We start from the raw sequence: 71,421 nt of genomic DNA, 5'->3' as shown, positions 1-71,421 counted from the left end.
TGAAAAAGCGGGGAGTCGAAGGCGAGGGAAATACCGCCTTTGAAACACTGAGCGGGAATGGAAACCTGTCTTGTTTCGTCGTCCACCCCCACCTCCGCGGCCGGCGCGAATTGACGCGACGAGCCCGCTCGCTATCTAAACGCCCTTGAAACTTTGTGCTCGGAAATGGTTCCTGGCTTTACGTGACTCCGTCTGCATGGGCGTTGCTACGAAATGTAGCCCCCAAGTTCGTAATGTTCGTGCCGAAATGTATTTTCGAACGAACCGGAAAAGGATATTGTAGACAAAACCCAGAATGCTTTCGAGCGCCGGTGGTTGTTTTGGTCGGCGGTGCATGACAGCACGAAAACATTTCGGGGGGGGGGGGGGGGGGGGGGGGGGCTGAAGCCCCATAAGCCCCCCCCCCCCCCCCCCCCCCCCTGGCTACGCGCCTGGTGGTGGTGGTAGGGGTTTATTCAAAGAATCAAAAAGGAAGGAAAAGAGTATTGAAAGAAAAGGGATAGGGAGGGGATAGCGAGGAGAAGTACAGAGGGGAGCAACAGCGAGAATTTAAAGAACAGAGGGAGCTTTGTATATTTACAAAATACAAAAAAGTGAGCGGGTTCAGCGAGTACTGGCAAAATGCGCAGGCGCAAAATTAATTTCAAAACTGCAGTTTAAAAATGCACGCTGTGAAGTTCGATGAACTTCCCGGTGCGCCATTCGGTCCCCCGCCCGCACAGAATGTATCCGGTCTGCTTTGAGATGTCAGTGTGCACCTGTGTGCGTACGGTCACGGGTATATCCCCACGGAGGATCGATTAGGGCAGCTGTGTTGCTGCTGGCTACAGTTTGTGCACATATGCGCCGCTATGCACCCCCCCCCCCCTTCTTTTTTCTTTTTTTTTCTCTTTTAAACGACGGCTAGGGTGCATTTTTGCGCCCACCCGATGCAAAGGCGACAGCCACATCATCATCATCATCATCATCATCATCATCATCATTGTATGTACCCACTCCCCGTCTCCCTTTCAAACCACAGATGTCTTTCCGACGCATAACTCTGTACAGCATAGTACAGCGCCCACAATGTTCGAATGCATGCGGCTGTCACTCATTTTTGTGGCCAGTAGGCGCTTTTTGTGTCCTCTCCTATCCCCATGTGCACGTCCTTCTTCACACGTGGCGTCAAAGGGGTGTCTGGGCTTCAGGTGTTCAGTAGAGAAGCCAGGTAATTAAGCTGGGGTAGTCATTATAAAGAGCGGCGGTTCTTTGTAAATAACCGATTAATAGAATACCTTAATTCGTTCCCGCGGCATACCTTTGTTTCTCTGTTTACGTTTCCGTTCCCTAACCGTCGATTGGCGAGAATTAAGTAGTCTGTTTTCTTATTGGTTGCCACGTTCCCGACTAGGCGGATACAGGGCTTGGAAGTATGCGCTCTGGATTAATTTAAACCAGGGCTGATTTCGATATATAGATAACCTTACCTTTCTTCGAATATTGCGTGAATGTTTACGAGTCCGAACTACCATGACACCAGGATATCTGCTCCCATCATCAACAAGAGACCAGTTGAAAAACCGACAAGTCAGCTTCCCTGTGCGGCAGAAATTCCTGCACAATGGCGGCATAGACTTACATTGGGATAATAGTTGGGTGCAGTGCTGGCACATCGCCTGGCGGGTAGGGTAATTCCCGCACCCCTCGACCCATTCGTCCCAGCATTCCGCGCGTGCGTATTGTCGCCCCACTATTACCCTATCCGGTTAGGCTCCTCTATTCTAAATTTCTTTCCTCACCCTAGGGTGACAGTGCTCCCCCCTTTATTCCCGCGTTAAGGATGACCGAAAACCTGTTCCCTTACAATGGCCTGTGCGACGGGAGCTGCATCTAAAGCAGTACGTGGACTGTAGTAGATGCATGCACTGCACCTAACTATTATCCGTGAGTCAGGTTCTGTCGCCATTGCACATGAATTCCTGCCTCACAGGGAAGCTGACCTGCAGGTTTTGCAACTGCAGTCTAGTGTTTCCTCGAATCGTGGCCTGATGGGGAAACCCAACTATGCCAATTGGGGAATTGGCTGCTCCGCTGCCTGACACTTTGTTGGCAGCATTGGATAAATATGTCCCATCTCTGCCATATTCCTCAATATATATGCTTGCGGGCTGCGGGTTCTAATTGAGAATCAATTCATGGGATTAATATAACCAAGCGAGAATCAGATGTGCGTATGCCGCGTGGCCAATGAGGTCATGCACTGCAGTCATGCGCCTGCAGCAATAGCCAGCTTTTTTTTTTCTTTTTATTTTTCGTCTGGTTCCCAGGATGCCCTGTTGAAATAGAGATTCTGAAAAATATGTGTTGTCGTTCACCGTCTATCCGGAACATGCGCCGCGTAAAAGCTTCAGAGCAGCGACGACATGCGCGCCTTCTTGCGTGCGCTATCAAAACTCAACTTTGCATTATTTCACTCCTTGTCGGCGAGAGAGCAGCACAATACAAGTCTGTATTAAGCGGTGTGTTTAAATCACGGTTTAAATTATAAGCCGTTGTCTTCTGCTTTTGAGCGTTAATTTAATTCTACATAAACGTTGAGTGTTTTTTATCAAAGTGCAGTATTTATTCATTCATTAACCTTTATTCAAAGTGCAGCATAATATTTGTGTGCAGTTTTGTTTGCACCCAAAAGGCGGCAGCACCACACTACAAATTTTCGAACGCCTTTCGAACTGCGGGAGCAGACGACTCGGCAGTGTACGCATTTATGCAATAATTACCTTAAACACAACGCTAGCTGCTCTCTAAAATTTGTTCTGAATTGAGTTTAGAAAGTGGATATATCCGACGACGCATTAAATTCACCAAAGTAGAGTGCTATATTGACTGCATTCGTTAATTTGAAGCTGCAATGCCCTAAAACACGTGTTCGCATAACAAAGCACTAACGTTTGGCGCCAAAACTACGCCGAGATCGCGAAGAAGCTGTTTTGTTTTTTCATTTTTTTTTCTTGTCGTTGTTACACAGTGCATGGGATTCGATCTTCGGCAAGGTAAGTAACAACAATGAAGTACGAGCCAGTGGCTTAGCTAGTTTTGTGCATGAGCGACAGGATATATGTTTTATTTTCATTCTTATGGACATAAAGGTATTGTATATAAAATAGCAGTGCCTACAAATTCGTGCGCGTGCCCTGTCCCTCAATGAAAGGCTGCCGTTCATGGTCGTGCAAGGAAAAAACCTAGGAGTGCCCAAACGGCTTTTTATGAATGGCCCCGCACAGGAGGGGGGCGATGGAGCAAGGGGGAGCGGTAAACGCTGCCGCTTCAAAAGAACGGTTCCTTTTCTTGCCCTCCCGCCATGCGTGTACACCTATGCGCCCATCCGCTCCCATACTTGGTCTTGCTTTGAGCGCGCACCGACAAAAGAGGAAGTACACGCTCAAGATTCACGGTTCGCGAAGCGGCAGGCGGGTTTGTCACGGCTTAGGAGAGGGAGAGAGGTAGGAGCGAAAGAAGGTGAGCGCCCGGGGCTCCTGAGCGAACGCGCGGCTCAGAAGCCGGGAAGAGGCGCAGATTAAAGAAGAGAGAAATGGAACCAATGATAAATGCACCATGAACAACGAAGCAAAAGCGCAGCCAAAGGAAAAGGAAATGGTTTCTGCCACCGCCGTCGTAGCTGCACCGCCTCCACTCCCTCCTCCTGCTTCTTCCAACCCCTGCGCGGAGGCGCGAACATTGAACCCTTCCAGCTATAGGACGGAAAAGGGTCCTTCCCGAAACTGCACACCGATCCGCGAGCAGCAACGAGCGCGTGTCCGGTGAGCTCGCTCCCCACCACCGCGACCGAACAGGGGGAGGTGGCTCTCTTTCTCGTGAACGATGATGCCTCCTCAGCTGGTTCGTTTCTCCTAACCACTGGCACCACGAAAAACAACTTGTTTGAATTCTCCGAAAATAAGGCGCCCTCGGCGAGCGAGCAGGTCCTGCGCGGTTCCCCCGCGAGCGGCTCTTTCGCCCGAGGGCCAATGCCCTGCTCTGCGACGGCCCAGAGCTCCCAGCGGCAGCTCCCATTGGCTGCTCCGGCCCGTAGCGTCGCCGAGGTCGCTGTTTGTTGCCTGCGCCGAACGGGCCCGCTTTGACACGCATCTGCGCAATCGCTCGCGTAAGGAACAGCTGGTTGTCGCCTCGCGACCAAAACAACGCAGTGTCTCCTGCTGAAAACGGTCTTTGTCAGTGCCCAAATCGCCGGGATACGCCGTCTCGCCTAGCGACCACCCATGGATTTACACTCGGACAAGCGGCTGGTAAGCGAGGGTGCTGATGGTCCGAGCGAGCTTTCTGTTTACGCGAGGACCGAGCTCGTACTAGCGGGTCTTTGTTTGGCTTTGCGGCTGACCTTTGTCTGGTGTGGACGACCAGCGCCTTGTGCGATGCTTGTGATCGGCAGAGTGATCTTGGAACTTTTTGCCCACAGCCCCGGGCCACCACGATCAGGGCCACGGTCGCTCTAGCCTCGGGAGGGCGAAACCGTTGCTTCGAGGATGGTCACCCCTCGTTTTCTTTGTTTTGTAATCCCTTCAGCAGTCCTACTGTATTGTATTCGATGCCCTGGCTGCGTACGATGATTAGGGAACCCGTTTGGCGACTGCGGTGATTCTGTCCCTTGCGACCGCTTTCTACGCGGTCTGCTTTGTTGCAGTTCCGGATATCTGCGTATTATGCAAACGTAATTACGCCCGCGTCGTGAGGCTTTTGCTGTCGCTGTCCGATTTTGGGGACACAGCTCGGACCGTTGTGTTTCAGACCGGCCGCAATGCTGCATTTCCGCGTTGGAAACTCCGATCTAATTTTGGTCTTGCCTTGGCGCGAGGAAGCACAAAAAGGCCGCGAGTCGTCTCGCGACGACTCGGTCATCCTTTGTGTGCGCGCATTCTCTCGGGTGATCGTGAACGTAGTTCGCCAGAAATCCGCGACGCAGTTCATTATCTTATTCAGAAATAGCGCGAATGTTTCTGCTTCTGGCAATCTTCTTTCTCGCAATAAATGCCGTAGGTCGCGGTTTCAAGACAGCTCCTTGCCGCCAACGCTGGCGCGTTGTTCCACCACGATCTCGGTCCTCCTTTGTTGCTAAGTGCCCGCTTTGCGTTTCTAACTGCGGATTTCTGCTGATGCCTTGCTTGAAACGTTGTGGCTGCGCAGCGTTTAGATGGCTGTCTTTTCGCAGGTGTTAGCGGGATGTGCTGATTTCGGATTGCACGCTTTGAGGCGGAAACTAATGGGCAGAGCACGTCCATCAGCTGACGCTCATGATCGGCTCGTCTGCTGTTCGTGCGTTCCATTTGAAGGCGCTCTCATTGTGTCACCTGGAGCGTACCTGTACGAGCAGGCGCTCAAAGGTGACAGAATAAACACAGGAAGCCCGCTGTGGCGAGTGCCTGAGCCGAGCGACGTAGCGTGAAGTTTGGATACGCGTTCGTTATCGGCGATGCTGAGCATCTCTTCCCGCTTGGCGGACGATAACTGTTCCGCGTCGCAGTTGCGGTCCGCGAGGCCTGACTGCTCGTGGTGGCCAACCTCTAGGGGTGTCTAGACAAGGCTGCACCAGAGTACGAAGAAAACGAACGTGCACTCATTCGTTTGCATTTTTTTTTTTTTTCCAGAATGTTGTCTAGGCCTAATGATTTCGGACCAACCGTGCAGCGCATTGGCGCGTGCGCGCTTTAGGTGTGTAGTCCGTTTGGCTTTACCTGGAATCGCGCACCTGACTCGTGATATAGTTTCACAACGTGACCGACGTTACGGCACCTGCTCTGTGGCGCTGAATCACGCCTTCGACACAGGCCACAGCAGACAGCCGACGAGACGTTATTTTTTTTTTTTTGTTATCTTTTTGTTCTGTGTTCTTTACCCCCTTCGCAGTCCGCGAGCGTCGCCAACTCGCATGGGGCGCGCCAACTACTACTGTTGCAAACTGTGTCCGTGATGTAACCTCTGGCGAATCGTGTTCCAGCGTTGCAGGGGAAACCGTATGATTGTCCGCTGTAACTTTACTCGTTGCTAGCACCCTCAGTGCCTATCGCACAGAGCTTGCCTAACCGCGACACGTGAGCACATGAATGCGCATATCGCCTGCGCTCCACAGACGTGCAGGCTGGGCGCGCAGAGCAGACGTCTGCGTGGGGAGAAGCTGGCGCCCCTTTGTTGCTTCCCAAGACGCTGCATGCGCTCCTAACGGTCGTTCCAGCACGTGGCCTAGAGCACCGAGGCGGGGAAGGGCTCGTAGCAACAAAAATCTTGTGCAACATCGGGGTTGGTGTAGATGTGCGCGCGTTACTGGGCACGTGTGTGTGTGCGCGCGCGCTTATGGCTTAGTAGCCGTGGCGTGTTTCACAGACGGTGTTCCCGGTCGACCGTGCGCCCGTTTCCTGGGAAGCGACGTTGCCCCGTGTTTACTTTGGGAACGTCGCGCGTGCGCCCTGTGTTGCCATGTCCGGAAACTGCTTGCTGTTGCCGAATGTGCGCTCGATGAGGTCACGTAGCGTTGAATTTCACGTGTATGACTGGCTTGCGATTCTAGGCTCAATGTATAGTTTATCAGCACCTTCCAATTTTAAAAATAAAATTACTCTCGTGTTCCTGACGTTCAGATCTTATTCGCGAGTTCAGTGCCACTGCAGTGATGTGGAGATGGCGGCTATATAAATTCAGATGCAGAACAGTGCAGTATATGGAAGCTAAGGAAACTGAATGTAAACCGATATGAATTAACACTGCTTCTGTGCGACTGACACACTTGATTTCACAGCAGACGTGACTGATGGTGTGCATTTTGTGTCTATGTTCATTAGCTCAGTGTCACATATATTGGATGCCCCTTTACTCAGAATTCTATCCATATTAACCTTTGTAGATCTTTTGGCTGTATCCTTATTGAGAGAAATTTGCAGGTTTGGCTCATGCAAATTGCATATTTTGGCTTTAAAGTAAAATTTTCTTTCCACGTAAACACTTAGCTTTATATGTAATTAAAAAAGCACAACTGCATACATTTGTTTGTTGCCTTGTGTGGCACTGTGCTTCCACTTTGAACTGCAGCAAACATGTGATGATGATCTCATCTCACTTTCCATTGTCTGGAAATTATTTCTTAGCAGCAGCTGTTATAGAGCCAACTACGAAAACACAAAGAGAGTCTCATCTCATTGTTTGAACGCTGATATTGCATGCAGCATTTGGTGTGCATTTGATGCACTGCCTGCCAGCTATCACTGTGCTAGGCACTCATTGCTATTGATAGTTCATGACAGTTGCAAGCTGATAGCGCCGTCAGGGGGAGAGGTTAGTTTCCTGTATGAGAGCCTGCACTTGTTGATTAGGAGGCACGTTTACACTCTGCCTTCTTGGCTGCTTCACGTGCCAGCTGGCCATCGTCATGCGTGCAGACAAAAAGTGCCAAAAGAAGAGCCTTGAAGTGAAGCTGGTCAGACTCTAAACAGAAGCTGTTTACATTGGCTGAAGATGTTCCTCATAGGACTGTAGTCGGGGCTTTCGGCTTTCCGATTATGTTCCCTGTTACTTGTCTGTGACCTGTCTCAGGTTTGTTGCTTGGCAGTTCGTTCAGTGGTGAGGCTTGCAGGAAAGTGCATTCATTGTGGGAGGCTGTGTTCATTTTGAGCTTTTAAATGTGGACACATTCATAATATATGCTAAAAGAAAAATTATATATCTACACAAAATATTTAGTTGCATTTTTAAAAAATATTATTGCTTATAGCCTCAAAGCATTAAAGAGGTTGTTAAAGAGGGTTGTTAAATAAATGAGAAAAGGTTTGTTTGTTTTCTTGTCTGTAATGCTACGTAAACATACGTGTACTTGGATAACCGCATAAAAGTTCAGTAGGAAGAGGGCAGGGAGATCAGATTCGTAATGCTGTCGGAGACATGGTACCAAGACTGCTGCAATATGTTTTAATTGCGGTGTTATGAAAATTTTTTTCTTAACTACGCAAATAGAATGGTTGGGGTATCTCTCTATGATGCTGCCCACAAGCAATGTCGTTCTGACAGATTTTAGCAGCACAATAACTGAAGGCTATGAAGTGTAATGTTTCGAGGCAGGGTTGAAATACATGTCCCGCATTGTTCTCCTATTCATAGCATTGTACGATTTATATACTTTTTTTTTAGTTATTAGCTTGTAGCTCTGAATAAAAGTGTGATCCAGTTTGGGGGGAGATTTCAATACCAACATTTTAGAACAAGGCACTCTTGTCTAAAATTTTAACATGCTGTTACTCTCGTCTGGTTTTGTCAATTTAATTAAAACGGCAAATATACTTGGGGATAGCCTGCATATGCAGCCAAGGTTACAGGAGTGGAGCTTTGTTTAAAGTGCATATCCGGCCTAGTTTCAATTCTGCCTTGACATTCAAGCTGTCCAGCTACCAATGACGCTAGAATGTGTTGTCTTATGTCACTGTTGAACTGCAAGAGCATAAATCAGCGACTAATCAATAGTCCGCACAATGTATGTACATTGTCGAAATAAGCGCATTGTGAAAACATATAGGCACCGGCAGGCAAATGCCGCTCGCCTACTCTTGTTAGGTATCAACCCATGCCAGTAATTTCAGATGCCTGGGTGTTAATTTTTCATATATCTTAAAATGGAATGCTCATATTAATAATATTACTGGAAAAGTATTTTGCAAACTTAGCTATCTCAAACGAACCTTAAAAGATGTCACAAAGGAATGTAAATTAACTGCTTACAAATCACTAGTTTGACTGATCCAGGAGTATGCTTCAACTGTTTGGTCCCCTCATCATGCGCACGACATCGACCGTTTAGAAGCGGTAAAAAGAAAAAAGCAATCCGGTTCATCTTCGGCCGATACAGTCACAACTTTTCATCTTCACATGTGCACACTTTATCATTGCAAACGTTAGAACATAGGCGCGCATGTGAACGCATCATTATGCTGCACAGGAGGATCGTTCACATGTCATCTGGCATCCAGGCACCCTTCTTATTTGAGTCCTCAAGCGCACGTGCAACCTGACGGAACCACCCATTAAACATTGTTTTTTTCAACCCACATATAGACTGCTTCAAATTTTCTTTCTTCCTGCTAACTGTTGAAATTTGGAATCGATTTGATGGCTCGCTTTGCTCATTGCCAATTAAAGAGTTCATTGTTCAGTTGCCTAACAATTTGGCCTGTTGATCTGTATTCAATACTTCTATCTTATCTATTTCTATGCTACCTACTCCTACTATGTCTCTTCTCCAAAACAGCAGTATTTGTAAATAAAATTTGCCAACAGGTGGCACGGTTATCGACATGTGCATTGCTTGTTTATACTTTTGCTGTACTGGCTAGCGTTGTACTATAACTGGATATACTGACTAGCATTGTACTATAACTGGATGTAATAATAATGCTAATAAATTGTAAGGATATACTATCTGCGAGCGAAAAGTTTCAGGAGGGTACTATTTTCTGCTGTGGAGGGAGCTGGTACGTTTTGGCGCTGTATAACTTTTGCCACATAGCCCCAGAAAGTTGTCCCCAAGTATCCACATTTGCTACATTAGACTTTTTCTTAACTAGTATTGAAGCACAGTAGCATCTGATGTGAGCCAAATGTCTTATTTTTGCTAACTACCAAGGTGAGGTCTTGAAGTATGGTAACAAAAGAGTCTTTCTTAGTGCAGCATATTTCAGGCTACATCTTGAAGTCGTTGAAATGTGACATTTTACGACATGGTCACTCACCTATTACTGTGAGCATAAAAAATGACAGGATTCCACTTAGCTTTGCTTAATAGCGAAAGCCTTTCCTCTTTGTTCTCTCTTGCCTCTTGTCATCTTCCTCTGTCTTGCGTGTTTGTGTACTTGTTATAATTTCATTGTTTTCTTTTCTTCGCCTTCGTCATCAGCGACATTGGAATCTCGGGACTCTTCTTCTCAACATGAGAGATTGAAGGCCCAGCTTTACAAAAGGGGAAATTATGTAGATGTCAGAACATGTTGCGACGTCTCGCGGACATGTCTTGCTTATTCAAGATACTCGGTATGAGCTTTTAAAAAGGCTTTCACCTTAAAACAGAAAATGTTGCATATTGAGCTTTTATTCGGCAAAAATACAGATTTGAATCGGAGGTCCCAGTAACTACTTCCGGGCAACATTTTATTGCAGCCAAGGCTACGAGAGCGGAGTTTTCGTCACGGTGTTACTGCACCTTCTAGTTCTGGCATATCTGACCTCAGGTACGGTTTCAGTTTCAGCCTCATCTTTACTTGAAATAATGGCTTTCGAGCTGGCAACAATGCAGAAATGTTTTTCTTTAAACTAGTTAAGGTCTAAGGGAACACAAATTCGGGGTAATGAATATCATGCTTTATGTACAATGCCGAAATGAGCGCATTGTGAAAGGATACAGAAACTGGCCGGTAGATATTGCACAAAGAGCTGACATATGCTTTGGGAGATTCCTGGTAGATGGCGCAGCCATCCTTTTCTATTGCGTCGTGTACTGATTTTAAAATGCACTAACGTTGTACTTGCTTGTATTGTAGTACAGTCTTGACGTAATAATAACATTAGCATTTCCATTGCGGTATAATAGCACAATCCACGAAATTTATCAAGAGACTGTATTCTGCTGCGCAGTAAGCTGGTGTGTTTTGGCTCTGCAGCTTTGACTACATAGCCACAAAAAGTTGTCTGGGAGTATAAGGCCGCAGAGACCTACAAGCAGATGAAACACTGTGGCTAAGCAAGTTTTTGAACAGAAAGCGGCAATTACAAGACCTCTGAACGCAATAGACATCTACACTGATGCTGTAATTAGTGTATGGGGTGGGTCTGTGCACCAAGTGCCCCAACACAATGGGCAGTACATGCCTCCTACCTTGAGGCTTAACTCTACACACTAACTTGCTTGATATATGGGTAGCCATCAATACCATTACGACCAACACACACTATGTTGTATGATTATTATCATACAACATGGAAATGATTATCAAATTCTTACAGACTCGTGCACAGTAATAGCAGAGCTGACAGCACCGACGACAGAGAATGGTGTGGGCGACGATATCGGGAAGAGGTTGAGGTGTGTGCAAAAGATGTTGGGACAAAAATCTGAATTTTATATACATACTGGCACGGATGGGGTGAGTGCCACTGCATATGTGACCACGGGGGAGGGCTTGATCGCAGGTACTCCCTGCTGAAGCTGATAGACAGAAATCCCTACAGGAAAATGTTTTATCTGAATGCTCCTCTGGCAGAGAACTGGTGCATGTCCATACCAAAATTAAAAAACAACATCAGGCATAGTTTATTGGAATCGACACTAGCGTTAGTTTTTTATTCTAAGGAAGAGTTCGCTCGATCCCAAGAGAACAAAGTAATAGGAAATGCAGCTGACACTCCGCATATAATTAAGTCACAAGTGGTTTCTCGGCAGGCATGAAAGACACAAGAAATTGCATTGCATGTCACCTTGACACTGAATACATAAATTCAGCATATTCTACGTGACTACTTGTGCATCCAAGCACACCACCAGGTATGATCTAGCACCGCAACACAATATGCCATTGTGGCAGAGGGCTATTGGCTTGCTTTGAGTTATGTGAGAGAGGTTATTTAATGTTGCGCAACCCTGAAGGACATGAAGAACCAAGTAATTGCTTCTTCACTTACTTCCCCATCCATCTTGACTCCCAAATGATGGTCGAGATTCATTGCAGTGAAGGATTCATTCATTCATTCAGTCTAGCAGTTCTTATATTTTTCATCTCAAAATATTGAAGCATTCTAGAAAGATAATGAAGCCATGAACACGCATACATGATAAAAAACAAAAATTAATGTTACTATTTATTTCTGCACGTGTGTTTAGAAGATACACTAAAATGCTTCATACAATTAAGAAACAACTCAAACATTTCATAAGGTTATAACTATGGGCTATGAATAACAGCTTGCCGATGTTACATATGAACACCCCTAATATTGCCTGAGAAATCATAAATCAAGTAGTAGCACACTGGCTATTTCCATGTCACTGAAGCATTAACCTTTTCTTTAAATTGGGAGAACAGGGTGATATTCATAAAATTTTTCGCTCATAAATTTGGAAATTACTTTATTGCAGCACATAGTGTACCTAATAGAATTTTTTCTTTGACTAATTTAAGGAAAAGTAGTATATCTCGCTTACGAAGGAAAATAAATCTCTGAAAAGATTTAAGAAATACATACACAAACTTACAGTACCAATGAATGTAAATCCAGTCAGGAAACGGAAGAACAAAAATTCTGGAGTGTTCATTTTGTGCATGCGAGAAATGAGTTCATGGAGCTCTTCAGGCTTTCTGCTCAGCAAAAACAAAAATAATAAAGACTGGAAATTCAGCATGGTCAGGCCAAATGCAAACTATACATGTTGGTATCTCAGTTTTGGGTTTGTATGTTTTTATTACCATGCAATTGTAATATATACCACAGTATATGGGAGACTACCTGGCATACATATAAAGCCCAACTTTAACTCAGCCGCTTGAGTATGCTTGCATGACCCAGGAGTGATGTGTCTGACTCTGGATCTAATATGTGCCTACTAAGATAGCAGCTCTTGCCGATTCATGCGGTCTTGTGACATCGCACAAAATGCCGACACAGAAACAACTGTGTTGCACGGGCGTTGCTGCTGCAGGAGCGTAGGCATTTCAGACATCACAGAGTAGCCCAAATTGCAGAGTGAACAAGTTCAAAGATATAAAAAATTGTGGGGGTTAAAGCATGGCTTGAACCTAGTGATAGAGTGAAAGCTGTGAGTGCTACGATTTTTTCTGCGGACAACTGGATTTAATGGGACGCCGTCGCAACATTCGAACGAACCTTCTGTCCTAGTAACTCGCTGTTGTCCGCCTCTACCAGCTACCGAGTTATCTGTCTTCTTCTTCTTTTTTTCTTTTTCCTCCTCTTCTATTTCTTCTTTTTTCTCTCCTTTTTTTCTTCTTCGTCTTCCATGGTGCCATGCGCAGTGTAGCTACAAAAAAAGAGTGGTTGTCTGCAGCACTTCAGGTTAATCTGCAGTCTTCTTCTTCTTCTTCTCTTTCGTCTTCCACGGTGCCACGCCGACGGCTTGAAAACCTAGCACAGTGTAGCTTTCGCTACAAAAAAGAGTACTTGTCTGCAGCACCTTAGGCTAATCTGCGGTGCAGTGCCAATGTCGATCCCGGGCTGTCTTGCAAGAAACTGTGCCCACTACACTGCTAGTGGTACACAACTGTTCGGAATAGTCCTAGTACCTTTGGAGAGGCCTGGAAAGCTGTGAATCCCCTTGTCAATGGTGGAAACAAAAGCCACCTGTTGATAGCTTGGACTGGGCTTGCACAGTCATCTTTCTCCGAACTAAAAAAGATGAATGGGCATCGTCACTTTGCGCATGCAGTACAAAGTTGAGTATCGACAGTTCTTCAGATTAGCTTTGAAATCACAATACTAAATACTACCATGCTTGGTTGCTGAGCAGGTGCAATGTGAGGAAAGGACGCTACTTTGGGCGCCACGCTTGCCTTGTTCTGTGTTGGCAGGTTTTGTGGGATGCTTAGAAATGCTTTCTCATATGGTTGATGAAAAAGAAGATATTCCTAAACTGATGTACGATCTTTTTGTAACAAGCTGAATGGGGCATTTTGTCATCATTCAGACTGAACGATTCCTGTATATGCGGTAAGCAAAGAGCTAAAGAACTGCAGTATAGTCACTGCTTCATCATTTTAATTCAATATAACCCCGGCGCTAGCCTGCTTGGAGAGTAAGAAATGACTATGAATGAAGGAACTAAAATATCGCTACTTTTGTATGCCTCACATGACCTAGCTGAACCGCTACGCCGTGGCGACTGTTGGCTGTTGAAGCAAAAAGTTAATTACGCTGTATTCAAAAGCAAATGCCCAAAGGCATGCAAAGAGCAATAGAAGAACGACGGTCTAATATCTTTTATGTCATTAAAGAGAGCAAAGCAAAAGTCTGCGTGAACTTTATTCAATTTAAGGAAATAGGCCACTCCCACTGAATCCTATACATTACTGTGTTCTGGATGGTAGTTGAATTAGAAAAATTGGCTCATGCTGGGAGAAGGATTGCAGACATCAGAAAAAAAAGAAAAAAAAAAAAGGCATAGAGGCTGCTTTATCCATATTGTTACGTGGTGGCATGACAAGCGATGGAACACGGCAACACAACAGAAACAGAACGACGTGATGATGGCCTAGCTCGAGCACTCCGCCCCGCGCCACTGCCCGCTTTGTCATCTTCGTAGCAATATTATAAAAACAGGCTGATCCTGGCTGCGGCAGCCATATTTCAATGGAGGCAAGATGCAAGGTAAGCATCCTGTGTGCTGTGCAATGTTATTGCATGTTAAAGATCCCCAGGTGATCAAAATTATCCGAAGCTCTCCACTATGTGCGGCACTGATTGCAATATGAGCACCTTACATACCAAATCTGTGTCCTTTGGCGATTCGAATCCCATTTTGTCACTATTGTATAATTGGGCCTTCATAAGCTTTGCTCAGGAGGCTGATAAAAGAGGCCGGAAGCTGCTGAGGCCCCACACAAACTACTTTTGATAACAAACATGCACTTGATTTTATACACAGACACATTGCATGATGCCACAATGAGGAGAAATAAATTGAAACTTCGAATATACCACATGTTTCCTCCTGTTAATTTCAGCTGTAGATATTGCTGACTTGCTTTCAGTTTCTGTAACCCACGCTTCTCTCATACTCTCTTTCAGTGTAACTCCTGAGTCCTGTCATTTTCTATAGCTGTAATGCATTTCATTATTTGCAATTTAATTTCAAGCCTTTTCTTTAGCTTCTGAGATTGATGCTGGGGAATGGCACACCATTTTCATCTGCAGGCTGCTCCATGTAACCTTGGGTGAACAGAGGAAATATATGTACAGACAGAGGCATTGGCTTGCTAAGCCTGTGCGAGTTCATTATAGTTCAACTGCACCTAAGTTTATTTTATTTCTATTTTTCAAAGAATATAATGGCAATCATTAATAGAAGTGAATACTCTTAAAAACCTTTCTTGTGTTCTCTTTTTCTCCATTAGGTGAGCTTTAAAATGTGCCCTATATATAAATGTCAATGATTGGACGGTGTATATTTCAGTAAGCTTTGGTTCACTGTAGCCCTTTACGCATGCTGTATTTGGGGATGCAGTGCTCTTTACAAGTGATGTAATGCCTTCTTTTTATAATGTGCTTACATTCCTGTTGTCCAAGAGGGCATTTTGGCAGGCTATATAGTTTATCCATGATGCTGAGTGAGGGTTAATGTGTCCTCGTCTGTTGTACGCTGTTCATTCCTATCATGTGCTATACCGAAGTGCCCAAACTTTACGTTACTAAATGAGGGAAGGGAGGCAGGGACATTGCAAGACTACACAGGCGCTGAATTGTGTTCATTGTCAGGTTAAATGTCCCCTTTGTCAGTGAGCCTAAGCTGTTAACTCGATGCCTGTGCAGTCCTGCCACATCCACGTCTGTAGCGCTTTTTCCCACACTTGACATTCCTGCAGTATTTAACTTCACGTGCTGCACTCTGGCCCAACAAAACTGGTTTACTGGAATGGCACCTAAATGGCACAAAGTAGCATAGGCATTAGGTTTAGCATTTGTTTCTGAAAACCCAAAAGCCTCATTGGCTTTGCTCGCCACATGTCCATTGTGTCATGTTTGTCTCCAGTTTTCTGAAGTCTTTGGAGATGGTTGGCCTTTGCCCTGTTGATTAGAGGGCGGTTTTATCTCTGCCTTGTCTAACACTAGGCGTTTCTAGGTGGCCCAAGACATGATTCTCATGTCCAGGAGACAAAGTTTTCGTTATTGAGGATGCAGAGCTAAACGCTGTGCCAGTTGGACATGGCCAACAGAGGCCGCCATATTTCTTGCTGAGTCTCGGAAGGAAAGCCATTGTCCCCAAGGCAGAACATTTTTATCCTCTCATTGTAAGTTACACATGTTTATTGGTCCTTTAAGCTGTCCGTGGAAGCTGAAAACGAATACCCATTTTCTTGTTTTGAATTATCTTCCAGTTTTGAACTAAGCTGAAAAAAAACAGATTTTCACTTCCTATAACTTGGATCTTATGTCCCTTCTTGCAGCTGTTCAGCTGTTGTGGAAAGGGTATTTTCGAGCCCACTTCATTCTCCAGGAAAATATATTGTTATGGTAGAATCGAGGCCACTAGTCACTACACACTGTTGTAGCAATATATCAAACACTCTTTGGGGCTGGACCTTTGTATGGTGGGGCTACATTTCAAGCTTGCTGTCTGTATAAGAAAACTTTCGCTGTTTAGCCTGATGCGGTAACAAGGCACACGTCACAAGTGCAGCGCTGCTCAGCTAGATAGACCTCACTCGAACGTGCATATTTGCGATTTTCATGAAATAGACGCTGTGAACTAGTCCTAGAAGTGTAGAAGAACGGCTGATTGGGCGAGTTGGTGAACCATGATGGACAGTAATGTATAGTGCGCAAAAAGACGAGACAAAGAGGAGAAGTGGACAACGACGGCGCCGTCGTTGCCCACTTCTCCTCTTTGTCTCGTCTTTTTGCGTCGTTGCCAATCTGCGCCGTCGTTGTCCACTTCTCCTCTTTGTCTCGTCTTTTTGCGCACTATACATTATAGTCCTAGAAGGACTGACGTGCGAAGAAGCGTCGTTTACTCAGTTGCTGACGTGGTTTACCAGTACATCCAAGCATTGTGGGCAGAGTTTTGCTGCTTAAGTATTTCTTGGGATAATTTCTGCGTGGATGTCTTTAAACGAGATAGAAGGGCCACTGAGTACAAGTGCACATTTTTGCTGGTGCCAGGGCACTGCATGGAGGTTTCCACATGCAGTAAAACGCTCGTAGAACCTTGAGAGCACGGTTTTTATCAGGCAGACAGCCTGATAGCTGTTAAAACATGACTTACCTGGCCATATAATGATGGGACCATACGTGTTAAAAAGTCACCGAGCAAACGTGACTAACAGGCATATTTTAAGCATGAAAAGTTTTGACGCGATGGCGTTTAAGGCCTCGTTCACACTGAAAATCTGGTGTCGTTGACCGGCATTGATGTTGTAATCGAAAAATCATGAGCATGGTGCTGGCAGGCGATAGCTGGCAACTGATATGGCCGAGCACTAACTGGACGTAGGGTTGCCTGACGATACGTTTGGCAGGAGCTGCCAACTCTGGCCTCTTCTTTCACCTGGAAGGGTGATATCACAATCAGCCTGCCAGGACACTAGCATTTACGTTACCCCTAGGGCACGCAGGCACATTCATACGGCTTGGCTAAAGTGGGGTTTTATATGTTGACTGGTAGCTTACGCTATCGCTTCATACCGATCCAGGCGTCTGGGCGGCGCCTTTCATTTGACACTTCTTCGAACGCCGCACCACACAGCCTACAGAAGCAGACGCAGTAAAACCAGAAATCAGCGAAGTTTCAAGCAAAGGCTTTTGCCTTATCACTCTTTAGTGGTCCAAAATGCCACACAAATTTTCTGCCATTCTGAATATTTGCTTATTCTTTAGGTCGACTATAAGTCGACGATACACCGACTATAAGTTGACAATAAGCCAAGTGAGTCAGCCACGAGTCAACTCACTCGGGCTCACTCACACCCACATTTGGATCATGATTTTCACCCGTTCACAAGTGGGCCATGTTTTACCCTTGCAAAAGTACGAAGTATTGTTTACGATTATCGCTGCTTGGGCTAGTGTTCTGTCATCCAGTTCCATGTTGGTTTCCTCCTGTGCCCGTCTTGCGGGAAGAACTTGGGCCGCATCTGCAAAGCCGTCTGTCTACCTTGTTGCACAGATACAGTAGCCCTGGTTTGGCCCACGCTGCGGTTCTCCAGAGCCCTGGCCGTGGGAAGGTGCTCCACCACTAGCGGCAACAGCAGTGCGGGGGGGCCCCTTGGCTCGCAGGGAGGAGGAGGAGGAGGGTGGAGGTGGGAGGAGCGGCTTGTAGCAGCACCTTGCAGCTGACTGGGGGCAGCATGGTGAAGACTTTCCAGGCGTACTTGCCCACCTGCCATCGCACCTACAGCTGCATTCACTGCAGGGCCCACCTGGCCAATCACGACGAGCTCATCTCCAAGGTGACTACTCATTCTGTTCTTTTTTTTTACTTTTTTTTTTCAACAACTTGGTTAACTCATTCAATACTGGAGTACTCTGAAGGGTCGGCCCATTGTACAGTTGTCATCAATCTTGTGTACTGCGCTCGATCGGGCAGTGCGCATCACGCAATATAAGCTGGAATCGGAAAGCAGCCAACTGTTCCCGGACAAAATTCTCGCACTCACCTTCTTTGCAGGCCTGTGCGAATCTACTTCCGTACAAGCGTTGCCTCTAAAAAGTAGAAACTGCAACGAGATGTTGATGCGGTGATTGAGCGCTGCACACAAGGGTGAAACACACTGTGCATGCACAAGTGCAGTAATTGTAGGCCATAGAGATGTAGTGTTCATCTGTTGTCTTAAGCATCTGTGCTTCTGTTTATATCTTTGATCACTTTGCATGCGCTTCATCTTTTCCATGTGATCATTGTCATCTCTTTGTGGCATTGTACTCAGCATGTGGCTGGTGCTTCACGTTGGAATAAATCTTTTGGCTGAATACATTGCTTCGCAGATTGGAAAAAGTTGTCTGTGCCTCTTATATTCTATAGTAGATGTTACTACAGCATCCTTTTCTTCCAGTATTATATCTCTTATCCTTTCCTTACTACAACCTCTTGCTCGCTCGGCATCGCACTGGAATATGTACAGTTTAAGTAAAAATCACAATACACTCTAAAATAGAAGACGTGTGTGTATTTCAAAGGATAATTTGTAGTTGCTCCTATCTGGATAGCATTTCTCGAAAATCTGTTAGTGAATGTAGTGCTACGAAAAAAAAAAAAAAAAAGACATCATGAAGAGTGGATCAGAGGGCAGGTTTGAAATAATTGTTTAAGCAGCCGTGGAAAGTTCAGAGCAAGAAACACAGGTAACTTAATGCCAACAGCAAGCAGCAACATTAAAAGCAGCCCGAGTGTTTGGATGTTGAAGCGGCCTAATGCTCAGATGGAGAATCGGCCTTATTTTCAGTGCTTACTAGAGGCAGTGTGGTATAAATTTTGATTCACCGAATTAAACATTGATGTCTAGTCTAGCTCACTGTGGCCCTCTATCACCTTTATATTGAAGTGTATTTATTCGAAATTAGCATGTTATATTAGGTTTTATGCTTAATGAATTGGCAGGTGTTTAAGCTTACTTGTTGCACAGTAAAGCACCCTTGGTGTAACACCTTGAAAAGAGTGGCTGTGTATCTTTGGCTTATTTTTAACCACATATCCCCTTTTTTTAATAGTTGCTGTTCTTTCTTTGGCTGTCTTCATTCAGAGGTCAGTTAGTGTCCTTGCATCACTGATTTCTCTAACTATGGTCATTCTTTGGTTACACATGGAGAATGTATAGAGTGTTGTAGTTTGCAGCTTCTGACAATAATTGTACCCTGCCTGGGATTCGCATTGTGAAAAGTGAACATCGCTATTTGTCCGCGTTTGCGGAGATTCTGTCATACATCCTCTTTTCGTTGATAACACAAAATAAAGCTTAAAATAGCGGGTTGTCATTTAGTTTGAAAAAAAAAAAAAAAGGTATCCATTTTCTTGCTTTTTCATCTTGTGCTACCCGTTCCCCTCTGTGGGTCGTCTTGTAGAATCCACCCATTGATTTGTTTCTATTCTGTTACATCTAGTCTGCAATAATTCTGTCATTTTTTCATCATGAGTAGTCTAAGAATCTTCTTGTTCATTTATTTGCGTTTTGTCTGCTTTTGCATGCATACACCTACAGTGGTAATTTTCAGACTGTCAAGATTTCTTGCCTCACAGTTATATAAAGCTGTGAATAAGGCTCACTTTAGAGACATAGGGACGAGTTAGGAAGCACACTGTTGCATTACAACGTGCTATACTCATGAGCGGAGGGGTGAGTGGGAAAAGCATTCAACTGCTACATACGGCGGTGTTTTTCAAAAGCCAAAACTGGTCTCTTAATGGGTCACTGGCTTTGAAGTGGACTGGCTCTGCCCACGCCTCTTATATCACCTGGAAGCACAACGCACTCTCTGCTGTGTGTGCTCTCTTCATCAGGGGCAGGAAGTTGAGATCGCAGCATGATAATTGCATGTGCCAGGCCAGCCTGTGAGGATAATGGGGCCTGGCTGTTTCATTGTTTTGAGCTTTATTACCCCCTGTTGCTTTTGTTCATTCTTCTTTCATTGTGATTCTTTGAAACAATTAGGGGAGGAAATGGGAGTGTGTAATTAATCACTGCAAGGCTTCCTGGTTCGCTCTTGCTTTTGTAGGTCAAATTGCATAATGACAGGGAATGGCTGCTTTTTATGGCAAGAAGACTTAGCAAGCCACGTTGATTGTTCTTTCTTTTCATTTTTTTTTTGTATTTTTGCTAGCATATGATAATTTGCAGAGCATTTGGAGCACCTATGGTTCTATTAACAATGCACTGTGATAGCAGTTGAGTGTCGTACAGAGGCTTTTTCTTATATGTAAGTTAGATAGCATTGATTTATTAATGTGAAAGCATTACTTCGCTATGTTAGCAGATTTCTGTCCACAGACCGTGTTAGCAAAATCGTGTCCGCAGCAGTTGTAATTGAGAAGGGGTAGAGGTTAATGAGTGGTGTCAATTGATGAAGGGTGACAAAATATTGTGTCCAAAAATATAATTAGGCCAATAAGTTAATTAGGTAATTAATTGCATGCAAAAAATGTAAAAGTTATCTGCAGTAGTTGTAATTGAGAAGTGGTAGAGGCTAATGCGTGGTGTCAATGATAGAGGGTGATGTAATGTTGTGTCAGAAAAATAATTAGGCCAATAATTTAATTGGGTAATTCATTAGATGCAAAAATGTAAAAATAAAGGCGAAAATGGTCTCATTAGCCAATGGCTTGGTGCCACATTTTAATGCCTCAAATACTAAAATAGTTAATTAAATCAGTCAATTAAGGTGACGTCAAGGATGTGACGCCATGCAACTGGAAGTTGAGCCGAAAAAGTGCATAGGAAGGGATTGACGCGCAATTTGAAAGCACCAGAGACTAAAATGGGTAAGCAAGAAGTGAAGTAATGTGACATAGAGGATATGACTTCACACAATTGGATGTAGAGCTGAAAAAGGGCATAGGAAGGGATTGGTGTGCAATTTGAAAGTACTAAAGACTAAAATGGGTAAACAAGAAGTGAATTATGCAACTAGAAGCAACCAGAAGCAACCAACAGCAGCATCCATGCTTTCACATTACTCCAATGCAGAGTTTGCAGTGCTGTTTAATTTTTTCACACTTGTTTTCAACCAAAAAGCTGGCAAAGAGGCAAAAAAGAAACTTCATTGCTCATTTGGGTTTCCATTTGTACACGGCTGTTGTGGCTACAACTATAAGCCTCTTGTTCTTTTGTACACACTTCCTAAACTTCATTGCTCATTTGGGTTTCCATTTGTACACGGCTGTTGTGGCAACAACTATAAGCCTCTTGTTCTTTTGTACACACTTCCTAAACTTGCGCTTTTGGTGACTGATTTATTTCGCTTAGTAAAAAGCTTTGGGCCACTCTTCTGTTTAATATTTTCTTGCACTTTTTGGCATTTATTATTCCTAGATGTGCTGCAAGGTTGTTAATGAGCTAATGCTATTCCTTTCCTTGGCAGTTAGATCTGGGGCCAGGAGCATGAATTAAGGTCAAGTGCATGAAGTGCTTGGCTTGAGCCACAATTAATGTCAAGTGCCACTTTGGAAAGATCATTGTGAAGGCCTCTCACAGTGGTGAGGGGCAGGGTGCCTTTGACATGCAAAAGGGGAAGGCCAGCTATCTGTTGCAGGAGTCGTGGATCTTCTTACCTCTTTGTCACCACTTAACATGGCAAAAAAAATAAATAAATAAATAAGTAAAAATGGGAGCTTATCATTAGGCCACAACATTTCAGTGAGATCAAATGCAGAGCATTGAGGAGCTATAGTAATGCACTTGGAACGATCATACTTGTATTATCTTAGAAAAAGACAATACAAAGATACAAGGGACGAAGAATGAGCAGGCGTTTGTGATTTGAATTGCTTTGTGAGTTCACAGCTAGTGGCAGGAAGGACACAAAAGAAGTTCTTGATATTTCTCTGGACTGTGTACTGAGTACTGATAGAAGGAAATAATTATCATCAGCTTTGCCTTGGATATCCTTTCTTCTTTCGTTATTATCTTATATCATGGGCTTTTTCTTTATTGACATGTGAAATTAATTGTGTTCTTTTGTTTGGGGACTATTGCGTAGTCAAGGCTCGTGATAAATAGGCACCTGCAGCATGCATCACTGCTTTCTCTGTGTATTAGAAAGTAGTGGCAGTTTGCTGACACAAGCTTTTAAACCATCATCTACACTCTGTGCGGCAAAAATGATGCTTCTAGTTCAGCACACAGAGATTGCCTCTAGACTTCTTAAGGTTTATGATGAGAGAAACAAGAAGTTCTGAATGTTGTGTCATTGTTTCAATGTAGTTGTAGCATATCGTGAAACAATAACAAGATGGTCTTGTTTTCATTGCCTAGCAGCAGGTAGTCTCACCTGTTTCTGTTGCATGCCTGTTCTTTTTATGCTCACCTTCCTGGAATGCCTTTCCACTATGGTTATGATCTGCACAGCGTGACAATAAGTGGTACCATTTTGAGCATGGCATTTATTTATTTTCTAATTGAAGCTCAAAACTTGCTTTCATTTTTTATTATCACAAAGGGTTTTGTTTCTAGAGGCAGATATGTTTGTTCTTTTCTCCAGTGGTGTTTTTTTTTTTTTTTGGCTGTATAATATTTAGTCTTGGTGCAATAGATGTTGGTGGTGGCGCTTCATTTCAGGAGTAATAAGAAAGGATTCTTGGTTATAGTCGTAGTGTCCTAATGGGAAGGGAAACATTTGAGATGTGGAGCAACCTCCATCTATAGAAGTCTCATGTTTATACCGTTTGTCGGAGCATCACAATCAGCTGGAGCGAAAGATTCCTGACTGTCTTGTTGTCCTGATTGTGTTTGTTTATTTCCTCTGCAGTCATTCCAGGGAAGCCAAGGGAGGGCTTACCTCTTTAACTCAGTGTGAGTTCCGTTTGCCCCCTTCCTCCTGAAAAACGTGCAGTTTGATTTGCAGTAGCAGTGTGGTGTGTGCCCGCTACCATTCTGCGCCATGTGTCAAGATCGCAGCGCTGCTTGGAGCGAAATACAAAAACACCGGTCTGTTGGGGTTTTAATGCATGTCAAGGGGATGCTGAGGTCACATTGAAGCTGGTCTGTATCTATAGACTACCACTTTCTCATCAAAAAGAGACGGCTCTTAACTGAAGACTGAGCTCTCTTCTAAGCTAGAAAAGACTAAAAAATTTGATAGTGGGGTTGCCGTTGGGCCGATTTCACAAGCAAATTGCTTTGCGCCAGTGCCACGCTTTTTTGGTGCATATCGCGAGACTAGAATACACCCGCTATATATTTCAAAAATGGTGCTTACTGAGCATTTTTCTGTGCAGTATGTCATAAGTTTGACTAGATTGGTGCGGCCAGACAAGCAATAACACACTGAGAAAAAGCTTTAGAGTCTATTCTTACCGAAATTGAAAATTGGCTAGAATAGACCTCAGTGTTTCTCTGAATTTCAAGATGTCAGAATTGATCCAGAGCACTCAGCTGTTGTGTACCCCACAGCCAACAACACTGATTTGGTACGGGAAATCTCACCAGTCAGGAAACATTTGAATGCTGGAATATTATGCACAAAGTGCGCCACTTGAATGATCAGAACACGCATATTCAGAGGTGATGAGTTAGTTTCACAGTTGGTTTTGTGCCACTGATGCGAAGGTTGTTTTACGTTCATTCTGGTCTCTAAAAATCATGAGGGAGACTATAGGGTCAAGGAGATTTTTATTTATGGAATATTAATAGGCCATTGATAGAACACTGATGGAGTTGATGGTCAAGAACTTTGAGCAACTTAATTACACTTGGCATATAGAGGCATAATATTCAATGCTAAATAAAATAGAAAGCAGAAGAATGGAACCACAGCTACAAAACGTTGCTACTCCTGTCTTTGGTGTGTGTCTTCTGCACAGTTTTCTTTGCGGGAAAAATTGTCCATGCTTGCTGAAGATTATCCTTTCCTGATCACAGCTTTTTAACCTTGAAATATTGGATGCAGTGTTTCTGTTAGCGTGTCGCACTCACGTTGAATAGCAGCAGTTAGACATCTACACTAGCTTTCGAATACAAAACCTTTTAGGCCTTTAGTTACACTGACTATTATTTTGTCACTCATATCATGTTAAGTTTATTAGTTCTTTGTTAGTGTGCTTTTTTCAGCCGCATTCTTTTTTTGATCCCTAGCCACTGGCTGGCTGAAGTTTGGCACACTTCTACTTTCCATTCCTTCTTTATCGGTAACGTCCTAATCCTAATACTTTCTAATCAATTATCTGTAACTAATGGAATAATTAATTTAACTATTGATTGCAAAAACCACGAAAAAAAAAATTCTCCTGTGCTTGCCTTTTGCTGACGATTGGCTTCCTGTTTTTGTGTACTAATTATAGTGTTATGTTCTGTGTAATTTTCTTTGTGAAACCTTGCGGCATACGTGCTGTTATCCACAGCAGATTTATGCACATAATAGATCTCAATGGGTTGCCTTTGTAAATGTGCTGTCTGATTGCAGGGTGAATGTCGGTTGCGGACCAGCAGAAGAACGCTACTTACTCACAGGCCTCCATGCGGTGGCCGACATCTACTGTGAATGCTGCAAAACCACTCTTGGTTGGAAATATGTGAGTCATGGTTCTTTGGTGCGCTATATGTCATGATGATGTCCCGAGTGGATTATTGAAAAGGCATTATGTGTGCCGATGGTGATTTATTCGTTGAAAGCCTGGCATTCTACCTGGCTGTGCCTACAGACTCTACGATGAGGTTATGGAGATGCTTGAGTAAGGGGGGAATGTGGCCTGAAGTTCATGTTACCTGTGTCTTGGCTAATGGGCAAGAGGGTTTTAGTAAAGGCAGGAGCGAAGGGGGGATGAAAACAGTCAATAGCAGATTGTTAAGAGGGGGACCAGTGGGCTCAACTGAAAAGCACCTCATTAACAACTGGAACACAAATCACGGAAAAAAAGCAGGTAAAATTCATGTTGTGAAGCTATACGGTCATTACTATCACAGCCAGTAGTCTCAATGTGGTTATTAAGGTTGCATGTCCTTGACCAAAGTGCATGTCCGGAATGTTGTTCTTTTATGTGCAGATGCGTTTGCAGGAACGTTTGTTTGGGAACAGGTTGTTCTGTATGGTGCCGAAATGGTCAGAGAGCATTTAATAGAAAAAGGTGAATGAGTCACCATGTTTGTTCCCTCTAGTGCACCTCATTTGCTGAGGCAGTGTGTCTTGGTGTAGCCCTCAGTTTGTCACTCGCATCACATTCTTCCACCGGTTTCACTTGTTGCCTCAGGAGCATGCCTTCGAGTCGAGCCAGAAGTACAAGGAGGGCAAGTACATCATCGAGCTGGCGCATATGATCAAGGAAAATGGTTGGGATTGACAACACGCCCCCGTGGAGGAGGAGGAAGAAGATGCGCCGCCGCCACCGCCTGCGTCATCATCGGCCCCCTCCTCCCCCGTGGTGGCTCTCCTCCGCAATGGCCACCCACCCCCACAGTACTTCCCTCCTTTCTGAGGAGCCGCAGAACCACGTCGCCACGATGGCTGCCAAAGCAGGGCGGCCCCAGTTGGATAGGACCGCCCACCTTGCTGCTGCTACGGGAGCCAAGTGTGCCCGGTTACTTGAGTAGTGGACTTTGCCTGCACTTCCCCGACACATTGTCTACTCTGGCACTGACACTGCAACACTGTAGTTTCTTTAATGAGGTGCATATATTTTCTCTGTGTAAGGTCGTAAATGCTAGGGGTAGTTCAGGGAAGATTGAATAGTGTTCCATTTGCTGCAATCCTTGCCGATACTTGAGTCCTTGTGACGTGTGAATTTTTACTTACCCACTGTCGAAACTGAACAGCGGTAAATTGCGATCTTTGGTCATTCATTGCTCAACGCTGCATGTTCAGTTACCACTGGTGAAGCAGGTCTCTTTCAGAACTCGGTGTTATGAGCACATTGTGGAGCTTGGCATCTATGTTTCAAACCATCCGACAGGAAATAGCTGTTTGTTGCATTTGCGATCAGAGGCTTGGCAAAGAAAGTTCTGATCTTGAGCCCAATGCAAGCAAGTGCCCGTTGGTATCTTGGAGTTTAGAGCAGTTTTGTTGACTCCTGCAAAAAGGTTGCAGTGTCATGTATCAGCGTGATAGAGTGTCGGAGAATTGCAGCGAATCTGCAAAGAAATTGTATCGGGAGTGCGAAACGTCACTTTTCTATTGAAAGGACAGTGCTGTGTTTGGCTTCGGCCTTCTCTGTGACAAACTTGCCGTGAGGACTGCGGGACTGTGTTGTCGTGCGATCACTGCAAGAACAGGGCAGAAAGAAGAAGAAGACGAAGAAGCAAGGATTTTTTTTTTTTCAACATTGCACTGTTGGATGATCTGCGGTGTGACAACGGCGAAACTGTACGCAGTGGGCCAGCTGTGAGGACAAATATGCCATTGTTTCATTGACTAGGCATGGTCAGGAACCGCGGGACCTAGGGCTTATTGTTGTCAGAATTTTTTTTACTCATTATTTTTCAGGTTTTAGAGTGTGTGCAAAGCCTTCGAAAGTGAGGGATGGAAAGAAGTGACTGATGTGTGCATGTGTGTGTGTGTGTGTGTGCGCGCGCTTGTATGTGTGAGAGAATAATTTAAACCATTGTCTTCGAATGTGTGAGGAATTGTATGTGTTAATTACACCTTGAATACTACCGTGGAATGTGATGGTAACTGTTTGCATGAATCCTGAGGAGTTCATCTGGGTCACAAGAAGCATATGCTGCTTGTGTAATGTTGTATGTTTGTTTTTGATGATCACAGTTGCGAGTTTCGGCACAGCATTTCTTCTCGGAAGCTTTGCTGGCACTATTTGCGCGTATGTCTGCGTGCTTGTGTGTGTTCTCTTATCTGTGCATTTTTCTCTCTGCATCTTCTAGTCTGCGATTGTTTTGTTTTGTTTTGTTTTTTTAACTCAACATTTACTGAGCAAGTGCTTCCTGCAATGACAACAAAGTTTTATCTGTGATTACATCATTTCTTTCTTGCTTTTTTCTTCCAAAGCATGGTTGCAACTCACGAGGACAGGCCACTTGTGTGGAAAACTGCACATTAGCATTTGTAGTAGGAGAGGTTTGCGGTAAATGTTATTTTTCAAGCTTTCACGTTCGTTTGAGCTCATCACAAATCAAAGCTGATCTTGCCACAATGTTCTTGTTTTGTCATTTTGAATTTATTTCTTGCCCCTACTTAATTAGCACCCCTGACGTGCTCATTGAATCTTTGGAACCACTGGTGTTGATGATCACCTCTTGGCACAGGGGGAGGAAAAGATGTGGATGCTTTCGTCGCTTCACCTGTTTACTGACGGTTTTGCTGTCGTCACTGAGGCAGTTTTTGACAATCCCTCCGCACTTGAACGTGTTCTTGTTCACTTTTTAATTGGCCTAATTCTCTAGCGGGGGACACTACTGACAGTATTCAAGTGCTTCTGTTATATTGAATAAGCGACAAATGCTTGCACATTCAGATCTTTTGGGCAGTCAGGGTAGCAAGGAGCACTTGACATGTGACTTCCTTGCTTTGAGCATACATGGTTGCTAATAGGTTGCCCTCTTCTCCACGTGTTGGTGACGATATCAACATTCTCATATGAAGCAATGCTGTTCTTGATGGCTGGTGAGCACTGGGCACTTCAGCTCTTATCCAGCTCGTTTGCTCGGTCGAGAGAAGGGGAAGTTGGTAAATATCTGGAGGTGACGTGTGCCTTCAGCAGCGCAGTTCTAGAACATGCACTTTCAAGCGGCGCACTTGGTCATTTTACTTCCCAAGTTTTGTGGATCGTTTTTAGATATGCTCTTCGTATCTAGTTGCGGTTAACAGTAATGCATTGTACAGAAACCACCATGTTTGCTCAGATCAGTATACACAAAAAGTAAAGCTCTGAGATTATTCAGTCTGTGTGACTTGTACTTGATTCATGTCCTGCCCATCGAGACTCTTCTAAAGTTTGAAAGGAAAGCACAAAGTTGTGTGTTACTGATATATTAGCACTATTCACAGTGAGGTGTGACAGTCATCAATAACTTCCTTTTTTAGCCGTCGTTATACACAGTTTTGAAACAGTCTTTAAGCATTGTAAAATTGCAATGTACATGATTTCCTTCTATATCGAGGTGACTGTTCGTCATTTAAATACAGGCATTTGGCACTTGACTAGGAATGATGCACTGTTGGAACAGATATTTTGTACAATAAGATTCTTGAAAACCTCCTTTATTTGCTTTTACTTATCTTTTTTAGATGGCAGACGCAATATTGGCACTCAAAATTTAGTAAAAAGATACTGTGCTTCGTTTCAAACGAGCTGGGAAGCTTGGGAGGGGAATTTAGCATGGGTGGGATCGGTAGACGAGTACTTATCCGCTGCATAGACAGGGTATGGTATTTTGTTCTTATTGCTCATTCCTTGCAGTAACGCACATCTTGCTGCTTTAGTGTTTGCAATTTGTAATGTAAAATTGAAATTGATTTTGTGCTAATCTGTGGCATAATGGCTCTTGCTCTGGGAGTGAGTCTTCGTTTTGTCACTAGGAAAACAGGTTTCCCATTTGCTTATTAATGGTTGTTGGAATGACGCAGGCTGTAGCAGCTGGCTTGTGTCCCCACACAGAATTTTCTGCATGTGACAAGTCCTTGTACACATAGGGAGCTTTGCCAAATGCTGCAGTACATCACGGTACGACAAGACAATGCGAGCATCTGCTGGTAGACATGTTGCTGCAAACTGCATATGATGATTAGCCGTTCAACGAGATAGGTATTTTTGGCTAAAGTTCTTAATAGTTAGCGGTGGCTCTCATTGTGCACAAAATTATGGTATTGTGTTGGCAGCATTGCCTGTGTAATTACCAAGCATTTTTTAGTGTGCGCGCACAGCACCTGGACCAGCAAACATTTTGCAGGTTGGATAATTGCTTTCGGGACGTACATTCATTTACAATTTAAAAAAAAAAGAGACTGTACCATTTTATATTTTTGTCTCTCCGCAGCTTAGCCTATTCTGTCATGGTCTAATATTCGAAGCACTGGGCAATCTCTCCCGTATTCACACACTGAATATTTCACATAGCAGTTATTTTTGTTCTGGGAATGCTAATTAAGAAGCTGTAGAAACATTTTTTTACAGACAGTAAAAATCAAGCTGAAAAGGCTATTGTATGGGATCTGTTAGTTTGGGACGTACACTTTAATGCAGTACTTTGCTGTGCTATCTTACTTGGTTACGCACATCATCACATTACAGTATGTGCATCTTTAGCCCTCTCTCATACTGACTAACAGGAAGATATAGGGTGGTCTTCCTGGGTAGAATAGCTTGAGGCAGGTAACTGGATAGCGTTACGTGTCTTTTTTTGCTTTGTTTCTTTTTTTTCTCTCTTGTGTGCCAAGGGCCTGGAAGCAAAGAGGGCCACGGTAAGGTGCAACGTTTGTAAGGTACTTCAAAGAAAATCTTTTCAGTAAGACATTCCATCGAACCGGCCATGTTAAGCAGCAGCATTGAGAGTCCTGCTCTTTTTCTTCCCATAATTAACTTTAGCTTGGTTACTCTCCTCTAAGTAGCGGCAATCAATTGTTATGGTTCACATATTTATTTTATATGCTTTTGCTGGGTGCGTGTTTTTCTGGCGTGGAACCTGTGAAATGGACGCACTCGAATTTTGTGCCTGCGTCATTCTTCCGTCCCTCTTCCAAGTTTTGTGACGGGCACATTGTGGCTTAGGCAAACATTTTGCAGCTGCCGTTCGTAAATTTTGGGGGTGCCGCCACATTTATCTCTCTGTTCTTTACATAATGTGAGCATCTGGAGAACTGGATACCTACCTTCAAAAGCAATTGCTAACCGTGGCTGCTTGCACTGTTCCGCAAGAGGCATGTCAGTTTATCCAAAACACTTTCCGAGTTCTTTTTCAACCTACTTGCTTTTCGAACCTTCACCTGTATAACACTTGGTTCTCACAGCATGCTGGTCATTTCCCCATTTTGTTAAAAGCTAGTTGGCTGAAAATTTGTGTGATGATTACTGTTTGTTGATGAAATTTATGGTTGTCTGTGTCAGATGATTATCCATTGTTATCACTGGTTATGTATTTCAGCTAATCTGCAACATGTTGAGGACAGTTACAGCTGACATGCAGCTGACTAAATGCAATGGGTAGCAAATACCCTTGCTGACCAGCCAACTTGCATTGTAGGTACAAGCTTTGCACACTTCTCTTAACGATTTCACTATTGCTTGCATATCTGCTGTTTTCTGCACAGGGACTTGAGGACTTTGTGCTTTTAATTTCTGCAGTTGAAATTTTCTAACATCTACCGGTTGGCAAGTGCCAATCTTCATCTGCACCAGTTTCTTCCTTGATGCAGCTCACTGTAGTCACAGAAGCCCCTTTATTTTATTTTTTACTCTAATGAACAGAGTGCTTTGTGTGTTTTATTTATTTCTCAGCTACCTATTTTGTTTTTTCCGTGTACATGTTGTAATATCATTGTCGAGGGCCCGACAAGGGGCCAAGCTTGTTTAAGGCGCGAGATTAATAAAATTGAATTTTGTTTTTATTTTATGGGAAGGTGCAAGCCTTAAGCCTGCTTTTTTTATTTTCAAGTTTTTATTTTGTTCTGTGGAAGTGCAGTGCAGATGTCACTGAGTGCTGTTTGTATAGCACATAGCTAATCCAAAGGAATGCCGAATCTCCCCATTTTCAACATTCACTCCCGTTCCCAAGTGTGGAGCTGTGTTCGCTTGGTGCACAAAGGTTCACCTTGTATTTGCCAAGCTTCAGGTCATCACAGAACGCCTGATTGTTCTTGATAGCGCACCAGCAACAGCACGAGTTTTAAAATTTTCTTACCATAAGAAAGGAGAGAGCGCTGTTTGATGGATTATAAAGCTTGCCAGCTTGCCAGAAGTAGTACATTCCTTTGGAATGCAGAAAGTTGCATGAAGCCTTGAGCACATGGAGGTAGTGTCGCACTTGTTTTTTAGGGGTGGTTCGTTGACTGTAGGAGCTCTTCGAACAGAATTGTGGTACATGCAGCAGACTGAGGCAGTGTAGTAGTGTGTGCAGTTGTCACGTGTTGTCTGTTGTGTCTATGCTGACGATAATGGTGTGGTCATACAACAAACACTTGCATATAGTGGCTCCAAAACTGTTTATATAAACATGTGCAAGGCTTTCTTCTTTTTTTTTTTTTGAAGTGATTAGCATTGTGTTCTTCGTCCTTGTACGTGAAGCTTGGTGTTACAACTACCATTGTAATGTGCAAGACATGCATATTTTATATAGACACATCAACTGTTGCGCACGAGTCATCTGTGCTTTGTTTACTCCATGCCATGTGTCGCATCATCTGCTCTACAAATGAGTTGCCTTCAGCCATCATCACTGTCGTTGAGGGGTGTGTGTACGCATAGAAGACCGACGAAGACAGCCTTCGAGCCTGGAGTGTGACTAAGCGTATTCCACTGTTCGAGTCATGTCTTCAACTTTTTTTGCATAAAGCAGAGCTGCTGTCCCTGTACTCTCTCTCATTCATCTCTGTGGTACACCCGACCTCAAGTCGTCAGAATTATATACACGATTCCTGGGTTTTTTGAGTGATTTAACACTGCTTTAGGAGCTTATTTATTCTTTTTATTAAACGACGCTTGCACGCCAACCATAGAAGTGGACAAAGCAGTTGTAAGCCCACCTTTTTATTGTATTTTCCTAGTCTCTCAGGTAGCTTTGTTTTATGTGTTTGATACTGGCTCTTGGTTAATGCATGCCCAAGTGTGCAACGCCTGTTGCGCAATTGTAAGCGCACCGTAGAATGCTGCTCCAGCAATACCGCTTTGCAACTCAACAGACTGATGTGTCTCAATATTTAGAAACTACATAACAAACTGGTTAGCAAAACAGCTAGGAAATATGAATGTACCGAATGGGTTCCATTTTTGCGGTTTCAGATATGTGTTAAGCAAAACACTGTTGTAACATTTCGATTTCGCTCTGTGCAGCTTATGTGCGAAACAGGCGCGTTACAGTGCAGGTGCACATGATAAAAAAGTACCATATGTATATTTAACCCGTTAAATAATATAAACGCTATTTTAGATTCGAAGCAAGTAACAAAATTACTGGAGTGTTTATAACAAGCTTTTTTTAATATGGAAAAGACAACCGAAATGACCGGATAGCAGCGCCGCGCGCGGAGAAGTGTGAGTTTCGGAGTTTGCGCAGCGCTACGGCGCTACACAAGCAATAATCGGGAGTGTTTCCTTCAGGGGCGTATATGCACTTTACGGGAGGAAAGTGTGCAGGCGATTTCGTGCACTGATAGAGTCGTTTCGCCGCCAAAGCAGCCTCGCCAGCTTTCCAATATCGAGGTTGGTTGGATATGGTGTCGCCGGCTCAGTGAAAACAGCGCCTGTTCACACGGGAAGTGCTCAGAGAGGGGAGCTGAACTACGCCTAAATCACGTTCTTTTCGGTGAGTCTGGGCGTCTTGAACGTGCATTGCCTGTTATCACGATGGATACACGAGATTTAAAGGGCTCTGATACGCTCTGATGTCGACTGATGGGTGTTCTCATCCATATGTTCGCTTCCAACAGAATACTGTGCACCGCTACTTTAGCCAATCATGACTGACGCAAAGTACTTCACCACCACCAAGAAAGGTTAGTTCACGTTTTTTTTTGTTTTTTTTTCGCCCGCATATGTGCACCTAGTGCGATGATTGAGAGCGTGTACTGCGGTCAACACAGCACAATTATTGTAAAGCATAAAAGCTTGTTGGTAATATCACTAAAGAGGTATGGTTTTTCTCATCCGCACATACTCTGAAGGGGGCGGCAACACGGACCGGCTCATGTTCTGTGTCGCTGGCATGTCACGGCTGCAGTTTTATGTTTGGGACATAAACTGACCGTTGTTCTCCGATTCCAGGTGAAATATTCGAGCTGAAGAGCGAACTGAACAGCGACAAAAAAGAGAAGAAACGTGAGGCCGTTAAGAAAGTAATCGCCTCGATGACAGTCGGCAAAGATGTCAGGTGGGGTCTGCCGGCGTAGCCGGACCGCATTTACCGAATCGGCAATGTGTGTTTACGAATGCCGGCGTCGTTTTATTTGCGCGTCCGATGGCCTTGTAGTGCTCCGAGCGCCTTGAGCTGACGTCTTCTCGCTATTCGAAGGGTCTGTGTGCAGAGGTGATGTATCCAGTTTGAGGTACTCACTAACGTCGATGTAGTAAAATAATTTTGTTACGTCTCGCGAACTGGTATGAGGGGAATCGCTGTACGAGTTGGTACAGACGCCACTTACGAACTCTATACATAGCCTATGGAAAATTGTAGCGAGACGTTTTGCATGCGAAAGACATCCTAGTAATCGTTAGAAGTGTTTTTCTGAATGATTTGAGCAAGTATCCAAGTATATCTAATTTACTGAACTCATGCTATGCATTGTGAAGGTATCTGGGCAGTCTTCTGAAGGCTGGATTGCTAAATGGTACCTGGAACACAGATACCACATGGCAGATGAGCTGCTGACTGTGAACAGGCCAGGGAGCTGGCTCGAATTCGTTTTGCATGCATTTGGAACATCTAGATGTCACACAGACAGCCAGAAAATGGCAGAAGTTGAAAAGTGAGGGTATCTGAGGAAATCTTGATTGTGGTGACACGACATGCAACCAGTCCTCGCTGCACTGTTATTGTCTTGTGAAAATGACATCACCCCCTGTGTTTGATGCTACAGAATGACTTGATGATCTTCTTTTCCAGTGCTTTGTTTCCAGATGTGGTAAATTGCATGCAGACGGACAACCTGGAACTCAAGAAGCTTGTCTACCTCTACCTGATGAATTATGCTAAGAGTCAACCTGATATGGCTATAATGGCTGTGAATACATTTGTAAAAGTTAGTAAACACTTTGCTGATTTTTTGTGAGCCTTCGTCTTAAATGCATGTGATTTTATTCAGCTTTGCAGAGTTAGAAGCAGTTTGTTGGAATTCATGGCGGCTGTCTGATTTGTCGAGCAGTTTAGCAGTGAACATGCGACACCATTTTTTAAATGCTAGATACAAGTACTGGTTGCTTTCAAGTGACTGCTTAAAAAGCTTGGGCAAGGCAGGAAAAATGGCATAACTCTACCTAATGTGTGCCAAGATTTTTGGTTTTTGTGTGGTTCTAATGTTATGTCAGTTACTTCCTTGTTTGCTGTTGACGCTAGAAAGTCTAGTGAAAGGATTTGCAGCCATTGCCTGCACGTGGTCACTGTAAATTTTTTCCTACATTGTGTACTTAGGACTGTGAGGACGGCAACCCCCTGATCCGGGCTCTGGCGGTACGCACCATGGGTTGCATCCGCGTGGACAAGATTACGGAGTACCTATGCGAACCCCTGCGGAAGTGCTTGAAAGACGAGGACCCCTACGTGCGAAAGACGGCTGCCGTGTGCGTCGCCAAGTTGCATGACATCAATGCCCCCCTCGTGGAGGACCAGGGCTTCTTGGATCAGCTGCGAGATCTTCTCTCTGATTCCAACCCCATGGCAAGCCCCTCCCTCACCCTTGCTTTTCTTTGTGCTGTGCAAAATCTGAATGGCTGACTGGCAGGGTCTTTAGAGTTGCTTGGATATTTGCACTTTCCAGCTGAACATGTGCAGTTGCCTGTCAAGTTATAAAAAGCAAAGACAAATTCCCGAGGGGTAGGATCTTAAGATGTGGCACGTGGTTTCAACAGGATCATGAACATTGCGTTAACCTCTTCATGAGTGCAGGTTCCAGAGATGGGAATTTTTATTACTGTATGCTACGGAAGAAAGTGGAAGTTCAGGAATGGGTTTCAGTTTGTCACTGCTATACTGTGGTGCGAATGTCTGTAGTGTGACTGCTGTGTGACAGACGGGGGCCATTTCAGTTTGAAGCCGTCATGCGGCTTTTGCCAGCCCCTTGGTAGACCGGTGGTGGTCCCTTGTGCAGGTGGTGGCCAATGCAGTGGCAGCGCTGTCTGAGATGAATGAGGCATCAAGCAGTGGCCAGCCGCTGACCGAGATGAGTGGGCCAACCATCAACAAGCTTCTGACGGCACTCAACGAGTGCACAGAGTGGGGCCAAGTGTTCATCCTTGATTCGCTGTCCAATTATGCGCCCAAGGACGAACGCGAAGCTCAGAGTATCTGCGAGCGGGTCACTCCTCGCCTGGCACACGCCAATGCGGCCGTTGTACTTTCGGCCGTCAAGGTTGGTGTAAACTCTCACATTTTTCAGTGCTCTGTACAGATGTAGCCATCTTTGCACAGCCACTATTTAAACTGCTGGACATTGTTTCTGCTCTTTTGCTTTAGAGCTAAGATAAACCAACATTCTAATTTCAAGATGGATTGATCTGCTCTTTCCTGTGGCTAGGGCGCATATAAATGAAACATAACTTTGGGGGTAACGAGAGCAGAAAACTCGGTGAGTTGGAAAGGATTCATCTTAAAGCAGCACAATATACGAGATAAAGTAGAAGAAACAAGAGACAACACAAGCACTTTTAATCTTCACTTGGGCGTAGCAGCACTCAAGCTTCTTACTGCACTGCAGACCCTGCTCAGCTTATTTTCAGCTGTAAAAACTGCTTTCGCCCCATATCTCCCCCCTTCCTTTTTCAACTGGTGTGAAATTCCATATATGTATGGAATCCCCGCTGTTCTTGTCTGTGCAGTCTTTTTCTTTTGCAAGATTTAGTATCCTCCCCAATATTTGAGCCAAAGCCACTTCCGGAAAACCGGCGTCCCTTAGCCTCCAAACTTGCTCCTGGAAGCTGGTCTCAACCCTATGAGAGTCCAATTTCCACAATGAAGCCTTGAGACAGGAAGTCGCTATGCCTGCCTTGACTAATTATGAATTGCAAATGAGAAGCAGCTTAGCTGTTTTTCGGTTATACTCCCAACACATTCTCGTCTCGTGGCAAATGACTTTCAAGTCAAGGAACTGGATAGAACCAGTCTGGTAATACAAATGCGAAACCCAGACTCTGGCCGCTCTCTTTAAAAATTGTAATGACATCGGTAACCCTCCTGGGGGACCTTTGGTTCATAAACACTAAAAAATTGTTGACATAGCTAGCGAAAGGACACAGCTATATCCTTAAGATCCTCATCAAGTCTCATGTCCGTCCTGCTGAGAAAAATGTCAGTCAATAACGGGGTGGCCTGAGATCCAATACAAACACCAGACCATCGGATGTGAACTTCATCCCATCCAATGAAGGCTGTAAGTAAGAAAAAGGACAAAAGTTCAAGTAAATTCTCCACGGAAATGCCACAATTGGCAATGAAGCCCTGTTTGCCATTATCTTTGACGTTCAACAGCTGAGTATGGGGTAGGGAGTAAAACTGATCTTCCACATCCATGCTGAAGGTATAATGCCTCTTGTTCTCTATTCCTGACAGGAAATTAGCAACCCCAGTAGAGTTCTTCACCAAAAAGAAGGGTCAGGCAGCCTAAAGAAGCCTAAATGTCGCTGCAGGTAGCTCAAAACAGCATGCTGCCAGGTGGCATGCTCTGATGTCCTTCCAGGCTCATCCCTTGCAACATACTCTTGTCTTGTTTCTTGATGGCAGCAGGCTTCAAAGCCACCTGTATAAAATTTCTTTCCAAAGCTTCCTCTGCCTTCTTGGGGAACACACCTTCTGGTGCAAAAACAAGGGAACCCTTTCTTGTTAGGAAGAGGCTTAAGTTTGGTTGTGCTGCCTGGCAAAATGTAAGCTGCAGGTTCTTTGATGAAAGTCCGTTCAAAGTCTGGGGCCAGCAGCAAAGAGTTAACTCTTTCCCTACTTTGGGGAAACAGGTGATTTCAGGGTGGTGTGGTAAAAAAATTGCTGACTCGAAAATGTATGCATTTTGGTTTACTGCAGCACTTTATAGTGTAGCTAATAGAGCTTTTTTTAGTGACATAATGAAAAAAAATGATATGTATTGTTTACGAAAATTGATTCTTCGATCAGCTAGATTTGGCAGGCTCTTATAGAAATATTAAATGCATTCAGTTTGGGGAAAAACGTATGTGTTACTGTGTCGTATAAGTATTCAGAGTTTCGGAAGTGCTATTCATTCCAGACTTTTTCATAGGTAAAACAAACTCGATAGCTCGTAGAACACAGTGCAGTGCCAAGGTGATAAATCCTGATATTGTTTTGGGTTGAACCTTATCCTGTGAGGTGCTGATGGCATGGAACCATTCAGGCCATGCCCCCACACCTTTAGAGAGGCTCAGAAAGCAGTGAATCTGTTTACAACTGGTGACGACGAACGATCTAATTGGCACATCTCAGTAGTCTGGGCTGTATGAGCAATCGTCTTTTCACACAAAGGTGTTGCTTGCATGTGTAAAGTCTAATGTCAATGCCGTTAAACTGAGTACCGTATTTTTCTGTTTATAAGCCGCAGGTTTCTGAAAATTTCATCATTGCGTCTTAACCCACTGGCGCGACTTATGTATGGAATAAATCCGCGCCACAGCGGACACTTGTGGTGCGCGCTTGAAAAGGTGCCTGTGCGCTGCGCAATGTCAGCGCATAAGAGACCCAGGCGGTATAAATTAATCCGGCGCTCACAACTACGACGTCACTCATAGCTCATATGTCACTTCAGCACGTTAAGCCCAACAATTTACAATTTTTACATGGCAAAATATCTGGTGGGTCGCGCAAGCATGCGCCTCTTCTGCCATGCATAGTAGCTGCATTTTGAAAAAACTCAAAAAGTAATTTCAAATTGTCTTTCGAAAACTAAATGCAGCTCATACATTTATATAGACAGTTTAATTCTAAAGAAGGGAAATGTGTTGTCCATTTAAAATAGTAGTATTAATTTTTGAGCTGCTTCCATTCGCGTCATTTCTGTCCGCTATGGCATCTTCATTGCACTGATCGCTGTAATGTTTTTGTGACCATAGCAGCGTGCTTCATGCGTGCCTCACATCTGTTGCGGGAAGGGAGGAACTGTCTTCCTGCAGCATTGGTTCCGGGCTGCAGGAAGACAGTTTGGGTTAGCGAAAAAAATATCCGGAGCTTGCGCAAAACCTCTAGTGGGTTCTGGACAACGAAGTTGACCAAGGAGGCCAGGCAATTGCTTAGTTGACGTTGCATATTTCCCCTCCCTGCAATTTGGATAGGAATACTGTGTAATAGCTCAGAGACGGGCACAACAGACAGGAATAAATGGCTTGGAAGACAGCCTGTTTGCACACTTGTCATGCCATTTAAGGCTCTAGTTTCTTCAATTGCTGTCCAAGTGCGTGTGGGCCCTTGAAGCGCACCTGTCGGTTCACTTGTTTCTTTGCTCCCCAAGTACAGTACAGCACAGTGCTTGTGTACATCACGCAGTCAAGCACTGCTCTGGTCAGTTTTCTTTTGCACACATATTTGCTTTGCGTAGCTTCCCAGCCTTGCGCAGCGTCTCAAGTTGTGGCACGTGTACGATTGCCCAGGTGCTGATGAAGTTCATGGAGATGATGAGCAGTGACTCAGACTTTGTCACCACCCTGACGAAGAAGTTGGCCCCTCCCCTGGTTACCCTTCTGTCCAGTGAGCCTGAGGTGCAGTACGTGGCCCTCAGGAACATTAACCTCATCGTGCAGAAGAGGTACACCCTTGCTTCTGCTTTGGCCTACAGAGGCTTGGGCTCATGCCGACATGGGTTTAGAACAGCAGCCTCGCATTAACACTGCCTTCTCATTTTTTTTTTAAATGCTTTTCTTGAATGATCTGTTTCATGGGAACGTTTGATTTTTGCTTATTGCTTACTTTTTCTAACATATAAAAAGTGTTGTTTCTTTCTTTAATAACTTTTCCTTGCTCAAACTTCGTTATGCGAGACCATTAAAGTGATGTAGTACTAGTCAGCTCTATTCCTATGTTGTATGCAGAGCTGCCAGAAATATTTCGAAGAGCAGTGCCAGTATTTTGCTCTTGCATAGGTAAAAAAGCGCACCTCCAGTGCATGCTTTTTTTGCAGTGTGGACATGCTCTTGCTCAATCGATATTACGCTAATATGTTCTCTTGACAGTCACAAATAACACGCATATAAAGAGCGACCATTGGCAAAACTTTGTTCTTATGCACTGCAAAAAAAAAATCTGTAGGCAATACAGTGCACAGTATTCGAAATATAACGAGTTTCGTACAGCTGTAAAACTAATTTTTCTGTTATGTTTCACTGATAATCCGATCTCTGCACATGTTAAGCATGATTTCTCTCTCTTGCAGGCCTGACATTCTTAAACATGAGATGAAGGTGTTCTTTGTCAAGTACAATGACCCTATCTATGTGAAGCTGGAGAAACTGGACATCATGATTCGCCTTGCATCCCAAGCAAACATTGCCCAAGTCTTGGCTGAACTGAAAGAGTGAGCTTCTCAAGAACTCGTTGCTCGATTTTTGACATCACCTGTGCTCATTTTTCTGGCGTGCACATTTACATTCCATTCCATTAGCTTTAAGCTAGGCATCAAGTCCTACAGTGGGCTGGATTGCATGTCTTTGTGTTAGTATATATTGCAAAAGTATCTGGTCGTTCAGTGACCCAGTGTGTAACTGAAATTCTGTTGAAGGGCAGCTAAAAATAACATAACATAGCAAGAAAAAGTATATAGTATCAGTCATCTGCCTAATGTTATATTATTGCATGTGCTATTTTAGCACGTGCTGAGCATGGCACAGTCTTTCGTGCAGTGTTATCTGCCTCCATCTAAGCTTCACAATCGCTACATGGGCCTGATATTGCAGCTATCAGATATCTGAATATTTTTCTGATCCGCTCACATGCGCTACCTTTCAACCAGTTTCTGGGTAGCAGGTCAAAATTTCGTGCACCCTCTAGAGGTCTCCACATCTTGTGAAATGGCAGATCAACTGCTGTGTGTTTTTATTGAAGCAGAGGTATTATAATTTACGAAGTCAGCATACAGTGGAATACCGCTTGAACGAACGTCAATTAAGCGAAGTATTCAGTTGTACAAACTTGATTAAATCCCCCCACCTAAGCTCCATTGAACGCTATGCAAACGCCCTTTATTTGAATGAAATTAGTTATTGCTCATTTCAGTTATACGAACATTTTCTGCGACGTCATCTTATGTCTCCAGTGTCATATTGAGCAATTCAACAAGCACAACTTGCACTTTTTGTAACATATTTTTTTTTTTAAACACTTTTCATTACAGTGTGAAAAAAAGTGGCAGTCATTTAGCTTTAAACTGAATTGGCTTGTAGCCAGCTGAATCTATTGCTAGCTTTTCACACTTAATTGGAGTCATAGCCAGCCATAGCGAGAGCATCAGCTCTACTAGGCTTTTAACTTGTGTACGTATGCATCTTGGTTCACCATAATCTGCTGAGGCAGTGATCTGCTTGTAGAAAATGAAGGCCTTTTCTGCCCAGCAGACCCTTGTGTCGGACAAGGTTCACGGGAGCTTGCACACAGTGATTGAGAACACTGCAGGCCTAATTTCGAAAGGGCTGCAAGAGGTTACTGCATTCTTTGCTTGCAAATGAGCGCAGTGACAAATGGGTTGAGATATGACTCTGACACCCGATGTTTCTTGAAGCTGATGGAATCAACCTTGTGTGCACTTATTTCAATTCAGCGAACTTTCACTTTAACGAACATTTTCCTAATGTCCCTTGAAATTAAGTACGTAATAAATTAAATCAACTGCTATGGCTCTGGCAGGTGGTAGTTGGTGGTTGGCATAGCCAGGGACTGATGGTCCTAGGGTTGCCAGATGTCGCGCGACCACATGGTAGATTTGGCAGGAGTTGCTAACTCGGAGATCTCCTTTCAGTGCCCTTGCATTCCGAATCAGCCATGCTACCCCTTGACCATCCAGGCACATTTATACGGCTTGGTTAATTGAAGCTTTATAGTGGCCTTTTATGTATGACTGTGGGCTAAAGAATATGCTTGAGACATTAGACGAACAAATTAAGGGATTAACATTTACTGATAAGTTAAGGAGCAAAGTCTACATATGCGAACAAAGATCTGCAAGGAGGCAAATGGGATCTATAAATCATGAACTTAAAGGCAAAACAGTACACTCCCCCTTCAATGTTTTTTTCGTGTGAAATGGTTAGTCAAGTGCTTGTGCTGCAGCGTTTGGGCTAGTGTTGGACCCTGCATTTCTTTTCTCCCCCAACCTGTGAAGGTATGCAACAGAGGTGGACGTTGACTTTGTTCGGAAGGCGGTGCGAGCCATTGGTCGATGCGCCATCAAGGTGGAGCAGTCGGCCGAGCGCTGTGTCAGCACACTTCTCGACCTGATCCAGACAAAGGTCAACTATGTAGTCCAGGAAGCCATCGTTGTCATCAAGGTGGAGTATTTTAGCAGGTTACATTGGTCATGTGTGCTTGTCAGGTGGCATCTCAGTCACTGTTCTTTCTTTCTCGTTGCTCTCTCAAATGCAGGATATCTTTAGGAAGTATCCAAACAAGTACGAAAGCATTATATCCACGCTGTGTGAAAACCTGGATACACTAGATGAACCAGAAGCTAGGTAAGTTCAGGAAAATTGTTTATTCTTTTTTAGAAACATCCTTGCAACAAGGCACCAAAAAATACACTGCAAATAGAGAAGAGGACATGGGACACAGTTGGGCGCAATTAATAACGAATGGCTTATTTCTTGTCGCACGGAATGAATACATGTGATCGAGTGATAAGCACCCGGAAACTGACTCATCATGTGCAGCATGCAAAACATGACGAATGCAGATTGCTGCAAAAACCCGCATTTAATACGAAAGATTTTTTCCACATTTTATCATGTCAGATTTCCGCATCATATTATATGTTGATCAGTAAAAATTGCAGTCTAAATTTGCAGTTCAGGCCTCGTTATTTATCAGTGCTATCAGCATCAGACTTCAGCGAGAAGAGGCGCTATTTGCAGATGGCGTCTGATGGCCGTTTAGATGGTTTCAGTGGGTTCACCACACTGACTACGTCGTCCTCTCAGCCACGGTGCCCGCGACGAGAAGCATGCCAAGCAGACCTCTCATGATCTCTCGCACCTTGCATGGGTCTCTCACGGGCCTCTCCAGCCATTCTGCTATGCCCTACAGCTGAATAGCGGATGCTTGAGCATCATTTCCAAGACGTGCTTCAGTCGCAGTTTCGAGAAAGGCGACGACGGTCGCGAAAACTCCAATTCTACAAACACTTCCGGGATGCACACGCTGTGCGCGGCGCTAGACGCAAACTCTTTGATCATGCGTGAGAAGGGGAGTGATACAGCAGTGGCACAGGAAGGATTGTAGCACGATTGGTGCCTTGATGAGACACTATTGATGAGAAAGCGTGGAGCGCGTACAATTCGCAGAGCAGCCTGAATGTAGTGCAAATACAGTAGAATCTCTGTGATACGAACTCGGCTGATACGAAATTCGGTGTGATACGAATTCATAAAATTCCCCGGCCGACTTGCATTGCGTTCAGTGGGCAAAAAATCGTATGTTCCGAACACTTTTTCTTTTCGCTACGGGTGATACGAAATTTGGTATCACGACCGGTCGAGGCCCACACACACACGCACAGCGAGAAAAGCGTGCGCAGCGGCGCAGCACTGATAGCACGGATCACGCACACGCGCGCGAAAGAAGAAAAAAATTACAGCGGGAGAAAACAGGCTTGGCAACCCGCGGCAGCAGCGAAGTTGGCGAAGGAAGGCGGCGATATCGGCCCTCTCCACATTTCTCCGCCGCCCCGCAGGCCACGCTCTTCCGCTTTCCGGAGTCTCCGCTGCAGCGGCAACACGTTGCTTCGTTTTCGCGTTTGTTGAGGCTGACACCGCGTTGATAGCGCGTCGTTTTGTGATCATCTCTCCAACGCGAAAAGGTACATCATACTGCAATGTCACGGAAAAGAAAGGCGCTGACCTTTAAAGACAAATTGGAAATTTTAAATAAGGTGGACAAAGAGCCCAAGAAAAGGCGCACTGACATGGCCAAGGAGCTAGGCCTGCCGCTGTCAACGTTGTCAACGATCGTTGGTCAGCGCGACCAAATTATGCAGAATGTGCAGCACTTCGCGATGAATTCTAAAGAAGCCAAAACTGCCCACCATGTGAAGTTGGAAGAGGTTCTTCTAACGTGGTTCAGAGAGGTCACGGCGGCCGGCATCAACATCGACGGAAAAGTGCTTCGTGAGAAGGCAGCGGACATCGCACTCACACTTGGAATTGGTGACTTTCAGGCCTCCGGTGGATAGATTCACCGGTTCAAGGTGCGTCATAATCTATCCTACAAGATCGTTTGTGGCGAAGGAAAAAAAGTCGACGCCTCCGCCGTGGAAGACTGGATGACAACCACACTGCCGTCTTGCATAGCGGGATATGAGGCACGTGATGTTTTTAATGTAGATGAAGCAGGGCTGTTTTACAATCTCCAGCCTGAAAAAAGTTTGTGCTTTTAAAGGCGATGCCTGCCTGGGCGGACAAAAGAGCAAACAACGTATCAGTTTTGTTTTGTTGCAACGCCGACGGATTGGAAAAGATGCCGCTGACAGTCATTGGCAAATATCAAAAGCCCCGATGCTTTAAGGCAGCCGGTCGATTGCCCTGAGTCTACAAGGCGAACAAAAAAGCATGGATGACGTCTTCTTTGTTTATGGAATTTGTCACGTACCTCGACCGCAAGATGTCTTGCCACAACAGAAAAATAGTTTTGCTGCTGGACCAGTGCACCGCCCATCCAATACAAATGACACTACAGAGTGTTAAGGTGGTGGTCCTGCCCCCGAACACAGCAAGTCATTTGCAACCACTGGATGCTGGGATTATAAGGAATGTTAAGCACCATTTCAAAGCTTTGTTGGTGCGCCGCCTCCTCGCGAAGATTGAAAGGAAGGACGCGAATCTCCAGATCACTCTTCTGGACGCTGTGCATTTTCTTGCGATTGCCTGGGATCGCGTCGTTCCTACGACCATCGCCAATTGTTTCGCGAAGTGTGGGGTTTTCAAATCCGCAGTGGCTACTGCCTCGCAAGTGCCAGACCCGATTCCCGTCGATGTCTGGAATCAACTTGACGTCGACCGTTGCGTCGACGATTTCGTCACCGCTGACGACAACCTCGCCACCTGTGGTCTCCGCACGGTTGAAGATATTGCGGAGGAAGCGTCATCACAGCCTGGCATTTCATGCAGTGACGAAGAAGACGACGACCAAAGCGTTGATGACCCACCGCCGACGGCAGCAGAAACGATGCACGCCATCGATGTTCTGCGGCGCGCCGTGACCTCAGAGTCTGTGCGGGAGAAGACAGCGGCCCAATTTTTCAGTTTTCAAAACTCTCTGTTATCAGATCTCTCAGAAAAAAAGGTGCAGAAGGATATGCGTGATTTCTTTCAATGAAAATAAATATTTCGTACCTGTTGGAAGGCTTGAAAACTGGTTTTGCTCGTTTTTTGGTGATACGAAATTTCGTGTGATACGAAAATTTTCGTCTCCCTTTGAATTTCATATCACAGAGATTCTACTGTAAATACTTCTGCTGATCTTTCCTTGCTCGCATTATATGTGGTTGACAACTTTTTTTTTACTTTACATGCTATTACATGCTAGTCTGTACTTTACGTGGGTTTTTACGGTATTTCCGTTTTATGCACCTCACCCAAGGTATGCGCACTTCTTTGTCGATATTGAGAAATCACTGACACAAGATTCACCACTCTTCTTGATTTTTAACGCTTCTAATATTTCTCTTGTAAGGTTATCAGCCCTGTTAAGAACACGTGTCCTTACGAAGTCTGGTGCGCACTTGTGGGCCTTGTAATGATCACATATTTGGTGCCTTTTTGCAAGAATGTTGAACCAACTCACCCACCATTTTGTGCCTAGACATCTGCACATCCTTGTTATTGCTGTGACAATTGCTTCCGTCACCTCTTTTTCACAGAGCGTCAATGATATGGATCATTGGAGAGTATGCAGAGCGCATTGACAACGCAGATGAGCTGCTGGAAAGTTTTCTAGAAGGCTTTCATGATGAAAATACTCAGGTGATTATTTTAGCTGTTATCATATCCATGTGTGCAAATAGCTTAATGTATGGACAACCATGGACTGAATTTGTCTATCTTGCAGGTTCAACTTCAGCTGCTAACAGCCATAGTGAAGCTGTTCTTGAAACGGCCCACTGAAACCCAGGAACTTGTGCAACAGGTAGTTCTCCTTCACCTGTGTTTTGAGCGTTACAGGATCATCTTTGCTTGTGCTCTGTGTGCTTAGTTTGGAAGGTAGTGTTGCCTACATTGCTCAGTTCAATATGTTGTGCTGGACAGAGGCAAAGACATTGCTATCAGATCAAGTTTGACATTGATTTTTGCCATAGCTAAAGGGGTACTTGTGGAGCTTGTGGGGACTAGTTATTTCTATTATAAGTGAAACAATATGCTCAGGAGTTGGGTAAACTGAATAATTGTTTAAGCATTATTACTGGAATATATCTTGTGGAAGTTTGTGGCGGTGACAAGTTTTGTGACTGTAACCTGCCACTTGGCACATGCAGAACACAGATCTGAAGGCAAAAGATGAATCATGTCTATTTTGTTTTCTCTGCATGTGTTTTACTAGATATCACCCTGGCGGTTCAGCTCTGGGACCACCCTTATGGTGCTTGCTGTTAGTGGACATTATCCTGGTCTGGTGGCATAGGTCGTTCACAGTTGTCTCTATTCCTCACTCCAACCTCCCCTAATTTAAACTCTATTTAATGCCATCTGTAGGTCTTCTGTAAGTTCTTGTCAAGACATGTTACTGGGCTTGATGCTATCTTGGTTTGCGCTGTTGAAAAAGGCAGTTGTTTAGATATATCCCCCTTCCATAAATTGCATTCTTTATGTATTCCCACCCTGCTAAAATCCCTCCACGCGATTGCAGTATGTATAAATGAATTCCTCCCTTACCCTATTCTGTCACCGAATATTCGTGTGATAGACTGGTAACCGTCCTGCGACTTCAACGCACAAACCAAAACAGAGGCTGAAGGAGGTTTTTCCAAGAACTTGATGCGTGACCTGGCTGATGCACCTTGCTCTGTGCAGGTCCTGAGCCTGGCCACCCAAGACAGCGACAACCCGGACTTGAGAGACCGAGGTTTCATCTACTGGCGTCTGCTGTCCACTGACCCTGCTGCAGCCAAAGAGGTGGTGCTGGCCGAGAAGCCACTGATCTCCGAGGAGACGGACCTGCTCGAGCCTAGCCTGCTCGATGAGCTCATCTGCCACATCGGGAGCCTCGCCTCTGTCTATCACAAGCCGCCGTCTGCCTTTGTGGAGGGGTCACGTGCTGGCCTCCGTCGTGCCCTGCCTCCCAGGCACAACTCGTAGGTTTTTTTTTTTGCTTCTTGCCAGCTGCTTTTTGAATGAGAAATGAGTTGTAGCTCGTGGAGAGGATAGCAAACTGATGACTTGCAAACGGGGGGGGGGGGGGGGGGGGGGGGAGGCTTGGATATTCTGTAGTTGCAGAAAGGTAGCTTATGGCATAATACAATAGCCAGCAGGTTTTTCAGACTCCAATAATTGGGACTAGCACAATATTTCGGACTTCATTCAGGAACTGTCGCACGCCACATAAGAACATGTGCATTTTCACGACCGATGTTTTAAGACTCTGTGGTGTCTAAATGTTCAATTTTTTGGGCTGTATTTGACACCAGCAATACTGTGGAGACAGTTTTTTAGCCAAAGGCTCGTTTATTTAGGCATGATGTAGACGCGAATGGGTTTCGTTGACGCAAACAACCGGCTTTGTGGGGCTGTGAAAGCTAGGCAAAGCAGTCATTACTACCTTTTCAAGGTTGGACTAGCTTGGCTATTTGTTCATCGTTGCTACTTGAGGCAGTGACAATAAGAGAATGTGCGTCGTTGTCGCTGTAGCCTACAAAAAAAGTGCAATCGGACTGAAGATGAACGTGAGCACCCTCCACAGTGCCTGCATGGGGAAAAGTGGAGAGGAAGATAGGTCTGTGCATTCACAGAGGCCCTCATTTCGCTCGATTTTTTCCCACGAGTCCCATCTCGTGGTCTTCGCAACCGTTGTCAACCATGGAAACGGTATGTTACTGCTTCGCGCGGTGCGTGCATTCGTTCGTGGCTGACCTGCAACTGAGTCACAGTATGTCGTGAAGTGCCATGACGTAAGCATGTCTGGCCAAGATATTATTGCGAAAGCAATACTACTCTAGGTTTCGAGCCTTCAGAGTAGTGCAGCGGTAGCCACGCGACGCTGTGACGTCAAACCCCACGGGAGAGTAGGGTGAGAGCTGGGCTACCAACTCAAGCGGTCAGCGTAGCGCGGCGGTAGCCTCGTCTTACCTACATGACGCTGGGACATCACACACCACGTGACACAAATGTGAGAAATGGGCTCCCAACTCAAGCGGTCAGCGTGGCGCAGTCGGAGCCGCGGCTCAATTGGCAGGAGCTGCCAACTTGGGTCTCTCGTTTCACATGGCGCAGTTATGTCAGAATCTGCCTGCTAGGACCCTGGCATTCACGTTACCCCTATAGGCCACTAAGGCACGTTCATGCGGCTTGGTTAACCCCTCTTAAAACTTTTTTCCTTATTTATGGGTGGATCTGACTGAAACTTGCACCATTAATGTACTTTTGCATGCTGATTTCAAATATCTGATTAGTTTTCTTGTAGATGAAATAGCTTTCAAAATAATCCCTAATTCATGTTCTTCGTTTGGAGGTGAGTTAATTACTAAACACTTTATGGCATGAGGAGAATAGCCCTGCCAGAGTGATCTAGAAGGATCATAGAGTGCCGCTAGTCATGAATTAACGTGGTAGAAGAATTTGAACCAAAGTTACAATAAGTCAAACTTTTATGAATAAAAGCCCAGGTTGGCACCTAAGATTGATAATTAATTCGGTAAATGTTGCCGCATAATAACTGTACATATTTTTGTCCTACGGCACTATCGAAGGTTTTCTCTTTCTAACAAGACAAGAATGAGAGCTATAGCACAAATAGACTAAGAGATATCTCTCCTCCAAAATTGCAGCACCCTCAAAATTGCAGTTTTGAGAAAACGAGGAAAAACACTTCACAGCATGTAGGTGTAAATTATGTCAATGATTGATATGTCAACAAGATCAGAAACAGGTGGAAAGTGATCTGAAGCGAAAATTAATGGCCTATGCCAATTTGAGCCAAAGTTACGCAATAGGAAACGCTTGAAAGGAAAATTCCATTTGGGTACCGAAGACAACATAACCTTCTCAGCAAATTTTCTTTTGTCGTCACTGCATTTACCTTGGTTTCATGAGACTCGCAGGATTCCCTTTCTAGAAAAAAAATTTTTAAAGCAATAGCAAGAACAGGACCAGAGATATTGATCTTTAAAAAATGCAACACTACCAAAATTGGGGGATTGTCGGAAGCACTCAAGCCTCACGGCATTTAATCAGGAAGGGCAACCCCGAAGACCTCATGCAATTAAAATGCACCAGGAGCATAGTCGGGGTGCATGCTGTCGCGGTGTTTTCTTTTTTCTGTTTTAGCAACGCCAAGCGAAGCCGCCCGCTTCTTTGCAGAACGTACGCTACGGTGCAAGTCCTTTTCTTCAGCTCTCCTGGACCCAGTTGCTGTCACATTTGTACTGCATTCTTGCAGAATTGCTGCTGCTGTATGCTTGCAGCCGGCATTGAAGCGCAGCACAGCTTCTGCTGTGGCTGCTTCCACAGCAAACAGTGATGAGTGCCGCTCTTTGTGGATCAAGGTCCAGATGACCGAGTGGAAGCTTTCGTTCGAGTTCTGGGTCTTCCCCCGAATGCACCTCTGCAGCAGGCTCTTCTCTGATAAACGACTATAAACAGGCAAAAGAGCATCAGCCACATCTCTTGGCAGACTGTAATTGTGCTTTGGTGCAGGCTCCTCTTTTGCCTTTGCAGCGTTGTGGCGGCACCATGACTTCTCACCGGTAGGACACAAACTGTGTTTGGGGCAGTCATCAGTAGATGTGATGTGGTAATATGTCGCCATCACAGCTCGCTGCATGGCATCCACATCACCTACATTTGATCGAAGCGCTCGGCCATAATATATTGCCAGCTTGTCAACTAGATCAGCTGTCAGCCTTCCTCTGCCGCCAAGACTTTGCTTCCCTGCACCCTTGTGTCTCTGCAAGAGGTTGCGCAAAGCTGCTCCCATACGCTTGTGCACGTGATTTATGCAGTCCTCTTTGACTATTTCAATGTAGCCATAGATTGCAGCATCTTTAAGAGCACTGAACGTGCGACTGTCCCCATCGCATAGCATGGTTGTGTAGCGCATGTTGTGGCGCTGCAGAGATCTTTCAAACAGAATTTTGCCAGCCTCTACTTCCATTTGACCAGCCTTGGAGTTGGTGTTTTTTTGGCACTGGTGGCGTGATTTCCAAAGTTCGTAGCCGTCAGTGTTTGGCTTGGGACCAATTTCGCAGCCCAGACAAAAGTTTGACAACACCACATAATCAAGCACGTAACCAGTGAAGAGTTCCACCACGGCACCGACGCCTATATGTGATGAGTGTCCGCGCGTCATCCATGTGCCGTCGTAGCACACGGCAATGTTCCCCCTATGCCCAAAACACAAGTCATCGTAGACCTTCGCCACTGCCTGCGCGGCTTGTGCCATAGCGGTCGTGGCGGCTCGGGTAGCAGCGGGTTGCAGTGTGTTCTTCAGATGCCGTTGAAACGTCTTGTTGTGCATCCCGCGCCGCGACAACCCCATCGCCGAAAAGATATCGTTCATTGCTGTCTGGCCGTTACCGGTCGACAGCATTGCTCGACTAGCCAGAATATTCAGCTCAAAAGGATTGCACCTTTTCTCGCCGTCAACCCTCCGCGAGTTCCACTCGGCCGCAATCTCACCGCAGTTGTCGCACAGCACGATCAGTTTTACGGCGAGGCCATAGCTCCGGTCGCTGGTAATTAAACGCACGCATCCACGACACGTTTTGCACCGCACGGCATCCAGAAGGATATTCACAATGCTGAGGTCAATTACCGCATAGGAGGCTGTTCCGTCCGCATCTGACTCTGCGGACGCACCACTTGCATCGGCGAACAGCGCGGTCTTTCGTGCCGTCGCCGGCGTCGATACCAGTCTATCAAGCGTAGCCTGCTCACGGGCACTCACTTGAGTTATGTCACTGTTAGTGACAGGCGCGGTATCAATACGTACACGACTGCAGTCGGCACGAAGAACGGCGCCGTTGTCCAGCGGAATCGGAGAAGCGTCGCCGCCCGCAACGTGATCGTCACACAATCCCGCAGCACTGGCACTTGCTTCTTGCACAGTATGCAACGAAGTCGGATTCTTAACGCGTTTCTTTGGTTGCTTTCGCCCGAACTTGTGCAAAGAGCGGTACTTCTTCGCGCCTGGCATGACTCTCGCGTTGCACTAGCGTGGTCGGCAGAAAGACAAAATGGCGTCACTGGGAGTCCGCATTTCAGGGCTAGCTTGCCGGAACCAACCAAACGACGCCATTTTGATCACGTGCCTTAACCGGCCAATAGTAGCGCGCGCTGCATGCTATCTTTTTGTTTGTTTTTTATGGGAAAGGCGGAGCGCACAGGGTTGCTTTCCGAAAGAAAAAATAAGCCGAAAACGCGCGCTTTCGAACGAGACCAAAATCGCCGCGGTGGAGCGCGTAGTTCTCATGCGCCGGGCGATCGAAATTGGGTGTCGTTTGTCCACAATTTAAAGGGCAGTGGGTGTGGTACTGCATTTTTTAATCGCTATAACTTCATAAATACGCGGGGTATAAGGATGAAAATTTGCGTGCAGATGCGGAATAGTGCGAGGAATACGAAAATGAAAAAATTGAAAATCCGATTTTCAGGCCGATTTTCGGTGCCAAAGAGCCGTGTCCCCCCTTAAAGCGGGGCTTTATATGTGGGCTGAGGAAGAAGAAAAATAGAACGCTTGGTCACCCGCAGCTAATGCTTTCGCTCAATATTTGGTTCAGCAGCGTTGAACTCTTGTAATCTTTTTTTCTAATTGGGGAGTTACAGTGGTAACAGCTTAACACAATCCTCTTCCGCGGGGCACCACTGCGCATGCGATGACAGTCTTGAGAGAGTTTCATGCTTCCCTGCGGCGCGCATGTCTGCCGCATTGGCACCAGTCAGTGCGTGTTCACTAGTGGCTGCAGTCGCTCTATTTAATCAATCTAGCGCGCGCGTATGGGCAGCGCCAGAAGCAGATCGCACTATTCTAAAGCTTCCTATTATTGACATAGAAATGGGGAGTGGCGAAATTCAGGATTTGTATGCTTATTTTTGCAGAAAAGTGAATTTTTTTCAAGTTCCTAGATTTTTCGGACTGTTCGATTACAGTTGAACCCGGATAATTCAAATTTTGGTTATATTGAACTCCCAGGATATTCCCTTGAAAATCACATGTAAAAGTATAGGAAAGCTGCGTCGTATATTGAACTCCAATTTCACCGGTTGTTCGATATATTGAACTCCACACCATGCATTGAATGGTGCACCTTCCCCACAGACAATCTCATCATTCTCGGCCATTTGTCGCATGACGTTTTAAAGCCACGCGCGGAAGGAATGCGACATAAAAGTTCGGCGACGGCTGGTCTAGAGCAGCGCCGCACCCTTTCCCCCAAAGGCGCGCACATCTGCGGTGACCATTTGCCGCACACCAGCATGTGATGTTTGCAAGCCATGTGCATGAAGTAACAAGAGGGAACCGGTCTGGCAAAGGCTGATACGGAGCAGATGCAGCCAATGCGGCCATGGTGTTCGGGAGAAACAACGCGATAGAGCGACGCGCAAGGGTGTGCCCATTCTTCTGCCGAGCTTTTTCTCTCCCCTTCCTCTCTTCTGATCTTTGTTCACAGCAGCACGCACTGCGCATGCGCCGACAAGCCAGCTCAGCCCCTGGCAGACAGAACTTCGGACGCTTTCTCCATTACGTGTTGTGAACCCTCTGTGTGTGGCGGGTGACATGCGATGCGCGTCTTGTGTCGTCGTGTTGAACATGCGTAAACTATGACTGTGAATGTTAAGAAGCAGCATATTTTTTTTCTTTTGCGAGAGTCGTTCATCCTTGTCGTTGTGCTGAACATGCGACGAAGCGTAAGTTATGGCGGCTGCGGACGTTAAAGCTTTCGCTTCTGGAATGTGGCACTACAATAGTCCTTGCTTAGAAGTGGCGAAAAACAGGACAAAGAAAAAATGCAATGATTGAGCTGTGTGGGCCAATCGTTGCCTTATGGTTGCTTCGCGAGAAGCCAGCGCCGATACCTATTACACGTCTTTAAGAGAGGTCAGCGGAGAGAGCTGACAAAGCGAGGCGGGGGTCTGTTTTCTAGGAAACGGTGGTGGGCTGGAGGGAACATACGTGAAGACGCAGGCGCCTTCTCACCAATCAGGGGCGCTACCACACGTGCACTATCCGAGCCCTGACCTAGCGATGGTGCCTCCCGCAAACCGCTCCTCGTCCCTCTCGAAGACTCGTCGTACGAGCCGCAGCACAGGTAGAGGCTGGCGCTGCAGTCACGCTACGCATGCAGCACGATCTCGGAACTCTATTACTTCGAGTAACGGGGATTTACTGTAAACGCTTTCAAAGGGGCTTTCCTTACATTAAATACTTTATCTGTCTTCCATTCTGCGTTAGCCATCATGCGAAAACTGTATATAACGAAAAGCTGGATATAACGAAAAATTGCGGGCATTTTACAATTTCGTTATAACCAGGTTTGAATGTATGTCCAATTATGCGAACAAAACAAAATTAGCGACACTGTTTGTTGTAATGTAGATCAAGGATTGTCAATTTTTTACATCAAGGAACCCAAACAGCCATTAATATTTTCCAGGGAGCCCCCGGTCGCAATCTGTCATCACAAGTGTCAGTCAGGAGGTGTTGCTTGTGCACGGGCCCTTTCTGTTTCTCTCTGCAGTTTAGTTCACTTTCGTGCTCTTGTCAGTCAGTTTATTTTTAAATGCCCACTTCTCACTTTATGTTCTGACCTTTATCTTCAAGACCAAAACACAGAAAACTGAGCTACAAGACCAGCATTTTCCATCGCTTTTTTTTTTTTGCTATCTGTCGCTCTCTGCCCTGATAGCATTGTGGCATAAGTTTATTTTTCTACTTTGGTAAATACTAGCTGCTTAAAGCGAATAGGCTTGCCAGCAGCAAAACTTTGCCTCAGTGCCGTCGACACCATCAAAACATATGAAGAAATGACATTGCTCACGTTTTTCTCTTTTGCTTTGGTTCGGCTAACTCAGCAGTGTGGCCTATGTCTTCATTTGCCACATGCACAAGGGCATGTGCCTTGCCTCGTTTACACTGTTTTGCCAGCGTTCCTAATCATAACAGTATAGGGAGCAGTTTGGTGCATTGCAGAGTTTGCCGGTCTTGTCAGCGCTTCCTTCAGAATATCTGCAAACCAAACTGTTACTGGCGGGCATGCTTCCAAAATCGTGCCTGGATGGCACGCAAAATTGAGGAACTAGCTAGGATAAAAGGTGCTAACGTCCTGAAGTGAGTTTTAATAAACCAGTTCCTGTGCCTGGTCTGCACGTGTGGCAGGTATACTATGAAAAGTTCTTTCTACAGGTGGTAGTGGTTTGTGTCTCTTAATTGTCTGCATCATCGGTGATGCGAACGTTCGTTTCACAATGTTGAAATGAGCATAGGTGCACCCCATGCATATAAACCTGTGCGTCAAGCTTCGGTCATCTTGCTTGATGGCTGCATGAGATGCACAGGCTGAAGCAGTGTATAGGCCACTTGCACTGAATGAGGTGCGGCGTGATGCGAGGTACATATGCGTGACACAAAGATGCCTTGCGTCGACTGAAGTGTTTGAGGAGGTGGGAACAGTAAGCCAAAGCAACCAATCTCGCATGCCAGGGTTTTAAGTTGGCCTGCGCAGCTGAAGGCACCTGTTAAAGCTGTTGGGCTCGGGCGCAGGCTTGCCAAGCAAAAGCCACTTGTTGCCGCCACAGCCAGTGTTCGTGATCGCATTGCCTGAAATATGTAGACGTTGCTTCAAACTGGATTTGAGGGGGCATGTAGCATTAGTGTAAACCCGCTACACTTTTGTGCCGTACAAGCTGCGATTTTGTGATTAACAAGCTTGTTGCCTGGGGCTCTCTAGCCACTAGGAGATATAAATGTGGTGAGACAGCATAGATATTTCAAGACTCTGTCGCTTTCTGGTGTGGTGTCTGAAGTAATAATGTGCAAGATGCAAACAGTATTGTGCGTTATTACACAGCCTATTAGTATGCAAAAGGCATGGAAGCAAAAGGCCGTAACAGTAGTGTCAGGCACAGGTGGCTTGATCGTGGTGCACCATTTTATGGTGTCGAGCCTGACATATTGAACTTATTCATCCAGCTGAGAGTCCAAGCAAGTGGCTAACATGTTGCTCTTGCCTCCTGACAGAGTGGGTTCCGCGGAAGAGGCTGGAGGAGCGGCCGGAGCTGGAGACCAGTCAACAGTGATCCCAAGTGCTGACACCCTGATTGGGGATCTGCTGAGCATGGACATCGGAGCTCCCCCTCCTCCGGTGCCTCCGGCGGCGGCGGCTGTGCCTGCGGCTGCTGCTCCCTCGGCAGCCATGGACATCTTTGGCGGTGGTCTGGACAGCCTGGTGAGCCAAACTGTGCGGTTCAGTGCGGTTCAGCCGCACTGTGGTTATCACTGAATTCTGAGCACTCGAATTGGGGGATGATGTGTCGGCAGCCGTGGCACTCTCTCTGCGTTCATTGCTGTCAATTTTCAATAATTGAGGCTCGAAGGAAGGAGACTGCAAATTAATTTGGGTTGTGCAGAGTGGAAATCAGTGGGGCCATAGCGACAGTGCAAATTAGACTGAAGTCTTTACAGATTGAGCGTGAACTGGGAGCCGATTCGAAGGTTGGTCATGTGCTTTTTCGGTACACTTTCCACAAATTTGAGTCTGCTCTGAGCCCTCTGCTGCACTTATGTCATAACTTGCGGGATGCAAATATAGTGCATTAAAGTAATTTCATGGCTTGCATGTTATGCACTGTCAGAAGGGCGCCTTTATTTATGTGGACTACTTTCAATCACTGTGGGACTTTCAATGTCAGGCAGATGTTATTCTTGATCAAATTCTTCTCGGAATGCAAAGGAATGTGTAGTGCAACCAAACAGGGACAGATACATGCGCGCAGTACTAACTTCCAACAATGGTTGGCTCCACAAATAAATCCCCTAAGCCACGGGTGGATCTCTCTGAATTCGCTTTCTATACCTTTTTGTGCGGATTTTGTTTGTAAATTTCAGGTGATACGAATGTTTTCACTGTCCCATGAGGTTCATATTTGCACCTGTAGTGTAAACCCAGTAAGCAGATGCATTGCATTTAATTACTGCTGTGGCTACATAATGCGGAGGGTAGTCATGGTTAAAAGGCTGCTAGTTTCTGTTGCAGAAAATTTAAAATTTTGCAAACTGAGCACGGAGAATCTAAAATATTCTTTGGAAAGTTTCCTAGGTGGCTGCCACGCCACCACTTCTTGTCTGAAGTTTCGTGAAACACAGTTCTGTGCCTTTTTTTCTTCTCTTCCCTACTGTTTACTGTTCTCACTGCCTCTCCTCTTCTTCCCCAATGGCTTTTTTTTTTTCATTCTGATTTTTGTGATTGGTCGAAACCCAGTGGCTCTGTACAAAAAAGTTGGAGTGTGCAAATACATACTTGAATATTTGAATACGAATCGAATAGCAAATTTTCGAATTATTCGATTTGCGGGACCAAATATTGGGTATTTGGGTGAATACTCCTATGCGAGATCTGCCACTCCGTCATCTTCTCATTATCTTTCAGTGCAGTCGCTGGTTTTCTGATCGTGCGACATACATTATTACAGCTGCCACACAGAAGGCGGAAATAAATTCTCAATAACACGAACCTAATAGCTATGGCTAGCAGAATTGACGCTTTTGAATTGTGGTGCTGGCAAAAACTCTTGAGAGTTCCTTGGACTGCCAGAAGGTCAAATCAGTCGATATTGTCGACCATAAACCCTGACTGCTCATTGGAGGGTCAAATTCTAAAGTTAAAGCTCAGCTACTTTGGTCATCTGATGAGAAGAGAGGAGTCGCTGGAGAAAGATTTGATGTTGGGAAAGGTTGAGGGTCGGCGGAAAAGGGGTAGGCAGCGAATGCGGTGGTTAGATGGCATCCTCGAGGCACTGCAGATGAAGTTATGTGATGTTAGGAAGATAGTGAGAGACCGGAAAGCGTGGCGTGACATGGTCCATAGGGTCACAAAGAGTCGGACACGACTGAACTGAACTGAACTGAATAGCTATGGCACTAATCTGATCACTTGGCCCTTTAAACTGAGGTCAAATCGCACTGAGATTTGATTGGTTGCAGTTCAAAAAATATGCGCTCTGCTGACATCATTTTGGTCTCGTTTGAAAGATTGTGATTCAGACTATTCCCCTATCTCGATTGGCGTCCATGAGCAAACACTCGAAGTGGGAAAGAAAGGGACAAAATTTCACGAAACACACGCTGCTATTGAGCTCCGAGAGTTTGTGACCAAACTGACCACTTTTGGTTGGCTGCTGGCGTCGACTGCTTGCGGCTTGGTGCCATTTTGAAAAATTTGCACAGTTAGGTCCAGTTGACTTAGCTCCGTTCTGTCATCAGGATCACGGCGTAAAACGCGGGTACCGTATTTACTCGCATAATGATCGCACTCGCGTAATGATCGCACCCCTGAATTTTGAGGTCAAAATTACATTTTTTAAATTCCCCGCATAATGATCGCACCCCGAACATGGAGCCGCCTGGTGGTTGATCTGCAGTCATCCCGCAGCGAATGCATTCCAACGAGTTCCCAACCTAGTCTAGTAACGTTGGAGTTCCCATGATTCCATGCTTTGCGGCGTTTGCCATTTTGCAAATCGGCAGCGTCGTAGCGTGCTTTGTGTTTTTGTGCGAGTTTACGCCATTTCACCATGGGGCGGTATGCCAGTTACACCGCCGCGTTCAAGCTCAAGGCTGTCGATTATGCACTGGAGCATGGCAACCGCGCTGCTGGTAGGCATTTCGGCGTGGACAAAATGAGGATACGCTATTGGAACAAGCAGCGCGAGAAGCTGATGGCTACGAACAAGACACGGCGGGCTTTCCATGGACCCAAAACGGGCAAGTTCCCTCGTGTTGAGGAGGCGGTCCTAGAATGCGTGAGGGACCTGCGCAAGGATGGTTGTGCAGTGTCATTAGAAATGATACAGACGCAGGCGCGCACAACTGCCAGGAAGCTGGGAATCGCCGCAAAGGATTTCCGCGCTAGCTCCGGTTGGACGACTCGCTTTATGCGACGGAATGGACTTTCCCTGAGGCGGCGGACGTCGTTGTGCCAGCGGCTCCCAGCCGCGTATGAAAGCAAAGTGATAGACTTCCATCACTTCGTCACTAGGCTTCGCGAAAAATGCGGTTACCTCATGTCGCAAATTGGAAACGCCGATCAAACTCCACTGACGTTCGACATGCCCCGGAATACAACTGTGAACGAGAAGGGTGCTCGGAGCGTCCTCGTGAAGACAGGCATATCTAACGCTTTGGATGGAACGGAAGATGACTTCCTGTGGGATTGTGAAGATGCTCCCAGCGACGACACTGCCGTTTCCGATGAGTCGTGCAGCAGTGAAAGCGAGGATGGTGAGGATTCAGACTTTAATTAGAGTACTGACGAAAAAAAATAAATGGGCATTGTGCACTCCATGTGATGCTTAATGTGCGTGTTTATTGCGAAGGTAAGCCTTACTCAGCTTTTATTTTTGTTTGTAATCGAGATATATGTTGTTACGTTTCTCCACCGACAAGTGGGGCAGCTGACGCGGCCACCGCATAGCAACAGGCAGAACCGCGAGCGGATCGGCCGTTTCGACGCCGTTCATCGGCCGCGCAACGCTTCCTCCCGCCGACAAGTCTCAGCGTGTTCCTGCCACGCGCCAAATGTGTGTGCGTGCGTGTGTGTGCAAAAGCTGGCCAAGCCTGGAGATCGAGGGAAAGTGCGTCGCCCTCTCCTGTCTGCAGGAGGTGGAGGAGATGAGGTCGGAACACCTGCGATTGAGTCATTCGTCGTGAACCAACATGTTTGGCTCTCCCTTTCCTGGGAGGGTTTACCCTTTCCCTGTGAACTGGAAAAACTATAAAAAGCAGCGGCCGACTCCGCTGGGACAGAGACTACTTTGACGCGCCGTTGGCACGACGCTAGACACCAGCTGTGTGAGAGTGTCTGTAATCTCTCCGGGTCAGCTTCACTGCCCGTTTCTTCATGATGTTACAGTAAAGGTTGTTTCGTTAGAAGACGCCTCGTCTTTGCTGTCACCTTTGATGCCGTCCGCCGTCCACGGAGCCGCCAGGCCAACGCTACCGAGTGGCCGCGCGCCGCAGCGGTACGCTACCCCGGCACTCGCGACCCAAACCTAACAACTGGCGTCAGCGGTGGGTTGAGCACGCGACACCAAACGTAACAATGTTCTAAGACGTCTGACCTGCAACTTGTTTGCGTTTTCGGTGCTCAAAAATTTTTTGTAGAAAATTTACCTCGTGTAATGATCGCATCCCGAAATTTGCGTCAGTATTTGAAAAAAAAAGTGCGATCATTATGAGAGTAAATACGGTAATCTAGCTTTTGGGCATGATACTGGCCTAAAAAATGAAGAAAGGAGTGAAAGGCGGGCCGGTAACGCGGCATCCTGTTTATATGCAATCGGTGACGAAGCCAACACTCAGAAATGGCGTGCGGAGCTGGGTAGTGCTCGGCACAACAGCGACTAGCGCGAACGATTCCATCAACGAGATTCTTGCCGTGTACGGGCAGCACAATCATGATGGTGCAGATGAAAAAGTGATACCTAAGCAATTTTTACGGGTGCGACAGACCGAGCACTGTAGGCAAATGAGTGGCGTGGTGGCAGCTGCAGTCACGAAACGGCGTAACGCGCGGCATGCGGAATCGCAAACCTTGACACGAAATAATTGTTTCTGAGTGGCAAGGGCAATTATCTCCATGAGAAATGGTGCATCCACACCAGAAATCAGTCAAAACTCACTTTAACCAGTTAATGTTAGTCTTGGAAATTCAAAAATATGCTAAAATCATTTTTTGTTTGTTTTTTGTCGATTTCTCAAAATTGCAATTTTGACGCAGTCAAACTTTTGGAGGAGCGATTACTCCGGTTCTATGTCCGATACCGCTGTAATTCTTTTTCTGCTATAAAGATACTCAAGCGCTGAAGATTTTAACTATGTTTATTTAATAAAATTATCAAAATAAAATGTTTGTTGTCAGCAAAACGAGCTTTTTTTTTGGTAAGATTGACGAGCTATGATTTTCGTCCAAATCATCCTAGAATGCTAATTTTATGCCTTACTGCAGTCTTTTGTAATTCTAGATAATTTAAATATAAAAATCTTCTCCAGAAGGTCTAATGTTTACAAACCATGCTTCCTCTAAGCAAAAGACTAGCTTTCCTTAACATATTTAAAGCTACCTGCTGTAGGTGCAAATAAGAGGTAAGAGGCGCACACCCTTACAAGAAAGTGCTAAACGTTGGTACCAATAACTTTGTAAAAAGACCTCAGTCGTGGCATGTATCTAGTTTTATTGACGGATGGAAAGGGTTAAACAATTTTCGTTCTTTTTCTCCTGCCAAAATTATTTGGGTCAGACTGGTACTCCTGCACTTGTAAAATCACGCAGAGCATCAAGCAGGCCTTTTTTTGCAAAAGATCAGAATCTGCTGAATATTTGGTTTGATAGCTCAGTAGTATTCAGCATGCAAAAATATAGCGTACATTGATAGACCATTATTTGCCAGCACTTGAAGGTAGTGGGGCAAAATTTCTCGCTCTTGTCGAAACTATGGCCATTTAAAGTCTCAGTATGCTAAGTAGGAGCAAAGCTGTGCGCTTTGTGCGTCGTAAGTGTAAATGCTGGCTACAGATTGTTGTGGAGGCGTGCATGTGCATATTTTGCCCGCCCACTGTCATGCAGCTGGGTGACCCCCTTGGTGGAGCGGGAGCAGCTCCTATCCCGGCCGCAGCACCGGCTCCACTAGGAGCCACCAACACAACCGGACTGCTGGGTGACATCTTTGGCCTGGGTACGACCAGCACCTTCTACACACCACCCAAGCAGGTAAGCTGAGCTGCCCTCTTTCTCTCTTCCCCTTCTCTAGGAGTGTTCTTTTGCTGCTGAAAAAAAAAACGAAAAAAACTTATGGTTGATATGTCTGCTTTATATTTATTAATTTTTGTAAACACCATTGGGGGATTTCAAAGGTGCTGGGGAACTGCACATACTCGACATTGCATCCTATCTTGCCTAAATCGGTAATAGAAAAAATTGTGGGGGTTTGAGCATGTCCTGAACCTCGTGATAGAGCGAAAGTTGTGAGTGTTGCAGCGATAGCCTTTGAAACACCTTTTCGATCAGTTCTTTTTTCCCATAATTTTTCATTAATTTATGTTTTGGGGGAAAAAAAGGCGCCTCATACTTCTGGCTGGACATCACGGAATGGTGGACACCTACACCCAACCAGGTCAAGGTCATGTTTTCATATCTTCTTTCTTGCGAATTGTAAATTTGTTTATAGGGAAGGAAACGGCGCAGTATCTGCCAGACTTGAACGGTAGGAAGGTGAAAGCAGAAAGAGTGAAAGAGGTCCCGCAGTGGAGGTCTGCAGGGTAAATTCGGCCACCTGGGTTAGAGCTAGGTTTTGGGGGAAAAAAGGCGCAGTATAGTTTTGGGTGGACACCACGAAATTTTAGACACCCACACTTAATTTACTGGCAAAGATTGGCTCTACCTATCTTAGTGAAGCTTTCACTTCAAAATGTGACAGCTTCAGTTAATGAAGACTGACTGCGCTGCAGTGAAACAGTGTGCTATTATAAGTAGAGTACTAACAGTCCCAAAATGAACTGGGCAAGTGAAAAATTGGTATCGAGGCACGCACAGACATAGCTGTTCAGAGAACTCAAAAATCCTTTGAGGAACCCACTTTGAGAACTGGCTCAACTCACGAGAGGCACTGGCTTTCTTGCTTACAATTCATTGCTTGCACGGCATATATTGAGGCAATCTTTAATAGGTCACTGTGTTCATGCAACATTTCTCGCCAACCTTGTTTTGCATGAGGCTGTGCCGCAATACAGTCAAATCTCGATATAACGAATCCCGCGGGACCGCGAAAAATCATTCATTATTTTGAAATATCGTTGTAATGAAAAATCTGCGATTATAAGCCAGGGGTCAAACCTAGGTATGAAAATGACGTACCTTGGCAGTAGGCACGTGTGTAGACAAGCAAAACCTCAAGTGAAAAGGTTGCACTAACCCCGAAGCTGATTTATTTGAAGAAATCCATTATTTTCTTCTGCCGCGTGCAGCAAGCACGACCGCGCACTACATTACACCACTACAGCACATACACCTTCAGCTTTCCGGAACACCTCATCGCTTGCGTGATTGCACCGAGCGGTGAAAGTACGGACTTTGTCCATGTGCAAAGGAAAAAAAAAAACAAAAACATCGGAGTTTTTTATGACCCCATCTTCAATGCTTCCCGAGCTTTGAAAATCTTGTCTCGGTCTTTCATAATGATAGCGGCAGTCGATGGGGCAATGCTAGCTGTCTGTAGAGGCCGAATCGCTTTTTCCCTGCGTCGATTTCTTGCAGTGAAAGCAGCTGCGTTCATATCTTCTTGGCACTAAGCTGGCTAATATCATCGCCAATCTCGCACAAACTTCGCAATAAGATAATCAGCGGCAAAAAAAAAAAAATACCGTCTCGAACGCACGAACGACCGAGTTGCGTACGGCACACAACACAGGAAGAAAAAAAACGCAAGCAGCTAGGCCTGCTGGCTACTGCGTAATAAACCATAGCTTCATGGTGGCGCTAGGAGCTGGTCCTAGATGTCCTGATGATGATAGCTACAGCCCACGGACCATGCACACAGAAACGGCGGTTTCTGTTTCGTTTCACGCGAGAGTTGCAAGCTGCGGTGCTGTTAATTTTAGCCAAATTCGTAATACTGATGTTCCAAAATTATAGAACAAGAAATAAAATATGTTCGTTATTTTGAAATATACGCTATTTTGAAATTCGTAATTCTGAAATAGGTTTACATTGAAAACATGGCAAATCTGCCGGGGATTCTTAAAAAATTCGTTAATTTGAAAAGTTCGTTAATGTGGTGTTCGTAGTAACGAGATTTCACTGCATTTGAACAGCTGAAAAAGAAAAAAAAAAGAAAAATTAGAGTATTTATAAAGTAGGTGGCTGCGAGCATTGAGGCCACTTTGGTAGATGGCTGATGGGATAACTGTGCACAAATAATGACGGTTTGTGAAGAAAACACAACGGAAACTTTGACGTTGCCACCAGTTCATTTCATGTACTGTTTGTTGCCTCCAGGTCTGGCTGCCTGCAGCACGAGGGAAGGGTCTGGAGATTGCGGGCACCTTCACACGAAAGAATGGGCAGATCTTCATGGAGATGACGTTTAGCAATAAGGCAATGCAGGCCATGACTGCTTTTGCCATCCAGTTCAACAAAAACAGGTGGGAAAATCCTTTTCTTTTTTTTTTGCCCCCTTTGCAGGCATTTAGTCAAACATAAAGAGACCATAAATTTAGTGCATGCTAACAGTCTCAACATGCATGAGATTTTGAGGTGTGGACACACTAAATGTGCTGTGGACTGCACCGCTTAGAAAAAATGGGAGACAGTGTGAATGCCCACACGTGCAGGAATCTCTCAATAGCTTGAACTTGGAGGAGATCATGTGGAGTTAATTTACAGGCGTCATATTTATGCACATGGTGTTGACTGGGTGAAAATGGAGGATAAATGTTTAAAGTAAGTTCGAATCACCTGGTAGTTCGAATCACCTGGTACTTGCGGCCCTGCCATGGTGCTATCAAATGCCGGCCGCTGCGGCCACTTTTTGATAAAGGTGAAAAGCAAGCTGCCCAAGTACTGTGTGTTGGCAGTGCATGTTAAAGAACCCCAGGTGGTCGAAATCGCCAGAGCCCTACACTACAGTGTCCCTCATAGCCGGAGTAGTTTTGGGAGGTTAAACTCTGTAAACCAAACCAACTGGTGTGTGCAAAGCACAAGGAAAAACCTTTATCTGAAGCGTTTCTCAAATGAGCCTACGCTGTCCCTTTGCCTCGCATACATGCCCTTCCTTTTCCCTGTTGAGCAGTGCGATTTCTTGGTGTATTCTCCTGTCCAGATGGCATGGAATGAAAACACCTTTAGAATAGCATGGAATGAAAACACCTTTAGAATAATCTTGGAAGGACCCCAAAGTTTCCTTAAGGGAAGACGCGGGTCTTAAAACGGTCGAAAATGGTCAAAAAGTCGATTTTGGGAAAAACTCATTTTCGGAAGGTTTATCCTTTCGAGCATCTACAGTAAAATTATTAACGCTGAATTCGGTCGGGAAATGCGATAAAATCGGCTTTCAAAACACCACGGCAGCGACGAAATGGCCCCGAAAAGAGAGACTTTGTTCGAACTTCCCGCGCGCGCCGCCGGCGTTGCAGCCGGCCGATCGCCGCCATCTTGGGCTTGTTTTGAAGCTGGTTTCTTTGTGCGCAATTTGAGCTATCTCAAAATGGCGTCGCTCAAGCCGAGCGGCGGTTCGGGCCGGTTTCCCGAAGGCCGTTTTCGGGTCGCTGATTGGCTCGCACGCGGCGCGCGAAGCGCGCGCGCCGTTCTGCGCCTCCCATTGGCTGGTGTGACCGTCTACGTCATTTTTTTTTTCTTTCTCTTGCGTTCGCCGCTGTGGCTGTCGCTTCGTGCGCGTCTGTTTTTGCGCTCGTGTTTCTCTACACGCCGTGTTTCCGCCTTGTGCCGGGAGTTTCTCTTTGCGATCGAGATGCCGGGAGACAGTCGATTGAAACCGAGCACGCAACGAGCTTTTGGAAGCCGGAAGAAACGTCCGTGGAACAAAAAACAGCAGGCAGCGGCCACCAGTGCGTCGCCGGGGCCTGCAGTGCCGGACTCGTTGGATCCGCCGGGTACATCAAGCACGCTGCCCGATGACGACACCGCGGGACCAAGTTGCAGCACGAATCGTATCTCGGATCGTGGTACACTTCGTGTTGATGCTGTGTACTATTCGTCGACCGAGCAGGCGCAGCGTGTTGAGCGATCGGCGCAAGCAAAGTCCGTTCTGTCGGAAAAGTCAGCAACCCAGCGCAAGTTTGACCTTCTTGGCGTCAGTGCGGATTACCAGACAGCTGATGCCGGTACCCAGTTCGTGATTGTGGACTTGAAGGTTTTGAACAATTTTTTCGCGCAAGCGAAGTGCGGAACCTGCGGCGCAGGAAGTCTGCGTTTGAGCAAGGCAACAGATAAGAAGTACGGCCTTGCTGTAAAGCTTCTGCTTGTCTGCGAAAACTGCGATTTCGAACAGAAGCAGTTCTCTTCCCCAAGAATAAGCGAAGCAGTTCTCTTCCCCAACTGTTTGCCCGGTGGAGCTCTCGTCTCCTTGGCTCCGGTCCTCACTTTCACCCCCCAAAAAAAAAAAAAAAAAAAAAAAGGTCAACCCCTAACTTCTCGAAAGTAACCTCTATAATTTCATCACACTTACACATTCGACATTTTTTTTTTAAATGTTTCCTTGGATGGAATAAGACACTTTTTGTTTTGTTTTGTAGGGAAACTGATAGGGAACATCTGAGTAACATCCGTTGTCGAAGATTCTTCCCAATATTTTCTGCACTCAGTGTCAAAACTTCAAACGAGTTTTTCTCAGCTTCATGTTTTTTGGTGACATGACTAGCCTTACGGAACTTTTCATTGGGTTTTTGTGGTGCAATTTTAATAAATCTTATACCGTTGAATTCAGAAAGGTTTGAACTGTGGAGCTATGCTATTTTTATATTGCTAAGTTGAACATATCAAATTTATTGAACAATAATGTCAGCTAATTATATTTTCGAATTGTGGGGCATCTACATAATTGAATATTTTTATACTGTGATGTACATCAATGATAATATAAATAGCATAGCTCCACATGGCAGGTCTTTGGCTACAACTACATTTTAATCGGAACGAGAAAATATTGAGGGAAACTGTCCTAACGACCCGTAAGAAATTACCAAATTAGGCTTTGGTTATTTCCCAATAACATTAGAACTAATTGAGATAGAGTAAAACTAATTACATTTTTGAAAACAGGAGGAAGAAATACATATACACACCCAATTTCGTTATTATATCTCTAAAAATAAAAATTTTCATTTTAAGACCAGTGTCTCCCCTTAAAACAGAGTGGCTGTTTGAAATCAATCCTCCACTGTAGTGTCTCTCATAACAGCAAGTGTATGTAGTGTTGAAATTTTAAACCGTGTATCCCATTTCAAACGCGTGGTCTTTCTTTCTCTCCCTCACCTGCACAGCTTCGGGCTAACTCCTGCACAGCCACTACAGGTGCAGGCTCCCCTGCAGCCAAACTTCCCAGCAGATGCAAGCCTGCAGCTGGCTACTACTGGCGCGGTCCAAAAGATGGACCCACTCACCAACCTGCAGGTGGGCAGCAGTGCTGTATTCAGGAAGCTGTTTTCGAGGCTGCCGTGTCTTACATCCTTCGTCGGCACGGGGTGTTGCCAGTGGGGGTCTTCGTGAAGGTCCCTTGATGTATGTGCTAGAATTGAAAGTGCGCTTAAGGTGGTCCTGATTTGCCTCGTTGCTGGTGGTTAGCTGTCATGAGAAATGTTGTTGAGGTGGCAGTAAGACATGCTTTTAGTGATGGTTAGGCCTTCCTTCAGTTCCAGTGCGGTTGTCCACTCGTTTAATTTATTGGCCACCCTCGAAACTTGCTTCCTGCGTGATGTCAGTCTTGCCTGAGACAAGTTTGTAAAACTGCATTTTTTTGTTGTCTTTCCAGTGCATGGCTTATCTTGAGCTTTCACTATGGGCTATCTGAGGGCATATGCGGAATCCAGCACTATGGCTCACCGTTGTGAAAGCCCAAGTGCAGGCTACCAGAGAATCTGTTTCAGGTCGCTCTTGTGATGTACAAGCCAAACTGTGAACAATGAGAGTAATCTTATCATCAGCAGTGCTATGTGTGATAGGGGCAGAGGGAATTGAAGGCAATTGAGCAATGCTTGAGCTGCTTGCTGGCTTATGGCATTGAATTCGGCATTTTTCGTGTGTTGTAACACTGACCAATTTCTTGTTTACTTTTTTAGAACTGCATTTCTGTTGGATACATAAGGGCTGCAATAGAAATTTTTTTTTTAAGCAGGAGCATTGTTGCAGGAGCATTTTTCTATAAATTCTACAGTCAGTTTTGATTTTTGAAGAAGCACTTTTGAGTTCTATCAAGTCAGGGTTGGTTGTCTTGATAGCTTTTGGATATGCTTCCACTCTTTGTTACCTGTCAGGGGAAACTTGAAAAATTCTTTCGCCAAGTTTTTGCTGTCAAAATGGTTCTTGCAAATTTTTTAAGTGTTTGTTTTTCTGCTACTCTTTTACTGGTTTGTCAGCCTGAACACTCGTTTTCGTGCTGTTCTCAACAATCAGGTGGCTTGATTTTAGTATCCCTGCCATTTTTACTTTCTCTGGGCCACCGAACAATAGTGTTTAGCAGCAAACACTGTAACGAAACCAAGCCATCTATCTTTGGCTGGTCTGCATCGCTGTTCCAGGTGGCCGTCAAGAACAATGTGGACGTCTTCTACTTCAGCTGCGTGGTGCCCATGCACGTGTTCTATGTTGAGGATGGCCTGATGGACAAGCGAGTGTTCTTGGCCACGTGGAAGGACATCCCGGCCCAGAATGAGCTCCAGTTCTCGCTGGACGCTGGGCCGCTGACGGCCGACCAACTGGCTCAGCGGCTGCAACAGAACAACATCTTCACCATCGCCAAACGGAATGTCGATGGCCAGGATATGCTGTACCAGTCACTCAAACTCACCAATGGCATCTGGGTGCTTGCCGAGCTCAAGATCCAGCCGGGAAACCCCAGGATTACGGTTAGTGACTTTAGAAAATTCTTTGGTGCGTAGTGCTGCAAAGAATGTATAGGATTCCATGAATGTGTGTCAGAAAATGGCTATTCTTGCATTGGCTTCATTTACTGTTATTTCTTGATGTTGGCTCAGTGCGAAAATGGCAGCACAGCTGTCTACTTATGTCACTCTTTGCCTTCTTAAACTCTTTTTAACTGGGGGAGAAATGGCTGTTATTCATAAGTTTCCGACAAACTTCTTTGCTGCAAATTATATGAGATAAAACTAGGTAAAATGCATACCAATAATGGAAAAAGAATGCAAACGAAAAAAAGATTCTTTTATAACACACATTCAGTGTGAAAATTGCAAAATAAAATTTCTGGAAACACAAAATTAGTTTGATAAGAATAAAAATTTTGAATTTGCAAGGTAGTAACTCTTAAAGAAATTAGCTAAATAAATGCTAGAACATACAAAATGTTTTAAATCTTTCTTGAAGTTTGCCAGCAAAGTCTTAAAATTATAACACAAATGCATTTTGAGGTAGAAATATTTTCCTGATGCTACCCGAAAAAGGCTAATTTCAGCCTTCGATATGAAATAAATTTTACTGTCTAATAGAAAAAAATTAAAAGCACTATTTTTTCTCTAATTGATAACAGTAGTAATTTAAACCATTTTCTGTTTCAACTGGGATCTCTTTTGAGAACGCTGGAAAAAATTACAGAAACAAAAAGTATAGCCACCCTAACAGTTGTGACTAACTCTTGATATGGCAATTAGAAACAAAACGTGATGAAATGAAATAAAATACTAGACATTTTCGTTTTCCAAAAGCCTGTTCACAGAGCATTCAATGGCTGTACTGCTATCGACACGTCGCAGGCGAAAACATTGAGCAATCTGTCACAATGCATCATAAGTTTCTGGTGCTCATAAACCTTGGCTCTATGGATCATACCGAGGTGCTATGACGAATCGAAATTTTCAGTCGGTGGCTGTATATGCATGCTTGTTGGTGTTCAGGCACATATGACATGTGGAACTGTCGCGGGGAAAAACAGTTGGAAGAAGTCCGCTTTTGGCCAACCATATACTAACATTCCGTAGCAGCCGGAAGGCCTGCTACGAGGTGTCAACCTAAGGTCGATGCCCGGAGTTATATTCAGCCAAAACAAAATCCTTCTCTGCGATGGCGGAATGACTTCTCCTCACTTGTCGCGGCACTACTGATGACAAAATCATCAATCAACACATATTTCCATTGAGTGAACGAGGTTCAAGGAAGAACAAACAAATGATAGACAGAAGCCGAAACGTATGCATGCGCTGCCATCAATGTTTCGGGCTGTTGTTGCTAAGTTTCAGCTTTGGAATCAAAGTCCGGGGATGTAACATTCTTTTGAGCCGCTGCTGCTGACAGCATATAGTGTCTGAAGTACAAGCTAGATGGCACAGCAAGCCCTAGATGGCAGAGCAAGTCCGTTACGGTGCTAGTGGTGTGAAATTTAAACTTAGAGTTTTTCAATCACCGGTGATCAAATCACAGTGGCGCGGTAACGAAAAAGTTAAAAATGCTGAGTTGGCCTTTTATTTTTATTGTTTTTTGCATAGAGGTGATGTGATGATGGGATGGGATAAAAAACATTTAGCTCCCATTCCCCTCAATATTTCTTTTTTGTCATGTCGATAAAAGTGTCACATAATAAAAAAACATTGGTAGTGTATTCACCTTTTGACTGTTCTTTCCTCTTCTTTTCAGTTGTCTTTGAAGACGAGAGCATTGGAAGTCGCGCATGGAGTGCATCAGATATATGAACTTATTCTACACAGCTGAGAAGACTGAACGGGAATGTTTCTCCATGCCTTCTTTAATGAGTTTGAGTCTCCAACTTGGCTTTTTTTTTTTTTTTATCCACTTGAGTGGCATGTATGCTAAGCATAACTGCAACATTCCTAAGTTATGTCACCACGTCGGTGTGAAAGGGCCATAGACCCAGCATGTGCTTGGTTGAAAAAAATCTGGTTTGCCTGCAAGGGTGTCAAAATTGTATTTTTTTATACTGGACATTCCCGACCCAAATACAACGCTTTCGATTATAGTGTATAGTTTAACAAAAAGTCTTTCTTTGCTCGGTGATTGCGTAGCTGCTTTTTTTTTTTTTCTTGGAGGTCCTAGGTTTGCTTCTGTTCTTTGTTGACCAGATGTGTGTGAATGTTTTGTGTCGAAGGAGCGAGTTAGCCATTGAAAGCCCCGTCGTGTTCAGACTCACAAATGGCGATAGTGCATTAGGGCATGCACAAGCGAGATGTTATTCATATTGCCGAGTCTTTCGCAGTCCAATCGCTGCTTTGAGTGGTTTGAGCACCTGTCGAGGTTGGATAGCCACCAAAGACTCTGCACACTTGCGGCATCGGACACTGCGTGCAAGTTCTGAGCGTAAAACAAGGGAAAGAGTGCTTTGGTTCTTCATATGGGCATGAGCTTGGGATAGGGGAGGGTGTTCTGTAGTTTTTCGCTAATGTCATCGCAGAACAACAAGTTGTACTCTTGCCACCGCTGCAAGATTTTCTCTCTTCGTTGTGCGGCATGAAGACTGGTGGCAGCTACTGCAACGGAGCTTCATCTTGCCATAGCAACAATGCAAGCGCCTTTAATGCATTCACTCATGTACCGAGAGCATGAAGCTAATAAGCGCGTAGATTTGCTTGCAGTTTGAAGCGGGAAAGGTCAGAAGCAGCTGGTTTCTGTAAAATTTTTGTATTGAATGAGCATAAACATATGTCCTCGTCGACTAAAAGATGCTTTCAGTTAAGGCAGGCACGATAAATGGCTCCAGACCTTGGCTTCCAGGAGAGGCTAGTTCCTGTACCTGGCAGTTAAACATCAGTTTTGCAGAGACCTAAAGCAGTGCGCCTACCTATAAATGCTCGGACTTCGACATACACTGGTACCTTAATGGTACTGGCATCATAGTCATTGGGCTATCAGATTTCTTGACAGTTTTTTCTATCATGGTTTTAAAATTTCAAATTTATTTTATTTAAAATGTCATGTCAATGCCCCTTGTACTGCCTCATCGGAAATCGTGCTTGTAAGTTTCATTTTGTGCTAGAAATGTACCACAGTGAACAGGTGTGTAGCGGGATGGTTCGCAAGTTTAATAATGACGCGGAAGTGAAAACGTTAACCCTATATTTTTTTTTCCCCAGAAAGCTGTATAAATAGTATGCACGTTTTCGTTTTTGCTACTATAACAAATGTTGTACATTTATGCTAAGCTTTTACCCATAACGTGTAAACATGTCACAGTGCTGTTGCAAAGCACAGAATGCATTGGCGTGTGCATGCATAGTTTAGTCTGTGGAACACCATTGTAAATCGTGCTATAAGTTTTCTTCCCTTTTTTTTGTCTCAGTATACTATATGTTCACTTGAATGCTTGTGTTCCATTCATATGAAGTTGTGGGAGGGGGGGGGGGGGGGTGACTTTTGTTCAATGCTGTATAAAAAGCCCGGTTAACCTTAGCTGTTCTTTTTTTTTGTCATAAACCTGTGCGATGCATTGTTTTCCTTTTTTTTGGCCTTTACCAGGTGTTACAGAAAAGGTTTGAAAACATAAGCGTGGAAGTTGTCTGTATAAAAATAAAATGCATTGAAAGATTGGTGGCTAATGTTAGTCGAGTGTTCTGTGTCATCTCTCGCTGTGCACTGTACTATGGGGAATTTCATGGTTGCAGAAAACTAGAGCACAGGATACTTGTTAAAACAGTAGTACTGTCTCGCTCGACAGGAATATAGTGCAGCTAAGCAAGAAGGTAAGACTCCAAACTGGAAAGTGTCTAGCATACACTATGACCAACGCTTGGAGAGTGAATGTTAAAAGCATGGGTGTTAGTCATATCCAAGGGGAAAGCAGTTTTGGGGAGACCTGTATATTAGGGGATTTTGTGTGGCAGAGAAGACAAGTAGGGTCACGGTGGGTAC

The 71,421-nt window shown here is 45.0% G+C and overlaps 2 protein-coding genes across 2 annotated transcripts; both read left to right on the top strand.

Annotated features, from left to right (window-relative positions):
- The first annotated feature begins 3,959 nt into the window (after positions 1 to 3,959).
- Positions 3,960 to 26,708, top strand: Ypel (Yippee-like). The gene is made up of 5 exons (XM_084598666.1): positions 3,960 to 4,289; positions 17,915 to 18,197; positions 23,206 to 23,249; positions 24,859 to 24,967; positions 25,643 to 26,708. The coding sequence occupies exons 2-5, from the start codon at positions 18,096 to 18,098 to the stop codon at positions 25,730 to 25,732; spliced, it is 345 nt and encodes a 114-aa protein (XP_084454792.1). The 5' UTR covers positions 3,960 to 4,289; positions 17,915 to 18,095; the 3' UTR covers positions 25,733 to 26,708.
- A 5,900-nt stretch (positions 26,709 to 32,608) lies between these two features.
- AP-1-2beta (adaptor protein complex 1/2, beta subunit) lies at positions 32,609 to 71,113 on the top strand. The gene is made up of 19 exons (XM_084598664.1): positions 32,609 to 32,858; positions 32,983 to 33,048; positions 33,317 to 33,422; positions 34,155 to 34,290; positions 34,680 to 34,925; positions 35,356 to 35,616; positions 38,852 to 39,006; positions 39,631 to 39,771; positions 41,572 to 41,737; positions 41,832 to 41,920; positions 45,319 to 45,421; positions 45,507 to 45,584; positions 46,466 to 46,746; positions 54,843 to 55,050; positions 60,445 to 60,588; positions 62,872 to 63,017; positions 65,874 to 66,003; positions 67,128 to 67,454; positions 69,196 to 71,113. Exons 2-19 carry the CDS (start codon positions 33,012 to 33,014, stop codon positions 69,268 to 69,270), a joined length of 2,829 nt encoding a protein of 942 aa, XP_084454790.1. The 5' UTR covers positions 32,609 to 32,858; positions 32,983 to 33,011; the 3' UTR covers positions 69,271 to 71,113.
- The last annotated feature ends 308 nt before the right edge of the window (positions 71,114 to 71,421 follow it).

The sequence above is a fragment of the Amblyomma maculatum genome, chromosome 3 (genome assembly GCF_055883805.1).
Source record: "Amblyomma maculatum isolate TAMU_Amacu chromosome 3, ASM5588380v1, whole genome shotgun sequence".
NCBI lineage: Eukaryota > Metazoa > Arthropoda > Arachnida > Ixodida > Ixodidae > Amblyomma > Amblyomma maculatum.
The sequence above is the reverse complement of the archived record's forward strand: the minus strand, read 5'-3'. Positions and strand labels throughout refer to the sequence as shown.

What these genes read in the sequence shown, in the direction of transcription:
- Ypel (XM_084598666.1), top strand. Translation starts at nt 18,096, where the DNA reads ATGGTGAAGACTTTCCAGGCGTACTTGCCCACCTGCCATCGCACCTAC. An exon ending in ACGACGAGCTCATCTCCAAG is followed by an intron (nt 18,198 to 23,205) that starts GTGACTACTCAT and finishes TTTCCTCTGCAG; the next exon opens with TCATTCCAGGGAAGCCAAGG. An exon ending in GCTTACCTCTTTAACTCAGT is followed by an intron (nt 23,250 to 24,858) that starts GTGAGTTCCGTT and finishes GTCTGATTGCAG; the next exon opens with GGTGAATGTCGGTTGCGGAC.
- AP-1-2beta (XM_084598664.1), top strand. Translation starts at nt 33,012, where the DNA reads ATGACTGACGCAAAGTACTTCACCACCACCAAGAAAG. An exon ending in CTGTGAATACATTTGTAAAA is followed by an intron (nt 34,291 to 34,679) that starts GTTAGTAAACAC and finishes TTGTGTACTTAG; the next exon opens with GACTGTGAGGACGGCAACCC. An exon ending in TTGTACTTTCGGCCGTCAAG is followed by an intron (nt 35,617 to 38,851) that starts GTTGGTGTAAAC and finishes ACGATTGCCCAG; the next exon opens with GTGCTGATGAAGTTCATGGA.